General features: G+C 44.6%; 2 protein-coding genes across 3 annotated transcripts; one reads left to right on the top strand and one right to left on the bottom strand.

The window, feature by feature from the left end:
- The first annotated feature begins 25,092 nt into the window (after positions 1 to 25,092).
- Positions 25,093 to 51,710, top strand: CDON (cell adhesion associated, oncogene regulated). 2 transcript variants are annotated; one of them, XM_053452336.1, is made up of 20 exons: positions 25,093 to 25,527; positions 38,447 to 38,585; positions 39,402 to 39,677; positions 39,993 to 40,139; positions 41,092 to 41,235; positions 41,521 to 41,793; positions 42,054 to 42,323; positions 42,491 to 42,844; positions 43,358 to 43,629; positions 43,999 to 44,173; positions 44,926 to 45,042; positions 45,759 to 45,959; positions 46,963 to 47,144; positions 47,690 to 47,795; positions 48,202 to 48,324; positions 48,714 to 48,950; positions 49,580 to 49,827; positions 50,388 to 50,467; positions 50,597 to 50,799; positions 51,253 to 51,710. In XM_053452336.1, exons 2-20 carry the CDS (start codon positions 38,510 to 38,512, stop codon positions 51,312 to 51,314), a joined length of 3,546 nt encoding a protein of 1,181 aa, XP_053308311.1. In that variant the 5' UTR covers positions 25,093 to 25,527; positions 38,447 to 38,509; the 3' UTR covers positions 51,315 to 51,710. The 2 variants fall into 2 exon arrangements, with proteins under 2 accessions (XP_053308311.1, XP_053308310.1); XM_053452335.1 differs by lacking the exon at positions 25,093 to 25,527 and adding an exon at positions 35,175 to 35,475.
- Positions 51,711 to 53,773: 2,063 nt separating this feature from the next.
- On the bottom strand, positions 53,774 to 65,152 carry VSIG10L2 (V-set and immunoglobulin domain containing 10 like 2). The gene is made up of 10 exons (XM_053452141.1): positions 64,709 to 65,152; positions 63,656 to 63,931; positions 61,577 to 61,837; positions 60,320 to 60,571; positions 59,185 to 59,475; positions 58,298 to 58,615; positions 57,048 to 57,170; positions 56,131 to 56,155; positions 55,308 to 55,432; positions 53,774 to 53,974 (listed from the first exon to the last, which is right to left on the bottom strand). The coding sequence occupies exons 1-10, from the start codon at positions 65,064 to 65,066 to the stop codon at positions 53,862 to 53,864; spliced, it is 2,142 nt and encodes a 713-aa protein (XP_053308116.1). The 5' UTR covers positions 65,067 to 65,152; the 3' UTR covers positions 53,774 to 53,861.
- Between the last annotated feature and the right edge of the window lie 6,937 nt (positions 65,153 to 72,089).

Here is a 72,089-nt window from a genome sequence, read left to right as displayed (position 1 = left end):
AGTCTGGGCCCAATTGTGCCCAAATGCCAGGACAGTCCTGCTAAATCTTGGACTGTAGGGAGGTACATCAGCACATGGTGCAATTTTTACTCGCGTACTATAAGGGCTTTTGAAATGGAACAGTCTCCCAGCAGAAGGGGTAGAGGTTATTACAGTCAGGGAATTTAAACACGCATGATATAAGAATACGGCTCCTGAATCATAGATGAGACCAAGGTTTAAGTCATTACAGCAGGAAAAACAGGTGACTAGACGGGCCGAACGGTTTCTGGGTTAATAAATTTTGACTGAAAAGCTCCAAAATAACCTGAAGGCCAGATGGGCATGCAGGAACCTTTGAATTTCCAGCTTTACTATTTAACTACATAGATACAGCCATCCATTTCACTTCCTGGCGATCTTTCCTAATCATCCCATACCTCCTCTTGCACTTTTCTCCCAATCACCCCATCCCTTTTCTTGCCTTTCTCTGCCAGACATCCCAGTACTCCTTCTGCACCTCTGTCTCAACTGTTATGTCCCTGTCCTTCCCTCTTGATCGTCCCATCTCTTCTCCTACCCTAATGTTCCAACCATTGGGAAAACTTGCCCCTGTCCGTCTCTCCAAAACAGTCCCTTCCTTCCCTCGTTTTTTTTACTGTTTACTATTCTGTCTTTCTTCTCAATAATGCAATAGTTTCACACCATTTACTGTGGGAAGGACTGCAAAAATAGTTTTCTGGCTTTTTTCACCAATGAAAGGGTGACTTGCTTCACTTCATTCTGGAACGACTCCAGACACGGCCAAAAACTTGAGCCAGACAAGGATGTGATGGTTTAATAGGATTTGGGAACGTTCCAACCAGCTCCAAATCCACTGCAAGGATGCTTCAGATCTTCCTATTTTCTCATGAATAAAACCTCATGAAAGACAGTTGGTCAGCGGATCTGGATAATATCCATCCATGGAAGCTTCTCGCCTGACCAGTCCCATATTCCCACCGGTTAATATCATCTTCTTGAGGAAACTGACCTGTACCGTACAGCGGGGGCTGTACATGTGCAGTCAACAGTATGCTTGGGGATACATTACACCTTTTACTTTAAGAATTACATTTTCCAGCCATGACGGAGGGCAGTCTGCTTAAATAACGAGATACAGAATCTCCTTTTCCATTGTAAGGGATCCCATGAATCAGAGCCTTCTCCAATAATCTGGCTACGGACATTCAGAAGTCTGACCTATAATGATCGTCTCATCTTCATATAACCTGTCTTGTACGTGTTGCTACTTGGACTAGAAAAGGCATGGGTCTGAACATGGAATAACTGTCCGACGGTGTGTGGGTGTATGTGGGTGTGTATACTGTATGTATTTGTGTATATGTAATGATTTTTTACTATTTTTGGTCAAATTTGCTGATGCTGATAGTACAGAGAGGTCAAAAACATATCATGTCTCTAAAAGCTGATGGGAACTTAAAGAAGCTTTCCTCCAAGGTATAAAACATTAAGGCAGAAACCTATGAACTTTAAGAAGGCATCACAACGATTGCTTCATACTAGTTCTTTGTATTATGGAATTTATGAACCGATGGTCCCCCATAGAGATATTTCAGTGATGGCTTCATGGAAGACCCTTCCAGTCAATCTGGGGAAGATGGAGACATCCCGTTATTGGGATTTCACCAATACAGTGAAGTTAGCAGCCTCTCGGCTGGTAAAAACGTGCAAGGAACATTTCATAAAATGTGCAGTTTGTTACACCGCTCCGGGTATCAAACTGACACAATGTAACACGTTGTAAATCTCAGGCTGGGGAGGAAGGTTCTGGCAGCTCTGGGACAGGGGTGTCTTTCCACCTCCAAACACCTGGCGTTCTCCTAGGAATATCTGTTCAGGGAATCCTGCTAATTAAAACCCGTCTGCTGTTTTTGGCACCACAGGCTTTCATGACATCAATGGTTTCAGGTGTGTGAAACCCTCTCTACGCAGTAATAACTGGTGACTTCGGCACAGAATGTATGGTCCTGCCAGCTGGTACTGCGCCTCATGTCATTAATTCTGAAAGGGTTAAAAGCTGAGAGCATTGAATATTTTAATGGCTCCTCTGTGAGTATAAACAAAATATGTGCCGGGCCCCAGTAATTTATGAGATTGTGAGATGAAGTCACTGGAATTAATGAAAGGTTTAATTCAGTGAAGCTGCCTCCTGCAAGGCCAACGGCTTCACAGAAATCAGAATATGAAATTCTGTGATATATCTAAGAAAGAATAGGCTCCGCGGCTTCTTCTTGCACACAGCGCATTGACGCTGTGTGCATACAGGCTGCACTGAACATGGTGGAGCCTTATGGTTATTCTTGGAACCATACGGTGTGCAGTGAAGCCCTAAGGAGCTGCTCGAACCTCACAGAATTCTGAATGTCAGTCGCCAGGAGATCGCCAGAACCTGTTGGCAGATTGGCCCCATTTGGTCTATCTAGTCGTCCTGTTGTCAAGACTCATACCTTAATCAGTTGTTTGTCTTGTCTTAGATACAAGAGCCATATGCCTATCCCATGCTTGTTTAAATTCCCTCACTGTATTAACCTCCACCATTTCTGCCAGGAAGCTCTTCCACTTATCTACCAACCTCTCAGTGGAATGTAATGGCCGGAAATGGCTGTTAGACGGGTCGCTTGGCAGACTGCATCCCTTTAATCTAATTCCTAAGCTCGATCTGGTAATGAGATCTAGCTTCCTGCAAAGGGTTAAGTGATTTCCATGCACTTGCTGATTCTTATTTATTTTCCTGATTTCTCTGGATACCTTCCAGGCGGTTCCTTCACGGTGACCTCATTAATGGCCTGCTTATCGTTGAAACAGGAGAGCACGTGTGTTACCAAAAGTGCCATTAATTGGCAAAGACTTGAAGTGTAAGTGGCAACACATAAATCCTAGCCTCATATTGAATGACATTCTACAGATGTGCAGGTGGGTCAAATCTAAGGATGTGAAGTGTTTTCCGGGGTCTCCACCTCAAGCTGGCCTACTGCCTATGGGGGAGCCATAGGGCAGCTCTATAATGAGAGATGTGAGAATGGACTGTTCAAGGAAATCATTGTTACCCTGATCCCTCCAGGACCCAGGTAATCTGTCTAAGTCGTGTTAACATCCAAATTGTTTAAACAGATCAAGAGGCTGCGGGAGGACATTTGTTTTGGGAAATTTCCATCGACTCTGTTCCTGCTCTGAATTCCACATGTGAAAACAAAAACATTTACAGGATAATGTTCCGTGTTTATTCCATCTATAAACATACAGCACAAACTACCGTACACGGAGGGGGTCTGAGGGCAAAATCTAAATTTTGGTGCCACAAAGCACCTAGGCTCAGGGCATAGCTGGGACGGGTGAGGAGAAAAACAGATGGGGTAAAGGGCAAATATTTCTGATTTTTATCTCTTTGTATCCACAGCCTATTTTTATACACATTCCAAACTCAAAGCCATCACATACTGCCAGGGCCTGAGGTAGAGGTTCACATCAGCAGATCTCAACTCACGTCTATGGACCCAGGACATCTTTGTGGTTAAGGAGGCAGACGATTTCTATAGGATACACATACATATTCTACATTTTCCACTTTACAAATATTTGCCACGGGTTGGTTTCAGCCCTGTTGGGTGAGAGAGTACCTACCAGGTCTTTAACACTGGACTGGCCTCTCAAGACCACCAGAGAGACCTGAACTGTGATCTTCAGGGTCCTCCGGCACACTTGTAGAAGTGGTGGTCAATTGGAATGGTGGACTTCCAATTCAGACAATTCTTCAGGCAAGAACTGGGTCTTCTGTGAAGATAACCTGACACTACCTTAATAAAGAAACTTTTGGGTTCATGGACCCTTCGAGATCAGATGTCGACAATCCCAATCACTTGGCCTGAGACACTGTTTTGGTATACATCTTCCCAAATGTTTTATTGATACCAAGATGTGGATCCCCAAAAGCCATCATGTATGTTATGGTGACACAAAACAACATACACTAGACTCAAAAGGATGAGAGGACTGTTGAAACATTGTACAAACTCATTACACACAAAATTACTACATGCTAAGTTGGGAAGCGCAACATAAATGGCACTTTCTACATGACTCATGTTGCATATGGGGAAGGACAGCCCAGGGGATTAACAATTAATCAATAAAATAAATGATTTAATGTAGCATTTTCTATCGTTTTGACAAAAGTTTTTGTTTTCATATTTTAATTTATCTACCAGTTCTCTCTGGTTCTGATAAACTGTTTTTGTAGCTCCAGATGGAAAGCTGTTTCTGACTTTAAACCTTTTCATTCACTGCCATCTGAGCTGATAACACCTTAGTTGTATTAGACAGTTCTGTGTTATTTATTTTTTATTCCCGAGGAGTAAATATCAAACACATGCAAGAAAGGTCCCACATCATATTTCATATATCCATTTGGTATCAGGGGTTTATCCAGGTTTTCCTACATGTCACCTGATAAGTAAATGATGAGTATGACCTAATTGATAAGTGACTTTTTCTTGATATTATCCTGCTTTCTTCTAACTGGGGGCATATGTTTCCTTCCACCTCTCATATGCTAAACCTGTCCTGGTTGTTTTCAGGACCTCTGTATTTTTTGGTTGTTGCCATCACATGGCATAATAATGCCTTCCTTTCAAATGATCAGCAGTGTCTGTCTGTCTACTGTGTGCTTGAAGGGAAGCAATTCTGACACAAACTTAGCAAATCCAATTTTTTTGTGAATTGCTCCAAAATTTAAACAACAGCGTCCATTGTACCGAAAGGGACAACGTACCCTAATGCTAGATGGTACCCCGTATAACTCTCTACCGCAAAATGCATAACATTATTTGCTCTGCTTATAGAACACTATAGTCCACATTGCTGTTGCAGATGGGGCAAACCCTGTATATCACACAGTGAATATTCTATACAGCAGACATTGTGTACCTACTGACTGCAGCAGAAGTGTGAAACATTAACCGTGTTACAGAGGGCCAGCCCTGGGAGCTACATCTACTCGGCCTCTCTTAGCGCTCTCATGTGTTTATTTTCCTTCTCACAGAGAGAGGGGCTGGTTTCGCTCCCATAGTAATTAAGGTTAAGGTGAAAATCATAGCCTCTCTCTTTTCAGCATCAAGATCAACCACAAAATCCCCCAGAGCTGTAACTCGTCTCCCCGAATAACACAGGGATTTTACAAGAAAATAACCATCTGAGTCCATCTGGTCTTTGTGTCAAAACCATGACTGGTTTAATGTACAAAGAGCCTCCTCCTTTTTCCTCTCGTGTCCTGCGTCTAACTCCCCATCCAACCACTGCTCTGCCACAGGCTCCCTATCTGCCCCTGCTTCAGGTGAGCTTTTCCTTAACACTGCCCTGAAATGGGCTCCTTTTTGTGTCTTTTGATTCCTGTGCCCAGTGAGAATCAAAGCCAAGAAACAGGTGGATGGCATTGGGATATGGAGGCTCCATGGGAGGGTTTCACTGCCTTCAAAGCCTTGTGCGCTGTTTTCGTTATGGTAATGAACCATATTGCACTCAAGCTGAATAATTGGTGCATCTCTTGCCAAACACTTGACGGGCCCTATTGCCCCTGTCATGACATAGCAGCTGAGAATTTGGGAGGAAGGGTCACATGCCAATATAGTAGCCTTACATCTGGAGGGCCAAAAGGAGGGCAAAGTCCTTGTTAAAAGGCCACTTGATCTGTACTTTAAGTGTCATTTTTCCTTCCTTTTAGAGTCCCTGAACTGGAAAAAACAAAACACAAAATCCCCTTTGAAGAGGAAGGAGACAAAGGCGACCCCCCCCCCCAGCCTCCACTATGAATTTTTGATGAACAGGAGAGGCTGTCCGTGTAGTAGGAGTGGGTGCCATGTCACGATTGTTAGTTTAAGTCATTTAGCACGGTTCGCCTGCTCTCTGAGAATGTGTTGTGTTTCTGCCTTTCTAACAAGCCCCCTCTGATCGGGGCAGTTTGCAGACAATGGCAGCATTGAGAGGGCCGATGTCTAAAGGGATCTTGTGTTTCCCAATATCCTCTGCCGCAGAATGCCAATCTTTACAGAGCAGAAAATGTGCAAACGCCTGCCCCATTAACCTTATGTGCGCCAGGGGGCACAACACATGAATAAAATGCATCACAAATCAGCTCAGGGTGTCTGTGTTCTCAAAGCTGTCCAAACATTTTGCTTCCTTGATATTGTTTATTATTTATTTTTCCAGGATTAAAATTGACTCTCGCGTTCTCGCTCTGTACTCTTGTCCAACATTAAAATCATCCCTCGCTGTCTCTCTATGTACTCGGCCAGCATTAAAATATTGTTTCATTCCCAGGATCTCTATGGACAAGTCTCGGTGATCCCCGGTGACCAGATATCAGTGATTTAAAGGGTTGATGCAAGAAAGTTCTCGCCCGCTTCAAATACATGCGGCCATTTTTTTCAGCCCACGGACCTAATATTATATGATATAAATGGTGGCTGATGTGCCTGGTACCCTTTATCCAACAGCAAAAGAAATCCAATATTGGCATAAACGCTGCCCACATCCTTTTTTATTTTAGGTACTCATGAATGTGCACTCGATGAGGAAGAATGGTTGTGATTGTGGCCCTGCATTTACACATCAGGACAGCCCAAGGGCAATAAACACCTGAGCATCACCAATCAATTCAGTGCACTGCTCATGCACCAGACTGCAATGGGCTAAAGGTTTTTCTTTGAAAATAATTCTGTGCTCACCTTTGGCCTTAGATGTTGGAAGTGTACTTAGTACCCCCTTTCCCCCGCCAAGTAACCCCCTATCTGTCTCCTTGAGCTGGTTACGGTTGATTATTGCTTCTTTAATTCCCAGAGTCAGTGGATTCTGCCCCATAACAAGGTTTCAATTAGTGAAGTCACCCATTTTGTTTACATCCATTTCACATGTAAGGTGCTGTTCAGCAACTCAAAATAGACAGCTTGTTCACAACAGTTTAATTAAAAAAAAATCCTCTTTTCTGTATTTTCCACATTTGGGTGTAGATATCCAGTTAGGGGTAGGAAACATAGTCTGTGGAAGTGGTGCCCCCTCATTCTGAGGAGAAGGGCTGCATCAATTTTAATGAAAGAGTGAGGGAGTCCGTTATTCCTGCCAGGCCTTTCACTTATTGATTCCATATCCCCAGCCTCCATTCTCTCAGCTGAGGCTGAATCATTTTCCCTGAGATGCTGAAAGGCGGAGGGTGCAAATATATATTGAGTGTGGGAGCTTGTTACAGTTCAATGGCATCTGCTGATCCGCGGGGAAGAATATGCTAAGCGCAGTAAAGTGCTGCTTACTCGTACTGTGTAAACACAGCCGACCACAGTTTACATTACTGTCAGCTTAGCACTGAATATTCACAGGATAACCACAACACACAATCGCTTCCCCATCCCTCCTGCGCATGCAGACATTTACTGCTGACTCCTTTAACCTAAATATTTGTATTTTAAACCATTTCTAGCCCAGATTTAGACTTTACATCTAAATGAAAACAACTTATTCCAGAATGTATCAGGAAACAGTGTGAGGAAGCCCACCTAATGCCAGGGTTCTGCCTGGGCTGGCCATTGGCAAAAAGAGCAAATGCCCCAGGGGCCACTGGGCCTATTGTTCAGCAGCAGAGAGTGAGTTTTCATTTTGTTTCTGGTCGTGGTCTGTCCTCTAACAGGGTGATAGAAAGGCAGCTGAAACACTGTTAATAAACGTTTGTGCTCAGGGACTGTTTATTAACCACATGAAATTGCTGAAAAAAACTGTAAAGAAAATGTTACTAAATGGAAAACCATGATAACAGGTGTTTTTACATTGTCATGAAAATATTTTGAATTTTTCAGGAAAAAAACAGTTGCCAATCTCCAGATTTTCACCAAATTCCCTGCCTCTCCCCGAGAAATGCGACATGATGTAAGGACATTTCTATAAGGAAGGGGTAATTGACTCCCTATTTGCTCCAAAGGATTAACAATTCAATAACAAAGGGTATAATTCTCCCCCAAAGGCCAAGTATCTCTCCCCTCCACCAAGTTGCCCTCTCTGCCTCCAAGATTGTTCAGTCAAAGCCAAGGAAATGGTTCCTTAATACAGACCTTAGGCTTAGCATGTACATTGCCAGCACTCACAGAGTAAACGGGAAGTGCCCAGGAAGGATACAGCCTGGTCAGGGCAGCTCTCTTTTCTTCCTTAGGTCCCTTGTAGTCAAATGTAGAAAGTAATTAACGAAATGATGTCCGATAAAGTTTGACTGTGAGTGCCTTACTGAGAAATTGTCCTATGGGTGATTACACAATGATAGATTTCATGAGAGCTGATTAATCCTGGGAATGTGCGCTATGCATGTGTCTTCTTGCTACTTAGCCTGAATGTTGTAGCTTCATCTCTACCATCAAGGGTCAAACTATCTGCCATCAACTCCACCATCTACTCACCCAGGAAGACAAAGATTAGATCCAATGGAAAGGGAATCAGATACCATGAGTCTTTATAAAACCAAAATGTCTGATATCTTCTTATTTTTTACTTGATAAATAAGGTCTCCTGAGTTGACTGTGTATAGGACTTCCGGATAAGCCTAATTCTCTCCCATCTGGTGTGCAGAGCGTCCCCCGTGTCCCGACACATGTGCCGGCCAGATGCTGCAGATACGAGACTCCATCCATATTCCGTGCAGTTTTCTCTTGGCTCATACAGCGCATGGAAAATGTTATTCTCTTTATTCATGGTGTCGTTAATTTACAGGAATTGGAAGGTTTTTATTCTCTTAGTTCACGTTATTCTTTCAGCTTTGGTCATACGTACAGTTTATGAGGGTTCAAGGTGACATTGTGTTGAGCTTCACCAACCCATGTAGAAACAATGTAACATGTTTAATATGGTAACATTTTCTTATGTCACATGTGGCGCTTTTAAAGTACATGGGTCAGCATTGCAACTAAGGCAGTTGCCTGGGGCACCAAACGGCAGGGGGCACCAGGTGCTGTCCACCCCTAAGCATTACAGCACACAACTGGGTCAATTGGAGGGATCAAAGATCTCGCTGCTAACCTGTGCCAGGGAAAATATGAAATGGAGACCGACCAGCCCAACTCTCCATCATGCTGCGTGCAAAATGGTAATGAAAATCATAAGCTAGCACTTGAAACCCGGTAGCTGCATACAAAATGAGGGAAAGTTGACAGGAAAGCTAGTAGACAACAGGAAAATGCGGACCTTTGCCCTCAAATAGAGGAAATGAAGCTGCGGGCGCCTATGACTGACCCTGCGGGTCGGCACATGAGACATCCTCACTGGGACATTAATTTGGTTCTGATAAAGCTTTGCTAAGAAGCCCAAATACTGAGGCGATCCCAGCAGGGCTGGCCCTGCCATGGAGCAGAGTCGGACAATTGCCCCAGGCGGCACTTTTGAAGAGGCAGTACTTTGCCCCAAGCGCCTTTTTTATTTTTTTTGGAAGCGGAGGAGGTGGGGTGGTTTATCGCTTATCAAGTTGTCAGTACACGCTCGGCGCCCCTCTGTCTCCTCTGCGAGCCCTCTAGCTCTGTCTCGGTGCCGGCTTGTAATGCTGAGTGCCGGAATATGACGTCATGTGCTCTATAGTCATTTATAGTGAGAAGCATCACAATATGGCAGTTCTGGGGCAAAACAAAGCTACCCTCTGTGAAGGGCAGTTAAGGGCTAAATACCCTTTGGGCAAAAATTAGATTCTGGGTAGAGATAACAGTTTTGGAAATGTGCCGCTCCCAGCAATGACCGCACACTCTCTCCTTAGACCAAGTGGCTTTTTACCCTCTTGCCATGATCTTAATTATGAGAGAAGATTGCAAGCTCTGTGGCCTGCGGTGTACATTTTATGCAAGGCCTTTTATTTAATGGCTTATCTGACATTTGATTCTGGAACAAACCGATTGTGACGTGAATCCTGAGTTTTCCTGACTTTCTTTCTTTTCCCCAAGTTCCTGAGACAGAATGTATCTATTTTCTTCTTTTTAAGACTCGTTCTTTTTGTTTTGCCAGGAAATTTTCATGCCCCAAATTCCTTTCCTGTTGTAACGCAGCCTCCAGCAAACTGCAAACCGCTGGCCTCATCTGGCCTTCATGTTGCGTCTCATCTGGACCCAATTCTTCCATTTCTTTACCTTATCAGCCCATTCTAATGCATTCGCTTTGATCAAGTTGGTTTAGAAAATTAAAGTGTAACTTAAAAAAACACAGATGGGTGAGATCTAAGCGCGTGGTTTAACCAAATCTCCCTCTCTATTACCGGACACTTTTGGGGGCTTAGTGCATTTCAGTTGCGCAGCTGAGAGCAGCTGTTGGAGGAACAGGTTTTTGCAGCATGGTGGCAGATGGAAGGATTTGCACATTATGCTGAGGTCGGCTCCGCTGATCTCTTTGTGTAACACGAACCCACCAGCAGTTTTAGGTTTCAGCTGAAGTGTTAAAACTCTTTCTAGAATGTATCAAAACCGGGAGAAAAACTGCAATAAATTAATTTACATGGGAAAACCAGACTCAGACAGATCCGGAGACACATTATCTGCGCAAGATCATGGGTCAGGTGATTAAGGGTTTGCCCCTTGTTACCAGTTTCTTAGCAAAATAATGTAGGGGTGGGTGGCTTCTTCTTGCATACCCCAAGGTCATTGGAGCCATAAATCAGTGTTTAGATCCAAAAAACTACAAATGCATTGAACAGCACCCTGGCACTCAGAGGGATAAAGTGTTAAACTTACCCTGTGAATGGCCTAAAAGACATAAACTTGGGCATGCACGGGCTGCTTTGAAAGATAAGGGGCAGAAGAAAGCAGAGGGGGAAGTAGAAGTACCCCAAGTTAACATCCTTTCTGTGGCTCATGATTTTTAACACCAATGTCTGGGACTTGGGGTAAATGGGCAGCTTTTCAGGGTTTACTCAAACTGTGATCTCTACTGTGTCATCACATGCATGACATTTTAAGATCATTGCCACCCCTATTCAAAACCATGTTTGTCTAGCTCATCCATCTCATTCTGCCAGGTTTTCCTGCTGTAAGCCTGAGGCCCATAACCTCTGATATCTGACAGCGGACACAATCTTTGTTTCTGTTCGTGCATACCTTGCACTCTTAAATCATATCGTGTGTATCAGACAGGGGTTCCCACATTCTCTCATCATTTCTGAAGGTTTGTGGTGTTTCTGGGAAACAGGTGCAGCTTCAATTGCGGAAACTTGATAAAAAGATCATGTTACCTATGTCACTTGGTTGGGATCAAAGTCTTCTGAACCATTTGCTCCTGGGTTTCTGTGTACCTATGTGCCCGTGACTTTCTGTGTACCCATTTTCCCCTGGATTTGTGTGTGCCCATTTGCCTCTGGGAATCTGTGTAACCTATTTGCACTCTTTTTGTTTTCACGCACCCCTTGTTCTTTGGGAAGGTCCTTCGCTTTCCTATACACTTATTCTGTCATCTTTATGTCATCTCGTAATAAACGCAAATGAAAAAAATATGGACATTTTGAGATGTGTATCCCAGCCCATAATTGCTGTTTAATAGCCCCAATGTATTAAATACTCGAATCAGCCATTTCTGTATAGATGTGAATAGTGATGTTCTCCAAGATATGGTGACCATCATCTTGCCATAAGGTATCAGTACTGGTTGCATCTGCCGGTATGATCCACCTACCCAGCAGATCCATTATGCGTTACCCTGTGTTTACTGCACTGTTCACCCATAGAAAAGGTGCAGGATCCCTAATGTTCTCTAGATACCGCGCAGGCATCTGGAATAGAGAAGAGGGACTCATATCTCATAAATTAATCTCCAGGAATCTGCAGGATGTCTGTTTTTCTTCAGGAAGATCTGCTTTTTTCTAAAGTTTCTGCTGTGGCCTCTCTATGTAGGCTCATTCTTCATTTATAAGCTCATTCCTCTGCAATGCTACATATTAACCCCCTTTTCACAGGCTGAAAACAATACAACCATTTGCTGCTAAATTATAACATTAAGTATCGTTCTATATAAGGGCCATCAATACGCCCAGATGTTTGAGGGAATACACAGTGAGGGTTTTCTGCCTGTGGGTGCCTCTGGACCTCTACATAACTGGCAGTGGATGTAACACAAACAAGATGGAAATGTTGCATATATATTCTTCATGGGCAGCCTTCTTTTAGGAAATTTCTAGATGTCTGGCAGTTTAGAACCTTCCAAACTTTCTAAAGAAGGGTCAAGGAGACCGAAGAGTTGAACTAGGCTGCTTCCACATTCTAGAGAGTTTGACACTGAGTTTCCATGCTCATGTGTGTAACACAGAATAGCACAGAGTTAGTGTGAGCTCTAATACTGTAAGGGAAGCTTAGTTTGGGTGTCTGTTGCCCTTGTCTTCGATTGTTCTGTGCTGCTCTTTATCTGTGATCTGAGAGTTTTATTGTTGTTTGTGGGACCCCTTCCATCTTCCCATTCCCTGTTTCCTGATACTTTTTTTGTGTTGATGAGGCTACAGCTTAAGCTTCCTGTGGGTACCCCGCTCCAAACTTACACTCATATAGTGGTGAGGCAGAGTGCGCGAGTGCCCTGGTGGGAGCATGGCTACAGGACTCATCCCTAAGAATGTATCACAACATCTGTGCCATTTGTATGAATGTTTCTCAGCTGTCCTATCGTTTGTGAGGCTGGGAATTACTGAGCAGAGAGCAGTAATGTTTAAATCTGATAAAGCCCCTGAGAATATTTCATCACTGGCATGTCTGTCACCAGTGTCCTGAACTCCGACGTCTTCTCAGATCATGAGATGAAGTGATGATGCCCCATACGCAGGATACCCCAGGACTGTCACAGGAGATCAGGTGATGAAGTATTTGTAATTATTTTGGTATTTTGGATGACAAGCCGGTATTCACTTAATGTCTGCAAAACAAGTTGGATGTCGGCCAAAGGCATAAGAGAGTATTTTGTAGGAAAATCCCCTTTAAGCTTAATATTCTGCAAACCAGAGATAGCCTCGGATACAGACTGGGCCCCTAGTCTCCTGCCTTCTATATGACACACGGAGCTCTAGCCGAATGTATGGGTATATGGATTCAAAATAGGAAAAGTAAAAGCAGAATTCAGTTTCAATAAGTTTCAAATCATCACAAAAATGGAACTAACACTGCATACTCACGGCTCTCTTTAAAGTGCGTCAAAAAGGAAAACTTCCACTGGGCCAAGGCTTAGGGGCTCACAGTAGCTGCACCCTCAACAGCTACTGGCCGGTATTTAATATGACACGGAGACCTTGTGGGATGCCATAGGAACAGTTCAGTGTCGGCGGTTGCACAGACCTCCACATCCACTCAGGTATGACTGGCCTCTTGGCCAGTGGAAACTTGCCCCAGGAAGCTTGTCACATGCGGGAGGAAACGCTATTACCCCTTCCACTAGCCTTAATGCATCTGACTTTGCCACATTCTTCAATAATAATCAGAGATTACATGTCTGCACAGTCACCTCCCTCTGACTATGCACCCCCCTACCCACTGACCTCTTCTCCCCTCACAGTAACTCATTTCTCTGCTGTCACTGAAGAGGATGTACATGCTCTTCTTCTTTTCTCTTGTCCAACCACATGCCCCCTTGACCCCATCCATTTCCATCTCACCCAGTCTCTTCCATCTACCCTTGTCCCTACTCTAACTCATATCTTCAACCTCTCTCTCACTACTGGATCTGTCCCATCGTCCTTCAAGCATGCTACCATTACTCCTATCTTGAAAAAGTCCTCCCTCAACCTACTGGTCTCTCCAATTACCGTCCCATCTCTCTGCTTCCTTTCACCTCCAAGCTTCTTGAAATAATAGTTTATGGACAACTAAGTTTCTAGACTCCAACTTCCTGCTTGATCCTCTTCATTCTGGTTTTCGCCCTCGACACTCTACTGAGACCACCCTTACTAAAATTACTAATGACTTACTCACTGCTAAATCCAAGGGCCACTACTCCATGCTAATCCTACTGGACCTTTCACATTGCTTTAGTAACGTCTCTCCCCTCTGTCAGTCTCTTCACTGGCTGCCTTCAGGATTCATTTCAAAATCCTCGCTCTTGCTTTCAAAGCCCTTCACAGTGGTTCCGCTCCCTACATCTCCTCTCTCATCTCTAAATACCCTCCTAACCGGCCTCTCCTCACTCATCTCTAAACACACTTCTAACCGGTCTCTCCTCACTCATCTCCAAATACCCTCCACACCGGTCTCTCCTCTCTCCTCTCTAAATACACTCCTAACCAGTCTCTCCGCTCGTCCAATGATCTCCTTCTATCCTCTCCTCTGATTTCTAGCTCTCATGCCCGCTTACAAGATTTCTCCAGAGCTGCCCCTATCCTCTGGAATGCCCTCCCCCGGTCTATCCATCTCTCCCCCTGCCTTTATTCCTTCAAAAAATCCCTCAAGACCCACTTCTTTAAGGATGCCTACAACATAGCACACTAACGCCCTCCCATATTCCTTTAGCTCATCTTTCCTACTACAACTACACTTTTACCTATTGTGTAATACACTCTAACTCCCTCTAGACTGTAAGCTCGTTTGAGCAGGGCCCTCCTCACCTGTTGTCTCTGTTAGTCAATTTGTTACGTTACATACTACTTGTTATGTCCTGTCTACCCATTGGACAGCGCTACGGAATTTGATGGCGCTATATAAAACAATAAATAATAATAATATTAGTGAAATATGTTGCAAAAATTTTCTGTACAGAAGGCAGAATCTAGACTTCAGTTTTACTGACAGTGTTTTCTGCACCTTGTGGTTACTTGGTGAAACCAACGTCCACTATGTGCAATGACTCTCGCTGCATTGCATTCAGATTCTGGGTTTATGCTAAAGGATCCATTTGACTCTTTTCCATTCCTATTAGATGCGCATGCTCTCGACTTGTTTTTTTTAATGTCCAACTTTGCATTTTGGGAGTCAGTTTACAGCAGGTTAGAGGGGGTCTGGCCTGTCATCCTTATAAATGAGAAGACGTTGGAGTGTTATCTGTCCGTACCACTAGGTATCCAGGCGCTGGAAGATGTTTCTGTAGACGTGGCAGGAGTAAGAGAACATTCCTAGTAAACATTATCTGCACAGGAATGTCTCCCACCCCATGTACCGGCCTGTGGATTCAGGGTGAAGTCGGCCTCTGATAATACATTTTCTCTGCCAGGTACTTTGCCAAGGTGCTTGAAATTCTTTAGCTTCTTCACATACTCCCAATCTCTGAGTTTGAGGATGAGGACAGTATAGGAGCAGTCACTGGGGCTATGCTACATCTATGCTGGTCACGCTAGTCGCTGTACTGGAACTAGTGGTAATTTACTTGCAACTCTCTTACTTAGGAGAGGGCTGGCACGTTCTGGCCCGGGACAAGGTAAAGCCAAGTGGCACCATCGGCCCTTGACCACTGCCCCCAGTAACTGTAATCATACACACTTCCATACATATTACATAACACTGAGGGTAAAACATACACACTCATGCTAACATACTTACACATACTTTCATGCTAACACACACTCCATCTCATACACACTGACACATCCACTCTATCACACTTACACAAACAGGTTCATGTTAACACACACACTCACACATATGGACTTATATATATAAAATATACCGTATTTGCTCGATTATAAGACGAGGTTTTTTTCAGAGCAAATGCTCTGAAAAATACCCCTCGTCTTCTAATCGGGGTCGTCTTCTAATCAGACCTCAAATAGAGGTTTGATTAGGAGACTAAGATCCAGATCCCCCGCACCGCTGCAGGGGACCTGGATCCTCCTGTCTCCCTCCATCATACACACACTTACCGGTGCTTCCTGCTGTGTTGCCGGGGCAGCGGGTTGACGTCTACGCGATCCGCGTAGACAACGTCCGCTGCAGCCGGAAGGAGGTGTGGCTAGCAGCGGGGGTTGTCTGCGTCCGTCGCATAGACCTTCCCCGACTGTCAGAGATCAGAGTTCCCCGCACCCGTGCGGGGAACTCTGATCTCTGACAGCCGGGGAAAGTATACGCGACGGACGCATACAAACCCCCGCTGCTAGCCACACCTCCTTCCGGCTGCAGCAGAAGGCGACGTCAACCCGCTGCCCCGGCTGGAAGCACCGGTAAGAGAGGGGGGGGAGAGCGGGGGAGGGGGGGGAGAGAGGGGGGGAGAGAGTGTGTGTGTGTTAGTTAGTTAGTTAAATGGGGGTATAGGGTGTGTGTGTGTGTGTTAAATGGGGGCATAGGGCATTTCTGGAGTGGCGTTAAGGGGACATTTAATAGAGCACTCTGCCTCCTGAAATGCCTTATACCTCCCTATATGCCACTCTGCCCCATAATATGCCTTTTAACCCCCTAAATGGCAGAGTGGCATATAGTGGTATAAGGCATTTCTGGAGGCAGAGTGCTCTATACAATGCCTTTTAACTCCCTTAATGCCACTCTGCCTCCTGAAATGCCTTATACCTCCCTATATGCCACTCTGCCCCATAATATGCATTTTAACCCCCTAAATGCCAGAATGGGATATAGGGGTATAAGGCATTTCTGGAGGCAGAGTGGCACATAGGGGGTCAAAAGGCATACCATGGGGCACAGTGGCATATAGAGGGTTAAAAGGCATATCATGGGCCACAGTGCCATATTGGAGTGGCAAGCTTGGGGGCAGATGTGCGTAACTGGGGGACAGGTTGGAAAATACAAGAAATAAAAACAAAAAAAATCTTTTTCTCAATCATAGCTTTTATTTAAAAAAATAGTTTACATGAATTAACATTTACTGGTAAAACTTTTTTCCTTTGGGGTCGTCTTATATTCAGGCTTTTTCTTTTTTTCCTAAGTTAATATTCAGATTTTGGGGGGTCGTCTTATAATCAGGGTCGTCTTATAATCGAGCAAATACGGTATTTATACATATATAGTATCAATCTAATATACATACACTACTGCCCCTAGCCTCACACTGTGTCAGCGGACTCACTTTTACATGTTCCTGATCTGTTTGGTCTGGCACGGGGAGCAACTGCCCCCTGGGCCAGCCCCTCTCCTGATAATTCTTTAGGGTCATCCAGACATAGACTGACCCAGACGGCAAATGCTGAGGGGTGTTGGGGGACAGGTTTACAACCTCCAAAATACAACGAAACAGAACTAAATACAGACCCATTAAGGGGTATTATTATAATTATTACTTATTGTTTTATATAGGGCCATCATATTCTGCAGTGCTGTACAATGGGTAAACAGGACATAACAAGTAAGATATAAATTTAAATTATAGAAACAAATATTACCGCGTGAGTTCAAGGTCCTGTTCTAGCTTTACAAGATGCATTAAAACCCAGTAGGGACACAAGACATGGCACTGGTCTAGTGGAGATTAATGGGCTTGCCGCCTGTTTTGACTGTTAACCACGGGCCTCCGCTTACAGCTTCTGTTATTCTTTCTACTTCAGAAATGGAAGGAGGTGGATTCAGTTGCTTCTTTAAGACACAGTTATAGTGACATTTTGTTTATTTTCCTAGCCCTCTTGTAGAGCACATAACACGGGGCATAATGGGCTCAGATATTGCATTAGGAATGATGTCTCAGCCCATCTGGGCTGCAGCTGCACAGCTGACACTGAGGCAAAGCTTAATAGGACACGGTGGGATTAAGAGTCACTTCGTAAAATTCAAATTGATTTGGCTTTATCTTTTGCCAACACAAATCCCCCTCGGGCATGCATTTTTCTGGATCCCCTGTTTTCTTTTACTGAATTACATCGATGGCATTGCGTGTTCTTTGCATGTTTGTTTTGCAAACTATTTTGATATTTTGTCCCAAACCTTGCACTTACACAATCAAGTTAAAAAGTCTGTATTTATTGCTCTCCCGAATGTCTTTAGAAAACATTCAACAATATTTTCGGTGAAACATTAATTTTCTTTCTTTCTAGATGAGCTGAGACCTTTCTGTACCCTGCGTCTCTTCATTCCCTCTAGATTGTGAGCTGAGCCCTTTAATACCAAGTGTCTCCTTGGTTTTACGGTTTTACGCCTCTGCCAGCCGGGTCAGTAGTTTACAGTCGTTGTTTACAATTTAGGGTTACGATTTGTAGCCTTTATATTTGGTTTACAATTGTTAGTTTTAAGGCTTGCACGTGTCATAAGTAAGTCGGGTGGTGCGGCACGTGCATCGCTATATTATATACTATGTTATATGGTGTTTACAAATAAAGTTCATTTTACTATGAATAAAGTTATTTATATCTGTGTCACGGTGTGGAAGGCGTAAAGCGGACTGCACCGTGGCCTTATTTTTCCATAGTTGACTATAATAAAGCATTATATTATTTACTTTGTGTTTGTGTATTTATTGTGGGAAGGGGGGTAAAAGAGGGCGTCGCATTGGCGCTACCTCAGTCATGTAGATTGTAATATTGTGAGCCAAGGCCTCTCTGAACAAACTCTCTGTACCTTATCTACATTTGTTCTCCTGACCTTTCTGCCTCTCATCTAACTCATCTCACAATTCTTTCTGGAATTGCATCATGGATAGTGTCTTAGTACCTGAAACGTAACATCTGAAGACTGAGCTAATGGTTAATCCGCCATCCCCTCAGTTTACAATTCCTAACATCTCTGTCACTGCTGACAACTCCACCATCCAACCGACAGACCATGTTTGCTGCCTTGGTGTCACGATTTACTCTGCTCTCTCCTTTATCCCCCAAATCATCTCCCGAATCTGCCCCTTCACAAGGAACAACCAAAATACTATTCCACTCATTTATGATATCCCGTCTAACTGGTCTCAACTTCTCCCGCTTTCCGCTACTTCAATCTGTCCTGCAGCTAGATTAATCTTTCTCTGTCGCCGCTCCACATCTGCTGCTCCTCTGTGCCAATTGCCCCAACGGCTCCCCGTATCCTCCAGAATCAAGTTTAAACCCTATATCTCTATCCTACTATACAAATACAACCCTAACTGCCCTCTTCGTTCCTCTCACCTACGTGTCTCTCGTACAGTTACCTCTTACCCCCTTCCGTCAGACTTTCTGAGAACTGTACAACCTTTCCTCCCAACACTGCCCATGACTGCAGTGTGTATCTAAATCATCTATCAACTCTAGATTGTAAACAATAAAGAAATATTAATAATAATAATAATAATAATAATAATAGAAACAATAATCATATCTTTTTCATCAGGGAGAGAAACAAATTCCTGATCACATTCCAGGCAGTAGAAACCCACAGAATGTGGTGTAAAGGAGAACATGTGGATTCATTCATCTCCGAAGGGGGGAAAGTTCATGCAGGATGGGCACATGTTTACTTAAGATGTGTTAAAGACGTCTTGTGTAAATTAACATGATAAACAGCTGGGTAATCAAACACCATCCCAGAAAATGGCTTCTGAAGAGAAAGCTTTGGCTAATGGTCAATGTGAAAAGATGGGGGGTGTAGCTAGCGGGGGTAAAGCTATCAGTGTGGGGAGTAAATCCTCCTATAATCCCCATTACCCCCAGTCGGGGTGGAATCTTCTGCCTTCCATTAGTGATATATATTTTAATGCATTTGTCCTGTGCATGTACGGCCAGATCTCTGAGTGTGGGGGAGGGGAGTTGGAAGCTGAATTCCTCATGGATTGGGTTTCCTTTGTGTTTTTATTTCCCTTTTGGTGACAGTAAAACAGGAGGCTCAAACTTAAATCTTCAAGAGGGTCTTTGGACATATCTTGTGCTCTTTATGGTGATTGAAGAATGAAGTATGGACCTTATTGGAGTATTGCCTTATTCAAAATCTATGCATTCCAGATTAACCTCCACCGCTTCTGATGGAAGGCTATTCCATGCATCCACCACTTCAGTAAAGGGATAACCCCTGTTAATCCTCCTCCTAATTACTAACATTGTCAAGAAGAGTTTTGGTGGCAATTTCGGAAATTAAGTATCATAATACCCCACGCAAACTTTGCCATAATCAGTTGAGAATGTCCCTGACATTTGGCCAGTTTGATGTTATTGCGGGAAAGTTGCAGTAGGGAATTTTCCCATGGAATCAACTTATTGTGTCATGGTGCTGAAGATTCAGCAATTTGTCTCATAGAACTTCTTACATTTTTCTTGGATCAGCGTTTTCTTCCTATTTGGTGAGATGACAGGTGATAATGACAATTATGACACATTCGAGCAATTAAGTTGCCAACTGTCCTCGTAATTTAAAAACTTGACTTGTTCCTTTGATACATGGTGCTCAATGAGATCTGCCAACTGGGAACAGCCTGCAATAAACTGGGACGGGAGGTGACAGAACTGTAAAATATCATTATTCTGCAATCTGCAAACTCTTGGTTATCCATTAAAAATAAAGGGTTATAACTGAGATGATCTAACCTCAGCCGTCCAGCCACCACACTGCCTGGGTCTGGGAATATCAATCGATTTACCGAGGGACCTGGAAACATTATTTCTCCCCAGTACCAGGTTAGTTTAGATTACTAGCAAACATGAAGAATCCCCAGAGCTCTGAACAGCCTCAGTTTTGTATTTAAAGATCCTCTATAAAACTTTACACATAAAGCAATTTGGTTTCATGCCGAACAACCAAACATGAACCATTTCTGAGGGTTTCCCCCCCAATCTTCTTATATTTTCAGAAAAAAAAACTGAAATGAAATATTTTCTCAACTTTTGCTCCCCTTACTTTATGGTTGATATCCTTGCTTGAATGCAGGTGACCTATTGAGTGTATCTTTATAATAACAAAGTCAAGGTTTCCATGATGAATAAAAGCCATTTCACCATTCCGATATAAAAGCCACTTGGTTAACATACTTAGCGAATCACTACATAGAATCTTCACAATGGGCTATTAAAGGGTTAATATTTCCAGAGTCTCTGTGGCAGCTCATTGAGAAAGTTTCTCGGTATGGGGTATATATGTTCGTGTTCCTATAATACCAGAAGATTCACAGAGATCAGGAAATCAACTCCAGGCAATGGGGCAATGAAGGGACCTGTGTAATGCTCATCTCATTCCTCAAGCCCCAGAATCCATAATGCACATCTTAGATTTTAACCATTTTTTGTGGTTTTAACACCTTGATTTTAGCATACATTATGAAGCTTGGGCGCAAGAACTTGGCAAGCCCTGTATAATGAATAGTTAATTTAATGAAATCTCCTGCCCAATAAATATAACACAGAGTCAGCTCTGCCCCTCCTGCCAGTGTTGGCCCTTAATAATGAATAGTGCAACAACAGGGCTAAAACCACAGCTCTACCTTTAGTAAATATCCCTAAATTGTGTCTATGTGGGTCTAATGGTTCCCATAATGAATGCATTAGAAGCCTGGGCAGGGTCCAACAGAAAACCTCTCCTAAGGTTAACATAATTTCTCATCCTCGCCTCTCCCGAGGGACGTCTCTTGTTACTGAAGGAGTGAAACTAACCTCAAAGGCCATGAGGTTTCCTAGAAGGAGTGGAGATTTTTCCATATCAATGGGGCTGTCATTCTAAACTAACAGGTCAAAGGTCACATCTACAATTAATAAGTAAGCAACATAGAAAATTCTGTAAGGTGCTACTGAAGGTAAAGGTATTCCGGGCCTTTGGAGGCAGAAATAGCATGTAAAAAGAATTTCAAAGCCTTTGGCATACCTCCCAACATTTCAAAATGTGAATGAGGGACACTCTTTTCTTTTTTTTTTAAATCTTGCAGAACTCACCGATACAAGCAATTGCACTTTACAATGTCGCGCTTTCATCGCCGCTTAAAACTTTCTTTGTTTTTGTCAGCACAGACATGCATATTAAATAACCAACACATTTAATTGAATTCCCATGAGGCTTAGCCAGACATACTACTTCCATGATGCTACTTGAGCGTCATGGGAAGTGCAGCAACAGTAAAGCTGCAATTCCCATGATTCTCAGCCACCCAGGTATCTACCATAATGCTGGCTGAGCAGCATTGGAAGATTAGTCCACAGGAGCAGAGATCTTTTTAAATTAAAAACGTTTTAATGTTAGCTTCCCTCCCAGGACACTTACACACACCTGCCCATAAACACACATATACACATACACTGCCTTTACACACACATATACACATACGCTGCCCTTACACACACACACATATACACGCACACTGCCCTTACACACACACACATATACACGCACACTGCCCTTAAACACACATTTACATGTACATTGCCCTTACACACACACATATATACATGTACATTGCCCTTACACACACACATATATACATGTACATTGCCCTTACACACACATATATACACATACACTGCCCTTACACACCAGCTGTTTGCTGGGTATGAGGGTATCACAGGGTTCTACACCCATAAAAGCCCTAATAATGTGTATAAAAAAAAGAAAATGGCTTTATAAAGTAAACGGTAAAAAAAATGTCTCATTCAATTAAATAGCAATAGGGTACAAGACCCCCAACCACGTATCTAACTACACTGCCTAGAACACGTTTACTTTATAGGTTTATACAGGCCAGGTTACCGCTGTACACAGTAGGGAAGTTACCCAGCATTTGAGTTACCTTCTTGTGGTGATGGAAATACCCTTTTCACTGTCATGGTAGCTGATGGCATGTGGCTTCCATCATACACATTGCCCCTATGCGACACAAAATTTGAACATGTTTTTTCTCCATCAGCTTGCCCTATGTCCATCATGCACCCATCTCCCTGCCTATGATCCTTCTATAAGCACACTTTATGAGGGTTAGTGGCTAATGTGTGCTGTATTTATTTGGTGCCCCCCACCCATAACATACTCACTAACATGCAAGCTCATTCTAACACTGTACACTTACATACATTATGCATAACACAGGGGCAGCTCAGCCTTAAGTAAATATCCCTAAAGGCACCTTTCCCTCTCCCAAGTGGCACTAAACCCAGGCTTACCCCTGACACTCACAATAGCACCAAATGCTGATATCACATTAACACCAAATGCTGATATCCCTCAAGATTGTAAGCTTGCGAGCCGGGCTCTCTCCACCTAATGTATCAGTTTGTCTTAGTCTGTGAATTCTCGTCTTGTCATACCCCCTGAATATATGTATTGTATTAATCGCTGCGTAAACTGTCGACGCTATATAAATAAAAGATAATAATAATAATAATAATAATAATCTACCCACACACATGCAAACACAAAATACACACACTCATGCTAACACCATACGCTTACATATACTTACACACTCTAAGACCATACAGTAATGGACACAGTGATTGACAGCCAGGGCTAGTAATTGATAGGTGCAGAGGTGGCATGTCACCCCTGTTAGTTTGGGGGTGGTGGATATATGTAAGCCCTCCCCACCTAAAGCATTAAACTGGCTTTGGGATGGCATTCTCTCCCTCCCTTTTTTGTTGTCTGGTTGCGGTTGGTTGTTGGGCTGGCATGGAGTGAGGTTAACCACCTTTACACGTGGTTCAACTCCTTGCGCCTTGGTGTATCCGGTGGTGACAAGGGCTGCTGTGCATGGGACGCTGGTGGTTGCAACAGTGTTACGGTTTTACGCCTGTGCCAGCCGGGTCAGTGTAGTTAATGGTTAAATAAGTGGTTGGTTTTAACAAGCGTTTAAGGTGTTAGTAGCCTTTTTGGGATTTATAGTTAACTTTTAACAGTTATTTCAAGGCTTGCATGTGTTCCAACTGTTATGTGGTTACTTGGGTACGTCGCGTGCATTGTCACATTATGTCATGTTTCATCATGTGTTTCAAATGCTGTATGTTTATATGGTAATAAAGTTATTTAATATTCGTGTCACGGTGTGGAAGGCGAAAATGGACTACACCATGCCCAAAAATGTATCCACAGCAGACTTTATTAAAGAGCAATGTTAAAGATTACCACCGTGTTTGTCGTTGTTTGGCCGAAGGAAAGGCGCCACATTGACGCTACCTCAGTCCGGAGATTTATTCTTTAAACCCTAAATTATTGCGATAAAAAAAGGTCACTAGAAAGCCGAGTCTGTAGGTTTCATAAACCAAACACTGATATATAGATTTACTATAAACGTATATATATCGCGTCATCTAGTCCATTAGCTTAAACATTTCTCCATGTTAATGTTTGATTAAAATGTTTTAAAAATATTTTACAAGATTAAACCAAGACAAATGTTTTTCGAAATATTGTTTCGCATAATTTGAAACAAGATCTTGCGAGTTACTTTCTTCGCTAATATTAATTCAAACGCCAACTCTTGGCATTTTTTGATGGACGTCAAAGTAAAATCTGGTTAACCGCCAACCCTCGGTGTAGAAACAGGTGCCTATAGCGCAGGTGGCTTCACTCTCTGGCAGTAAATGCTCATTTACTTTTTCCATTAAAAAGGTTATAAAATGTGACTTATGTGAAATAAGGAATTCACGTTCTTGCTCTTGAAAAGTGAACTGTATAATTGACAAAGCATTTAGAATTTGGCGTTGCATAAATCTGGAAAAATGATTGTATTTGATTTGACAGCTTTCTCCAGATATTTTGTGACATGTAACCAGGAGCCCAACACAGGGCCTGCAGGTCAAAGGGGCCCCTGGGTCTTAGGGGACCCACAAGGCTTCTTGGTGCTCAAGTAGCCCTAATCTGGCAATTTCTACCTGGCTCGTAATTTTTGCAAAATTGCATTTATTTGCTCCATAAGATAAGATAAGTGCAGATCAACAATCTCTAATGACACAAGTTCCAAAATGCAGCCATTTCGATACAAAACAGGGACATAAAACGGAAGGGCAGGTTTTTGTGTTATGCCTCCGTATAACCCTGTGTACTTTATGGTGACGTATAACAGTTTGTACTTGCTCTCTGTAAAATGGTTCAGCTCTGGCGGTATCGATCCTGGTGCATGTTCTTGATCCCGAGGCAATGGCCTCAGACCGAGCGGCCACACAATGTTTGATTATATCCGGGCATTACCTTGTGTATCCTTCGCTTTAGATAACCCCATCATGTCTTCCTTCAGAAATCCCTTATTTTGGTTGAACATTAAGTAGAGAAAGGTAGTGACGGCTTCCACCCAAAACATATGTTTTTACCACCATTCCTGTTATCTTGCATATTTCCTGCATGTTTGCAACCATGGCAACGAACTTGGCTTGGACGCGATGTTTACCAGGGCCGTTAGGACATAAAGCAGACATGTGTTGTCAATTTAAAAAAAAAAAAAAAAGTAAAAAAGAGTGAAATTTCTTTTTGCGATCTTTCTTTTTACAGAACAAATGAAGTCGAAAGCCATCCCTCCTTCCCTCTTCCTCCGTCTCTTCTTTTCAAAGCGTCCCTGTTTTTTCCCCTTCGGAGAGCATTTTCTTGGCTGTCGAGCAGAGGTACTGGGCAGAGAGCCACGGCGGAGGGGGAGAGCCACTGCGGAGGGGTTTAGCTGGGAAGGAGAAGGCGTCTGGTGCACGGGGAGCATTCGGCGTCTGGGACCGGGAGACGCAGGCAGAGCTGGGACCAGGTAGGAGAAACTTCTCGGCGTCGCTTAGGGTATGGTCAGTGAAGGGTTAACAGAGAATAGACAGACTCGGCTGTCCACAGGTCAGTATTTACCCCTCTAATGTTAAATCATTAGAAGCAAAGTTTGTGGAGTTAATGAAAAGGATGTAGGCAAAATATGTATTGTCACCACGTCTATTGCGCATGGGCGTCCATTTCCACATTCATTCAAATCTATTGCCAAAGAAAAGTTGCTTATACAGTCAATTAAATGTACTAAAGAACAAATTTCAGGGAATAAAGGTCTGCAGGATGTGCCGGAAGCTAGATTTTGATATTTTACTGTATTTCCTATGCTTGACACAATTTCATAATTATCTTTACTTGCATCCTGATCACATCATGATCAATAACTTCAATTCTCAGGAGTACGCACGTCAATGCAGATTACTGACATGGGGGATTGGTCAGCCTAATCCATGTATAATAAAATACATTGGAACATTTCCTGTGTCCACCCTTTCCCTGCTTAAATGAAACCATGTTCAGGACACACTAGGAGAGATTGCCCAAACACGCAGGTCTAGACTACCGCTTACACACTACGAGGTATGACAAACCAGTACAGACGGTAGCAAGGCCACTGCTTACAGGGGATCTCCATGGACACTGTTAAGAAACTGTATGATAAATGCACACTATGCAAGGTATAAAGTGGTAAAGTTCACGGGGGGGGGGGCTGTGCATTAATCAGGTTAATAGTTTGTGAATAATTTTGTGAAGGCATGTTATTTTTACGCGCTTCAAACAAATCACCCAACAAGGATTTTAGCACTCTTACGAAGTGACCAGTGAACATTGTGTTTGACATTTTATTTTTAATTCATTTTGTAGCCAAGATTAAGATGCCGGTGCTTGCGGCTTTGGTTGAAAGTACTGGGTAAAATTATGGCAGAAGTTAACAGGGTCCCTGAGAAGGACTCATTTGGTTAGGCAGCCCCTGGGGGTTTAGTTAATAACCTGCTTGTGACAGGCTTAGGTGGGTGACACGCTGCTTATTCTTTAGATAAACTAGTGGCCCCTGGTTTGACAGAAGATGCTTTTGTGAGGTTTTTATAGTTCTAATTCGGCTTTGGGGATGGAACAGTAAACGGGTGCTGAGAAATAGGCAAGAGACGCCCAACTGAAACGATGCACCAAACAATAAGATCATTTAGCACCTACTGAGGGACACGCCATTAACCACAATGCGGAAACTTAAGCGAAGCTGGGTGCCACATTATTTCATGTTTGGAGAAACCATGAATGTTTCCGAGATTCGATTGTTCGGTCGGAGCAGACTTAATTAGAGGACGGCTTTTTGCTTTGTTATTTAGTGTTAAAATACTGATGTGTTCAGAATTTCCTGTTACAATATAATTATATTTTCTGCTGGGATTTAATGTTTATTAACCTTCTAGATTGTAAACTTGTTTGTCATGTGATGTCCTGTGAACATGTTGTACAGCACTACAGAATGTGATGACACTATATAAACCCTCAACAAATAACTCCATGGAGTCTTCCTGTACTCCGGACAAGCATGGAACCGGCTTTGGACATATTTCAGAAAAATCTAAATATCGGAATTGTTTGGTCGTTGAAAGTGACATCAGACGGAATGCTGCCCGCCCACATATTAGGTGTTTCTCTCATAGACATAAGTGGTCGGTTTTTGGGAGTTGTCCGTCCAGATTTCATGTAGACCTGACACTGTACGGTACCAGATTGGCCACGTTTTCTGGAGCACATGTAATTTTCACATATAACAAGGCTTTTTATTCATAGAATTTACTGGCAACATGATTTCCAAAAAGTTATATTCTGAAAAGGAAAGTTTGCTTATTATGGTTGAAAGGATGAAGTTTCTATGTAAATCATTGGCGTGCATGAAAAGCTGCCTGTCAGCCGTTCTCTTTTGGGGTCCTCATAGTTCACTGGGGGCCATATGCAGCCTCTGGATTGTAAGCTCGCAAGAGCAAGGCCCTCTTCTCCTTTGAACCTGTTTGTTATTTTATGTGTTAGTGTATGTGTTTCTAAATTGTTCTACTGACTGTAACAGTGCTGCGGAATCTGCCGGCGCTTTATAAATAAATGTAATGTCTGGATGTGCTTACCTGGTAATTATGGGAAACATTCCGGGATCACCTATGAAAATTGGTTTCTGCCAATCTTAAACAAAAATTGCTTTTAGCGCCTTTTAGTGCTTCTAAGAATGAACGTGATAATGCCGGAGACTTGCACTTGCACTTAAAGCAAAAACAAAGGTTGGCTTTGGGGGCACACTGAAAAGGGAACGCACTTCTAAGGAGTATTTGAGAAATGCTGGCATGTCTTGTACAGAGGAGTACAGAGAGAATGCCTGCTGATTGATGTGTTCCCCGTGTCTATATGTCCTTTAAGGCCCAGCGTCTGGAGCCAAGCCCTTTATTCCCAGCTACCTAGTAACTAATAATGGTTTTCATACCCATGCCCCAGGCTCCCTTTCCTGGCTGTTCTCGTGGCCTTCAGCAGTATCCCACAAAGCATTTGCCTACTGATATATGTAGCCATTGACACAGAGTGTCCTATGAGTCTTCCCAGCTGTCCATGTGCTGTATCCCTGGGATATTGCACCAAAATCTGTATTGCTGACATTCTATGGAAAATGCTTGATATTTATGCAAATCATTTAATTAAATAATATTAATATGAATTAATATTTTTTTCTTGACCACTCAAATGTTTTTTCCTTTTACTTCAGTGTAATAACAGCAGTTCTGGCATCTGCTGGTTGGATATAGTAAAGGGTTAAGCGGCCGATGGCTCAGATAGTACCCAGTGCCAGGACTTACCCCGGTGTGTTTATTGTAACCGTGTGAGGCTCCGGCCTATAAAAGGCAATGCGGCCCTGGCTCTGCAGATGGGAATGTAAACGTTTCAAGGTTACGTGTATCATATACATTCTGCAACTGAGGACACGCCATTAAATAATGTCTCAAAGGGCTTGTTCTAATGCTAGAACAGCAAATAGTGTGACATCATAGTGCGTCCCAAGATCTGCCCCCTCATTATACAGAGGGGTCTGACCTGAGAGGGACAAATATCGTGACATCACAGTGTGTCCTGAGATCTGCCCCCTCATTATACAGTGGGCTAAAAGAGTTAGTTTACTGCTGCAACCAGAGTAGCTTGTCACAATGAGCCGGATGCAAAATCCGTTCATTATTTTAAGTCCTGTGTTACCCAAGCTCCAGTCCGCTCGGATTCTGTCTCTGGGCAGAGATCATTGGCGTCTATATGTCCACCAGAGAGGAATATTTGTTCTCTGCTGGTGGTCTTGGCGGCCGGCCTTGTATCGAAAATTCCCCTGATAAATTCCGTACTCAACAGGAACATTCGTTACGTGGGAAGTAGAGAATGGGGAGACGGCTTATTCTGAACGAATTCCATTATTACATTAGATGTTTATTTCTGTGCTCTTTATCTGGATTCCTTATTGGCGCAGACATAAAATACATTGTGCCCACTATCCATTCCCTGTTTCGTTGATGCACCAATTTCCCACCTTTGTTGTCTTGCAGCCACGTTTCGGTGATGGCAACTAGAATGTATGTTATGGCGCTCTGCTGGTGTAAATGGTGCTGTACTGTCCTGTGGTGTGTTCTAATCTAGGAACTGGTTGTCTGTGGATGTCTAGTGTTGAGGTTCCAGGTCCTGGGGGAGGCTTATCAGAAACTAGAGTGCGGGAATGTGGTAGCCATGCTGTAATCCATGGTGGAATTATTTTCTTTACCTTGAGTGAGATCTTGGCTCGGTTATCAGGCAGATGAAGAGTTATTTGGGGTTTTACTGTTACGTTAAGGTTACGGTTAACTCTATCCATGCCACTCAGTAGGCAGTAAATATATAAACTTTGTATATGATGCCAACGAGCAGTAAATCCATAAACTTTGTGTATGATGCCAATGAGCAGTAAATATATAAACTTTATATATGATGCCAACGAGCAGCAAATATATAAACTTTGTGTATGATGCCAATGAGCAGTAAATATATAAACTTTGTGTATAGTGCCAATGAGCAGTAAATATGTAAGCTTTGTATATGAAGCCAACGAGCGGTAAATGCGAGATGCCAACGAGCAGTAAATCCATAAACTTTGTGTATGATGCCAATGAGCAGTAAATATATAAACTTTGTATATGATGCCAAGGAGCAGTAAATATATAAACTTTGTATAACATGCCAATGAGCAGTAAATGCCATATGCCAACGAGCAGTAAATCCATAAACTTTTTATATGATGCCAATGAGCAGTAAAAATATAAACTTTGTATATGATGCCAACAAGCAGTAAATCCATAAACTTTGTATATGATGCCAATGAGCAGTAAATTAACAAACTTTGTATATGATGCCAACGAGCAGTAAATATATAAACGTTGTATATGATGCCAAGGAGCAGTAAATATATAAACTTTGTATATGATGCCAAGGAGCAGTAAATGCATAAACTTTGTATATGATGCCAACGACCAGTAAATATATACATTTTGTATATGATGCCAACGACCAGTAAATATAAACATTTTGTATATGATGCCAATGAGCAGTAAATATATAAACTTTATATATGATACCAACGAGCAGTAAATATTTAAACTTTGTATAAGATGCCAATGAGCAGTAAATATATAAACTTTGTATAACATGCCAACGAGCAGTAAATGCAAGATGCCAATGAGCAGTAAATCCATAAACTTTATATATGATACCAACGAGCAGTAAATATATAAACTTTATATAAGATGCCAATGAGCAGTAAATATATAAACTTTGTATAACATGCCAACGAGCAGTAAATGCGGGATGCCAACGAGCAGTAAATGCATAAACTTTGTATACGATGACAACGAGCAGTAAATATATAAACTTTGTATATGATGCCAAATGAGCCATATTTGCCCCCAAGCAGCTTACCAGTGCCATCCTTGTGCCCCAAACAGCTTGCCTGTCAGAATTTACCACATCCTTGATGACTTGAAGAGCAGCTCCTCACTATGAGGTAAACAGGAAGTTGCTTCCGGGAGCGATCTGCCTGATGCACTCATACAAGAATCAGTGTGAGCGCCGAGAGCCGGATGCTGAAACTGTCCCAGGCGGCTCTGTGAGTGCCGAGAGGCGGATGCCGAAGCTGCAGTTCTGCGACGCCATGCAGAGGGGACGCCTCTGAGGTGGTCTAGAAGATGAAGCAGAGATGGCAGACTATGTGGCGCTCTGTAATATGTAATACCCTGTTAAGTGAGTATGAATTATAGTGATCAGTTACACCCTGAGAAAGGAGTAAAAGCCCTGAAAATCTGCCTATTCATCCTGAGAATTCTGCTTATATGTTCTGCCCCTCAGTACCTGCACCAGGGGCATATCCACCTTTAAATCAGCGAATGATAACCATAAGACTTGGGCGCCGCCCAACTCTTCGCGTTCGTCTTCGTGGGGGAAAAAATCTTCGTATTCCGCAAATATTCGCCCTTTCCTGTGTTCGGTTTTATATTCATGTACATTCTTCGTTTCGTTTTTTTTTCTTCGTTTTTTGTAGAAGGGGTTAATACGGGGTTAACATGGTACGGACTATACAGTAGCTTTGGCCCAGGATTTTAAATGTCCATACGAGCAACTCTATTGGTCGCCTGCAGGGGCCTCCTCTGCGATCAACCAATGAAGTACACCTGTACTTCATTGGTTGATGGCAGACGAGCCCCTTGCTGGCGACCAATTGAGTCGCTGGTACGGACTTTTAAAATCCCTGGTGCCGCAACTTGGCCGGGAGAGACCACTGGTCTCCCTGCTCCAACAGGCAAAGGTCCGTACAAGCGATTTTAGATTGGGAAGGGATCAGGGAGATTAGTAGACGAAGACGAACACGAAGATTCTGTGAGTTGTGTGTCTTCGTCTACGTTTTGCCGCCTCCATGTTCGTATGTTCAGTATTCGGGCTGAACAACGAAAATGCACCCTTCGTGTTCGTTTTAATGTTCGCCTGAATGTGAATGCACAAGTCTAATAACCATTGACTTTCAAAGGGGTTTTAAAGTCAATTCCCATCAGTAAAGTTGCTTCCACGCTTCTGTGTTCCCCAAGAACCAATGTTCCCTGAAAGCTGCCTTCCAAAGAAGAAAGAGCAATTCTGGCTATTTTGCTCCAAAATCTGGATTAGAGGAGCAGGTCTTTGATCTTTGCCTACTGAGTTCCCAAAGAAAATGTGTCAATTCCCCCACTCTGAGAATCTAATAATGAAAGCAGCGGGACGCGAGGCCAGCTCCTGTCTTTCCCGGAGATGGATTCTCAGAGATTTTAATGAAGAATAAACAGAGCAGAAAAAAAGGTGAAGAAAAACATTTTCCCCTCTCAGTGAATCTCAGAAGAATACCACAGCCTGCCGATCTCTCCACTAACCGGTCAGCCACGTTACTAACATTTCTTGGCGCACAAATAGAACAGCAGACCTACGTGGTGTGACTGGACAACACGTCGACTGTCTATTTCCACTGGGTTATCAGAGCCATTCGTTCCCCAGAGGGTGAGACATTTAATACGGAGACCAAGGAGATAAATGGAAACTGGGAGACATACAATATGACGGTATATAGTAAGGAATCGATAGAGCGTCTCTTACAATACCCTCGCTGAGCTCCCAAATTACCCTGGGGTCAATACCATCAACCCCTGTTAACCCCAGCTTTGTCCAGTCACCCCTTGACCTTTTCGTCTAGAGAGTACTTATTTGTGTTCTGTGTTCTTATGAGACGGGAACGAGTTCTGTGAACCATTAGCCACGGACGCACTTTGGGGATTAGTTAATGGTTTGGTTTTTTAGGGAAGGGTTGTGGGAGGAATCCGGTTTCTGGCCCAGAAGTTACTTCCATATTCCGGAGAGAACGGTGATGGCCGACAGGCGTCTGTTACAGAAAAATATGAAATCATTGATGATATCAGCAGAGAATAATAAGACATGAAGATGTTTCTCTCCCCCGCGGCCCAGCCCTTAGGGCCCGTCCGTTAACTCTGATAAAGTTTCACATGGGGAATTTCCTTTATAGTTTCTCTTCAACGCATTGCTTTTGTTTAAGGTTTTCAACTCGGCCGTCGCCCTTAGATATTTGTGATAATAGCATTACGGAGGGACCTGCGCGGCTGGAAACAATCTCTAGCGCTTGAGGCTCATGCGCCGTCCGCTAAAACAATGGGGGGAGAGAACAGGAAGCGACGACATAACTGGAAAACCATAAATGTGGAAAATGGACGTTAAATAATAATTTTATATTTTAATAGATGCACTCAAAAAACCTTACAGCAATATATAAAAAAACAATGTTTTCTATTAACCCCTAACCTTTAGTACTGGATTCACTATTATTAGTAAAATATTGGTCATGACTTAAATACTGTAATAAATGCATGGGATTCTTCAGCCAGCCCTGAATATTGTATAGTTAAATCAGAGAGACGTCCCCTGTGCAATGTATATTTAAATCAGTCAGCTGATTCCGGCGATCCTTAAACTCTCCAGATTGTATGGGACGGCAGTCAGCTGGTTGTTATGGCGATTGTTCCACTTTTGCACCAAGTTTTTCTATATTGAGTGACAATAAGTAGATGAATTATTCTGCAAACTCTGCTGCCAACGCCTGCTTTAGGGAATAAAGCCCACTTTGTATCATAGAAGGTCCACTAATTACCGGCTCTGTGTTGTGGTCATTGTTGGGTTTTTGTGGCACAGGCAGAGAGATGCGCAGATCTGGACTTGTGCTGAGGATATGAAATGGAAGCAGTGGTCACCACAGCTGGTCCCAGCCGGTCACAAATGGTCACAGGTAGTCACAGCCGATCTCCCTAATTCCCCCCTCAAGAGACGCAAAGAACTTAATCCAGGAACACAATGGGAATGACAGGGACTTTGATGAGATAATGAGGGCCGTGTTGAAAATCGTTTATAAAGACTTGTCAACAGCTTAACAATGTCTGTCTCTGACTGTGGCCGCCTCGGAGTGGTGGGAATGATAGACACTGAGTCCTTTCAGGTGCCGGATGAGAAACAGACGGCTCCTTTAGCTGCTGATTACACCCGGGAAGCTGGATGGATTCAGTGAGATGCGGCCTCTGATGAGTCGAAACGTCCTGCCGAGAAGATGGTCCTATCCCGAGAGGCTCTCCCGCCGCAGCGCTTCGAGCTTAGGATGCGGCAGAACAGAACGTGGCTACTTATTGACGTTATTTCTAAAATCCTGTTTATATCGTCTCACCCCCTCCGCGCCCCCGTACTGGGTCTCCTATAACTGTGACATACACAACGTGACGAGTTTATTCATTAATGGAATCCTTCCACGGGCAAAACCTGAAACAGCAGGGTCTGTGTATACGTTTGGATGCAGAGTACGAGCGCACACGCATTCAGACACACATTATACATATGCACACAAACGCATTCAGACACACATTATACATATGCACACAAACGCATTCAGACACGCATTATACATACACACATAAACGCATTCAGACACGCATTATACAAACGCAAAGGCATTCAGACACAGTATACACACACACATGCATGCATTCACATTACACACACAAGCATTCAGACACACAGTAGGGTTGGTCTCATTGGCAAGTTCTGACCCTGCGTCTTTGGGCAAACGGTCCCACGGCCCGTATCTTGGGCTGAAGGGTCTCATTGCCAGGTTCTGACCCCCTGCCTTGGGACGAAGGGTCTCATTGCCAGGTTCTGTCCCTGCGTCTTGGGGCAAAGGATCTCATTGCCAGGTTCTGAGACGTCCGCTCAGTCGCACGGATGAAGGGTTTTTTAGTTTGCAGGGGAAAGCTCCTCAGGTCACCCAAACCCTGAAGCGCTGCCTAATCCTGTCGTTTAGCTGAAGCTGCCGAGAAGCCAAGAGCTTTTCATTCGCCCCGGGGCTGAGTTGTTTTCCTGTTGCTGACTTCAAAGCCGCCCTGAGGATGAGCTTCAGAAGCTGCAACTTCCGCCTTGTGAACAGCCCCAGGGCAAGTGCTGGAATTCGGGCAAGAATTTCTACGCGAACGGATCTAGCAGGATGAAGGGAAGAAGGCCTTGGGCTGGAGGAGAGACGGACGCTTACCCCCAGGGGATGATTCCGGCTCAGACTTCCGCATCTTCCTCCATCTGATCATTCACTGAGAGGAACGTGTGGCCCCAGCCCAGAATCAGAGAGTAAATGAAGCCCCTCCGTGTCATCATTAGTGTTTCTTGAGGTGGGTGCTGGGGCAATATTAACCCAATACCACACTCAAGATGGTATGCGCAGCGTTTCCGGTCTTTAATAATTTATATGCAAAGCCGTGGCAGTGAAGGGGTTACGTATCGGGGAAATATTTCACGGAGCCTGGAATGCTGAGACCCTGAAAAAGGTCAGAGTGCTGCGACCCCTCACCTGGTAGGAATGTGTAGCAGGAGGGATGTGAGTGATGGGGGGTACCGGGGCGGGGATAGGGGGTGCCAGGGCAGGGATAGGGGGTACCAGGTTTCACATTTGCTCGTTCACCGTTCTGGTAATTAAGGGGTCTGTTCGCTAGAGGGGAGGGTCTGTTACGCTCCACCCTCTTCCGCTCTCTCCTCCCTTCTCTCCACTTCACCCTCCGTCCTCTCTGGTTCTGCTCCCTTCCCCTCCCGAAACTCACCGTGGGAGAGCGGGTGAAGTTTCCTGGGCTCGGATCCTGGTTCCGGCCTCACGTGGTCCCGATGTCTCCGAGCTGGGCGCCGGTCAGGAGGCTGAAGGTCTGATGATCGGCTTGTGCCGAGTGAAGCCGGAGTAATTGGGGCCCCCCGGTGCCCGCTTGGATTTATCACCGGAGGAATGTCCCGTGGGGTTTGGGAGCCCCGGACTTATGGACAGAAGGAGCCCCTGGCAGAGGTGAGTTACGGGGAGAAAATAATGTCCAACCTGTCACATATAGTGATATAGTGATACAGTGTACCCACCCGAGGGGGGGGGGATCAGTCACATATAGTGATACAGTGTACCCACCCGGGGGGGGGGATCAGTCACATATAGTGAAACAGTGTACCCACCCGAGGGGGGGATCAGTCACATAAAGTGATACATTGTACCCACCCGGGGGGATCGGTCACATATAGTGATACAGTGTACCCACCCGGTGAGGGGGATTTGGTCACATATAGCGACACAGTGTACCCACTCGGGAGGATTCGGTCACATAAAGTGATACAGCGGATCCACCCGGGGAATCAGTCACATATAGTGATACAGCGTACCCACCTGGGGACATCGGTCACACGCAGCGTACCCGCTCGGCGGGATCGGTCACATACGGCAATACAGTGTACCCACCCGGGGGGGGGGATCGGTCACATATAGTGATACAGTGTACCCACCCGGGGGGAGCGGTCACGTATAGTGATACAGTGTACCCACCCAGTGGGGGGGGGGTCGGTCACATATAGTGATACAGTGTACCCACCCGGGGGGAGCGGTCACGTATAGTGATACAGTGTACCCACCCAGTGGGGGGGGGATCGGTCACATATAGTGATACAGTGTACCCACCCGGGGGGAGCGGTCACGTATAGTGATACGGGGGGATCGGTCACAGATCGGTCACAGACACTGTTACTACTACTATGATTAATAATAACTATTATTATTGTTATTATTATGGTTGCTACGATTGTTACTAACATTATTGTTTTCCCACTTCCCACGTGCCATTTAAGGTCATAAACACACCCCATTTATGGCCGTACCTTGTGCTCCATCGGAATGTATAATATATATTTATATAATATATATAATACCCACCAAAATACATAGGGTAACCCCCCAAATACCCCACCCGTAAAGCTCGAGCAGCTGCAAGCTCATTTAATGGATTTTCTTGAAAGTTCTGTTGCTTTTAAGACTTCCACCAATAACAATTTCCGTTTAATTTATGTTCTTTGTCGTTTTATTTCCACCAATAATTGATCAGATTATTACCTGAGAATAGAAGCCGCTAAATGATGCAATGCTGTCGCGCTAGATGTGTGAATAGCAAGAGAATGTGCGTGGCGTGTGAGGCCTGCTTGAATTGTTTGCTGTGTTTGCATGTTTTGGATGCTGGTTTCCACTGGAGTTTACTGGTTTTTGTGTGCGATTCTCCTATATCATGATCCCGACGAGCTCATTCTGTTCCAATAAACTCCCATTATCTGCAGACACGGAGCTGCCATTGTTTTCAGTCATGTGATATTTTGGGAGACTTTCCCGGCTCAATCACCACGCTGAGCTGACGCTTTATGGCAATGTTAACGAAGTCCTACCTCCCCAGACTTTCATTAGTCAGAGTGTGAGCAGAAATCCATATTCTTATGGACAGTCGAACCCAGCGAGGCACCTGGTAATGGATGGGCTCCGCACCGCGCGGTCTGCAGGGGGTCGGGAATGGATTTATTATAAAGAACACGATGTGGTTTTCTCCTCTGTCTGTAAACAAACAACACCCCCCCCCCCAACCACCGCAGCCTCTCCAACATCATCTGGCGTTCATTTTGCTGCATGTTTGGACGGAGTTTTAAACGGGTTCTTTTTGTGGATAGCTTCAAACACAAATGTTATGCTTGGCTCCGTATGGACCGCAGCTTTTCCTACATTGAGCGAAAGATGTTGAAAAGCAGATCCCTGCCATGCCTCGTCTTCTTTCTCATGAATATTTAGGGGACGTGTCCGAGTTCAGGTGGAGAGTGCGCTTTCCGTGTGCTATTTTTAAATTTATTTTACCTTCTCTGGATATAAAGTGCATGAATGAGTTTACCCGCAAATAATTTTCCCTAAAGCAGTTCCGGCCCGTCCTGAGATGTATAGAACTTTCCATCTGTACGTTGAGTTAGTGGGGCGTATAGCCCAGATCCCATCACAAGGTAACTTAAATTCACCAAGAAACTTGATGGTCACGGTGAGATAACACTGGACCGAGAGGGCACTCCCTGGCACTCTTAAAGGCAGCGGCCAATAATAACACGCTACAGCTTTACGTCACGTGGCTGGACTACTGCTTATGGCCAGTAGGACACAGCGAGATGTGCCTGATACAATAATATAACGCCAACTATTTCTGTAGCGCCTTTCTCCCAGTGGGACTCGAAGCGTTTTCTTTTAGCGTGCGCTCTCGGAATTAATTGAATCGGCAGCTCAATAATAGTTGTTGTTGTTACCTGATGAATGGTGCTCATTTACTGACCTCGGAAGGATGAAGGGCTGAGTCGACCCTGTAGGGATTTGAACCTGAGACCCTGAGGTTTTGAATTGGCGCTGCAGTCGGGGGGCGCCGTGTCGTCTCTGCCCAGCTGATGAAGTGCTGCCATCTAGTGGAGGAAGCAGAGAAATGTAACTCAACCGACACAATCTGGGCGAGGAGATGAATAATCACGTATTTCTGCTGCTTCCCTCTTTTTGCCATCTCCTGATAACCACCTCTCGCACTCTCTAGTGTTTCTAGATAATTGTATTGATTCCCCTGCGTCTGTATTAAGCAACAAGGCATTATATGTTGGAGTTTGAGCATTTAATAAGATTTAATTAAGATTGAGAAATAGGTTAGACCCAATGCATTTTTTTTTTCTGTCTGTAAACGGCTGTGCCATAAAATGTTCCGTCCCAGAGAGATGAGCCGAATGGTTCCCTTGTTTTAAATCATAAATGTATTAACCGGGGCGCGAAGCAACTTTCTACCTGTCAGTTTAAATCTTACTGGGATTTTTAAAATATCTGATGACGGTTTCTGCGATTTCTGCGTTTATCTCGCTGAAAGAAGCGTTCTGTGCGATTTATCAATCTCTAATAAATAAATGTGTGTGTGTATTTATATAATGTGTGTGTTTCTTTTCAGAGTGCTTCGGCTGCCGGCACGGCCCCTCCATACTCCCCCTGTGTTTCCGTGTAATCCAGCACCATGCATCCCGACCCTGGGCGCCGGCATCTGGTCCTTGGCCTGTGGCTCGTGACTCTGTCCATCTGCAGCGGCTCAGGTAAGCGAATGGCCCGGTGTCCCTCAATAGTCACAAACAACAAACAAGTCCATTCAGCCCTTTTGTGCCATGTAACTGCCGCGGTGGGTTCCGGAGTAGCAGAAAGCTTGGCGTCAATGATGTCCATCCATATTCAGGAACGTGACGCAGGCGCCTGCAGCCCAAATCTTGTTGTCCCCCAATATGTCTTGGTAGAGAAACGGCACTTTGGAATTGGCCCCAATCAGTGGTACTGTACCACAGGCTCATAGGGTGGGCAAAATTCCATTCATCTGCCCCATAATATTTAGAGCCAAAACAGTATTCATACAAGGAGAGGGGCATCAGGTGAGGAATGGGGTAAAAAAAAAGGCACTGGCCAAACTAAACAGACTTGGATAATTGGAAAAAGTCTTCTGGTTTTTGAGCCGTTGATAACCTTTATAGGAAGTGGGGTCTCTGTCTATTAGCCTTTTGGTTTAGGTCAAACAGCGACCGTTACAATTATTATTATTGTTTTATATAGCGCTGTCATATTCCGTAGCGCTGTACAATGGGTAGACAGGACATGACAGAGACAACAGGTGATGATCAGGCACCAGATGTAATATAATCCTATATGTGAACCTACACAGACTACAAAATGTCCCCCCGAATAAAAAGGGAGTCAGGGTTAATGGGTGAAAAGCCAGCGAGGTACCATGTGCTGTACCCAAAATGTCCAAAGGGTCCCTTTCTACCGAAGGAGCCAGACCTGGGGCCTGCTGCACAGCTCTTTGCACTTTGAAGTCTTCTCTTATATATTTTATGCTTCTTTTTTTTTCTTTTCTTTTTTAGATGGATTACCTCATTTTACCTCTGAGCCCCTCTCCGTAATCCAGAAAGTAGGGGGCACTGTGACCCTGTCCTGCTCTGCTGACCCACCATGGTCCCAAATTGCTTGGATGTTTAATGGAAAAGTGCTGGAGACGCGGCATGCGCAGGTTGCGGAGATTCACTCCGGGTTTCTGAACATCTCTTCTCTTGGTCTTTCCCAAGCCGGGCTGTATCAGTGTGTCGCTCGTGTCCCCGGCGCAGCCATTGTGAGCCGTCCAGCAAAAGTTTCCGTGGCCTGTAAGTAAAGCAAGGGGTTATCTCGCACCTTTCGGAAGGCTGTGGCTGCTTCTAACATAAGAGAAATGGATAGAGAAGCCAGAAAGAAGATGGCGGTTCTGAGGAGAGGCTGGAGAACAAAGTTATGCTTCCCAACGAAAAAAAGAAAGCGAGCCGCACACAGTCCTCTCGCCGCTGTTAATATATTAACTCTTTGAAATTTGCCTATTTCCATGTTTGTTTCTCCCCCGGATCTCCCTTCTTCTTGATTTCTTATCCGTTATTGGCGTAGAAGTTGCCTTCTTATACATTTTTGCATTTGCTTCTTTCTTGTAGATCTGGGAGAGTTTGATGCGGTGGTGCCGTCCGGTGTGAGCGCAGAGGAAGGCGGCAGCGCGTTTGTTGGGTGTAAGGTCCCACGCAGCGCTCCTGGGGCTCGGATCAGATACAAGGTCCGGGGTCAATGGTTGGAAGAATCCACAGGTGCGACAGGGTGTGATTGGTTGTCTCAACCTGCTGCAGAACATCTACATGCAGGGTTTTACCCCGTTATTCCAGTCACCGCGCCGGTAGATTTTCCCAGTGGCATCTGGCCAGCTTAATTGTGTCTTCTGCCTCTTTAAATGTTTCTATTTTTTCCGAAATCAGGAAGTTTTAGGCGAACGTGTGTCCAGATTGCTGACATTTCTAGCAGCGATCTGTGGTGCCTGTTACTCCTTTATCTACCTTCAGGGTTTATTGACGTTAAAAGAGTGCCTGTCGGGGGTAGAAATGGCCGTCCAGTTATCTTTATTCTGGACTTCTGGGTCTAACCTGCACTTGGTGAATAGACCTTATCAACCATTTTGTTTCAGAACACACACTCCCTGTGCTCCTGATCAGCGCAGGTAAAATGCTGCCCCACGCTGGCGGTGGAGGTTTAACCTCTGTGCGTTTATACATCCAACACCCTTCGGGAGGCAGCACTTTAACCCCCTTCTTAATAACATGAGAGATGTATATGTTCTGGACGCAACGACCGAGATGCGGTTGTGTTGTACACGTAATGCCACGTGTGTTGTATGTTCTGGAGAGCAGGTTTTTGGGGGGTTGGAGGGGTTGTGCCCAAAGTCTGCGGTTTAATATAATATAACAATATGAATATTAAAGAATTCCGATGCAGTGACTGGAAGTCCCAGGACTGACCGAACCTTCGACCAAATAGCCCCAGGCAGAACCCTCTTATAACCCCAACATGTGCCGATCTTGGCTATTTTATCATTTCTGGTGCCAGCGCAGGCATATTACTTGTGTGTTCATCCCCACTCAATGTGAGGCCATCCAGTCAGATCCTAGGCCTTTGGGGGTGGCTGCCGATGGCCTCCCAGGTAGCTGTCTAACCTTTCCGAGGCGGATGCGTTTCCACTGCTTACTGTGAGATGTATCTTTTCCCCAGGGAAGTACTTAATCCTTCCATCGGGCAGCCTGCACATCCTCAACGCTTCCTTGGAGGACAGAGGCGCATACAGGTGCGCGGCCTACAATCCGGTCAGCCATGAACTGAGAGTCAGTCCTGTGGCAGAGAAGCTGTCGATAAATCGTGAGTGATCCCGGTGGTGCGTTCCTCCTCGTATATCTGGGGCTTCCATCTCAAATGGAAAGATTGAACAGCGTTTATCTTATAACTTGGCCTCTGCGCTCCCAGAATTTACTAGAGCTTCCATGGTTTGGGTCAAAAGCACATGCCTTTAGCAAAGTCCCGTAGCTGCTTTGTGTGCATGCGCTGCCCTTGTTGTTGTACGCGTGATCGAGGGCCTTCACGGTGCAGGTGATTAGGAAGCAGGCTGAATGGATGTCACATAGTTCTCTGTTTTCCTTTTTCTAGGTTCCTCTGTACACGTTTCCAAAATCCTGAACGTGGGCGCCTCGCAGACCCTTTCCGTTCTGATCCATGAGCCTTTAACCCTTGAATGTGTGGTTGGAGGAGCAAAACTTCCTGAAGTTGCCTGGTTGAAGGATGGTCAAAATGCCATTACAGACGGTAAAAGAAAACTGTTCCATACGCACCTTGTAATGGAGAGCGTGGAGCGATCGGATGCTGGCGTTTATTCCTGCTCACTAATGGACCACAGTGTTAATTACACCGTCATTGTTTTAGGTAAGATCCAAAGCGTCTGCAAAGCCGGTAACGCTCCGCCAGCAGCCTGGCCGGGTTATTTTTTTGAGCTGTTCCTCCCCGTATCGCAGGCTGGTTTCCTGACTTAACGGTGTTACGACCGCATCGCTAGTAAAGACCTCCTCAGCTGAGGTTTGGTTCCAGGAGGAATCCTCTCATCTTGTACGGGTTACAGCACCGTTCCCTTCCATAACCCCATAAGTTACCAGCTTGGAGACTTATGGATCGATCCTCTGTTACAGAACCTCCGTCTGTCACCCGAAGTCCAGTCGATCAGGCAGCACCTGTAGGCGGGTCCGTGAGATTTACCTGTGAATCCCGTGGCGAACCAGCACCGAATATCACCTGGTTGCACAATGGTGCCGTCGTTTATCCTTCACCTCGTTTCCATGTCTCGGGGAACAAATTGCGAATCAGCAACATTAATACCGCGGATTCTGGGATTTATCAGTGTGTGGCGGACAATGGGGTTGGAGTGGCGCTGTCTGCGGCGAGGCTGGCGATCCAGTCAGGTGAGTGAACATACATAGTACACGAGGAGCGGGCAGAATGATAATGTACCGGCTAATGGAAGCATGGCCTCTCTGCCTCAAGGCTGTGATATATTAAAGAGGTTTTCTTTACAATGGCTTCATGGTTGCTTCAGTTTAATCATCCTTTTTCTTTATGACCTTTACAGTTTCTGAGCACATCCCAGTTATTGTCTCCCCTCCTTCAAACGTCAGCTCGGTGAATGGAGATCTGGTTACTTTGACCTGTAATGCCACCGGAGTGCAGACTCCATCCATCCGTTGGTACAACCGCCATGGAGCCATCAACAGCCATCCTTCCCAAGTCCTACACCCCAAATCACGCAGAGCGCAGCAACGGGCAGAGGCTGCTTCCGCACCCGACCCCGTTCATCTGATCGTGTCACAGGCCGGTTCCAGCTCTTTGTACATCCAGGGCATCACGGAGCAGCACGCTGGCAAATACACGTGCGAAGCGTCCAACGACTTTGGGTCTTCACGAGCTGAAGCTTTTGTGACTGTCGGTAGGTTCTAGCGCAATGAAACGAGTCATTTTGGCCCCAAAAATAAGGAAAACTAACTTTTAGAAATCGAGAATGCTGGCAGATATAGTTGCCCCTCTTCTTTTTTTTTTTTTTTTTTGCAGTAAAGACTCAAATCTTAATCAGTCGTTGGTCTCGCCTTAGATTCAGGAGCCGTATGTCTACCCCATGCATGTTTAATCCCCTCACTGTATAACCCTCTACCACTTCTGCTAGGTGGCTGTTTCACTTACCCACCACCCTCTCGGTAACGTAACCGCTTCCTTATATTCCTAGGCCTCTGACCCTCTAGTTTCGAATTATGATCTCTTCTGTGTCTTTGTTTTTACAGCAAAGCAATTTTCGAAGAGATTTTTTATATTTGAACCCTTGGGGTACACGAGTCAAATGTTTGTTTTTTGCTCCTCTTTCTATTTCTTGGATTTTATTTCTTTCCACGTGAGACCCTGTTACCTCCAGAATTAGAGCGAAATTGCGTTTACATTCCCTCTTCAGCTCCTTATGAAACATCGATCGACATGGCAGACGCTGACGCTGCTCGTATTGAGGAAGATGGTAAACGCAGCCGCGCAGGTTCATCCCTTCCAAGTGAGCAGCAAACGGCTCCATCCGCAACTGAGAAGCCTATAACCGGAGCCTCCGTACCAGAAGCACCCATCATCCTCAGCCCACCGCTTGCCACCAAGCCAGACGTGTATTTCTTGTTATGGAGATCGGGGAAAGATGGCGGCTCACCTATTAATGCGTACTTCGTTCGGTATCGCAAGGTGAGATTTCTTGATTCTGGGAAGTACCTTTAAACAGAGCGCTTCCACGTCTGACGTCGATGCCTCCTAAATGCCGGACCTCTGTATGCATCACCTGCGTGCCTGGAACCAGACCTGCGGCCTCGTGTTTTTAGAAATAAGAGTCTGTTTAACGTGGTCTGACTGCGGGATTCTTGGGCCATCTTTCATTAATACGTCCTTACTGCGCTATGTTGTTTGTTTAAAGAAATCATTTTGCTTGGCCACCTGCTATCCAAAAAAGCCCCCCCCCCAGCCAGCCGCTTCGCCTCCCGCTGTCAGCAAACCACCCCCGCCAGGCTCTTGGCCCCCTGCTGTCCAGCCGGTGACTTTTTTTCGTGCTCTTTGCAGCTGGACGATGATGGAAATATGGTCGGAAACTGGAACTCCATTCGTGTCCCGGCCAGCGAGAGTGAGTTTCCCCTCACAGAGTTGGAGCCCTCCAGCCTCTACGAAGTCCTGATGGTGGCAAGAAATGCAGCAGGGGAGGGCCAGCCAGCCATGCTCACGTTTCGCACGAGCAAAGGTGAGGACTGTGGGTGCAAAAATATGATGTCACCCTGCACAGTTATTACATTTGGGAGCTTTTCTTTAGTTGGTGTGGTTAGAGGCGTGGTCAGGGGTGGAGCTATTTGTGAAAGTGAATGAGACATTTAGAAGATGAATGTACATTATTTACCCCATTTAATTTATAAAGCCGTTTCCTGCTGTTTCTATACACATTATCGGGGCTTTTAGGGCTGTAGAACCCTGCGATACCCTCATACCCAGCAAACATTCTGAGCTCCTAGAAGAGAGGGGCGACGGGTAGGAGAGAGAGAGAGTTGAAGGTCCGTGAGACACAGACTCGCACTCACTTTTTGGAGTATTAAGGAAGGACTTTCATTTCCAATGGGTAGCTGACGATATGTTTCAGCGTGTCCGTAAATCAGATTGTGATCTTCTTGGTGTCTCGCTGCAGAATTATATATTCGTGTTAAATTTATCATGAATTTTATTGAAATCTCTGCCGTGGATTGGCTCATGCTTCCCCCGTGTCAGTGTGCACACGTGGTGGGCCTGTTTCCCGTGTCGGTGTGCACGCGTGGTGGGCCTGCTTCCCCCGTGTCGGTGTGCACACGTGGTGGGCCTGTTTCCCGTGTCGGTGTGCACGCGTGGTGGGCCTGCTTCCCGTGTCGTTGTGCACGCGTGGTGGGCCTGGTTCCCGTGTCCGCTCGCGCGGTAAGGTATACGGTTGGGTCTAAATTAGTTTTTTTTTTTTTTTTTTCCACTTTACAGAAAGAGCTTCATCCTCCAAGAACACGCAGTCTCCATCCGCGCCTGGAGGCCCAAAGCAGCCTGTTCTCCATGAAAGGTCCAATACCAACTTTGGTTTGGTGGCCCATGACAGCGGCGGTAAGACCCCCCAATGCGCTCCTGCTCTTATCTATACATGCGCAGGGACTGGAATAAATGCACGCTCCGTGTGGGGAATTCGGAGTCTCGGGTATTTCCTCTAATATTTGAGGGAATGAAGTTGGGACGATGAAGTCTCTCTCTCTCTCTCTCTCTCTCTCTCTCTCTCTCTCTCTCTCTCTCTCTCTCTCTCTCTCTCTCTCTCTCTCTCTCTCTCTCTCTCTCTCTCTCTCTCTCTCTCTCTCTCTCTCTCTCTCTCTCTCTCTCTCTCTCTCTCTCTCTCTCTCTCTCTCTCTCTCTCTCTCTCTCTCTCTCTCTCTCTCTCTCTCTCTCTCTCTCATATTTGTGGTTCTCGCCTCTCTCTCTCTCTGCTGCCTGTAACTGAACATCTAACGAGTTCCGCTACTAACCTTCTTCTCTGTGTTTATTTTTGCTTTCCAAGTGATCTGCGTAAGTAATTTCCTAATATCGGGGAACCCGGGGCGGTCAGATTTGGGATTTGTATCCTCGCCACGGCTGGCCGATTGCTCAAGCTTTGGGTTTTTTGCTGGCGCTGTCTCTGCTTGTGTGGAGATGTTGTAGACTTGCAAGACTCTTGTCGTGTGAAGTTACGAGACTCTTAATACGGGGTCTTTTATACAGCGGCGTGGCGGGGTCTTTATACAGCGGCGTGGCGGGCGACATCGCATTCTGATTGTCTTTATCTCTTCACACAGCGCCAGAAGCCCCTGATCGTCCTACAATTTCCACGGCATCTGAGACCTCTGTATATGTCACGTGGATTCCTAGAGCCAACGGCGGCTCGCCCATCACCTCGTTTAAAGTGGAGTACAAGCGCGCCAAAATGAACTGGGTCACTGCAGCCGACAACATCCCCCCATCAAAGCTGTCTGTGGAGATCTCTAACCTGGAACCAGGTGCGTCTCCAAGCTGCTAAAGAACGTTAGGCGGTCACTTGGTGGGAATGCAGCAGAGATAAGGAATGGGTAACAACTACCTCATTCTCTTAACATCGATTCGTGTCTACAAAATGGGCACATTGATGAATTCCAACAAGAAGCAGCCATTTTCCTGGGGTAGGAAATCCTGACAGGCGACATCTACTGCCCCTCCCTGGGGTAGGAAATCCAGATAGGCGACATCTGCTGCCCATCCCTGGGGTAGGAAATCCAGATAGGCGACATCTGCTGCCCCTCCCTGGGGTATTTTAGTTACCCGTGCAGTAAACCGCAGCTGTGCCTGATCTTCAAACCATTTACTTGCGGATCTTTAACTAGCGTCGTTTGCCTTAATGCCCCGGTTACTGACATGATACCTCCTGGTCTTCCCTGCTACTTTTTCGGTGAAGCGGTTCTGCACTCCTATTTCTTAGTTTCTTGACGATGTTCCTGAAGGCTGGAGGCGTGCAATTCAGAAGTTTCTGCCCTTTTTTTTTTTTTATTTAAGGGACAATGTGTCATGTATGGCATATTTCATCTAGTCGCCCGTTCTCCTGCTGTAAAGACTCCAAGCCTTCATCAGTCTTTAACCTTGTCTTATATTCAGGAGCCGTATGTCTATCCCATGCATGTTTAAATCTCCTCACTATATTACCCTCTACCACTTCTGCTGGGAGGCTGTTCCACTTATCCACCACCCTCGCCTTAGTGTTTCATTTTCTGTTACTGTGGTAGAAGAAAGGCGTTTCAGATTAAAGAGCTGCCTCCATCCTATTGCTGCGCAAACCCCGCTATTTCTAGGTTGCTGGTAAACCCCTTTATGCACAAGAACTGAAATAGCCATGTTTTGTGCCAGATTGTGTGCAGGAACGGCAGTGTTTAGCACTATTTTCTAGAGCTGCACGTTAGACCCGTGTTTTCTACGTTAGCTCAGTTTTGTCCGCTGCCAGGCGTCTGAGCCGATCCCCTGTATTCTCTGCAGGGGCCGTTTACAAATTCCGAGTCATCGCCATAAACCATTACGGAGAAAGTCAGCGCAGTGCGGTGTCGCGGCCGTACCAAGTGGCCGAGTACAGCAGCCGTGTCTCCAACCCGCTGATCATGGGTCCGCACATCGATCACACGGAGGCCATGACCGACACACAGATCTTGCTGAAATGGACAGTAAGTGGGTCACAGGATCTAGATGAGCATGCCTAAATATATATAGGTTGTATACATTATTTATAGATATATATATTATACCGTTTACAGGGACGTGTCTAACGAGTAGCTCGGATGTGTGTATAAATACTATTTAAAAGCTCCTATCTGAGGCATAAAATGGCCATATATATTGCCATGTTACCAATAAGGTACCCCAATTATATATATATATGTCATACATGTGTGACTCTGCTTCTGCATGCTAATCCGTATTTTTTACCTAAACCCTCCTTTTATTATCTGTAAGTTGCCACTTTACCCATGGTTTGTAACCTTGTCCCAATTCACTTTTGACTCAATGCTGCAGCCTAATGACATCATCACTCCAGAGCACAGCGTGTCATATTAACGTTCAAAGAATGACAAATTCTGTGCTTCTCGGTCAGTTAATGTATTATTGGTATCCGGGGGCCGGCGATCTGTATAAATATATCATTCTCTCTGCTGCTATTAACATTGTTTTATTCCTTTATAACAGTTTGTTTTATTCTTTCACCCCCAAGTATACCCCTGCGAGTAACAACAACACCCCTATCCAGGGCTTCTATATTTACTATCGCCCCACTGACAGCGACAACGACCACGATTACAAGCGGGACGAGGTTCCAGGTGTGCTGAGATTCTAACTCATTCTTTGATTTTCTTAAAGGGTTATACTCGCCCCTACTGTCCATTTCAGGAAAGAGGATAATAATGCATGCGCGGGTTTTGTGATGATCGTCTTTCATCTACAAACACGACATGTTTTTCCCACCTCTTTTATATTTGAATCCATCCTCTGCTTTTCTTGCAGAAATGAGTGAATGTTGACAGTGAGGAAATATATTCATTGGCTGCACAATGGTGCTTAATGGTTCTGTCCCGAGTATTAAGGGTCATCTATACGATCTTTCCAGAACTTTCCTGCTCCTGTCCAGAACTTGTGCATATCAATAAATCTGTTAAAAGATCCGTGTCGGGATCCCTCGCGGACGTGGATATCAAAGTTTATTCTCTGGCATTGTTTCTTGCGCAGGTACAAAACAGCGCCATTTAATCCGGGATCTGCTCCCCGAGACGTCTTACGATATTAAGATGCAATGTTACAACGAGCGAGGGGCCAGCGACTTCAGCAACGTGATGATCTGTGAAACCAGAGGTGAGAAGCACGAGTTTTCGAATCAACGTGCAGCTCTGTGTATAATAACAGTAGTGAAGGTTATTATTATTATTTGTTTTATATAGCGCCGTCATATTCTGTAGTGCTGTACAATGGGTAGACAGGACATCACAAGTAGTATGTGACATAACAAATTGACTAACAGAGACAACAGGTGAGGAGGGCCCGGCGCACAGGAGCTTACAATCTACAGGGAGGTTCTTTGTATCCTCCACACAGACCCCGCTAGCGTTCTGCCAGACACTATTATCAGAAGAATAGTTGGAAATAAATTTTTTAAAGTTTTTGCCACTTAGCACTAAACGATGATAATATTTTTGGAAGGCTAACTTGGTCACCTATTATTATATTATTTTATATTTTTTTAGCCAAGCGGAACCCGGGGGCCTCTGAGTACCCCGTGTTGGACCTCAGCACACCATCTACCTTGGACCGTGGTGGTGGTGGCAGCGGTGGCAGCGGTTCCAGTTCGGCAAGCTCCCTGGCACGGAGTGGAGACATGCTTTTTGTGATTGTTGGTTGTGTCCTTGGAGGGATGGTGCTTATCCTCATGGCGTTTATTGCGATATGTCTGCTAAAGCACCGGCAGCAAAGTCTAATGCAGAGTAAGTGTGGCATCTGCAGGGGCTTTATTCACAACCCCAGCATTTTATTGGGTGGCTTATTTGGAGTTACTATGCATGCAACACCCGACATAAGACCAATACATTGATGTCACGCAGTATAAGACCAATACATTGATGTCACGCAGTATAAGACCAATACATTGATGTCACGCAGTATAAGACCAATACATTGATGTCACGCAGTATGTAATGTATGTACGTATGTAATGTATGTATGTGATATATGTCAGGAGGCTGTAGTTTCAACTATTCAATAGGTGAGGGGGCTTTGGAGAAATGCTCTATAAACGGCAAACCAAGCTCTGAGTGGAGCTGGACCTTCATAATGGAAAAGTCAAGGCGCTGAAGCCACATCTGTCCTCCGACACATTAAAGTGTTAAGACAAACTGCTCGGAACCGGCAAACAGACTTCTCCTTGCAAGCAGTCTATGTGGAAAACGAGACAAACTATATGTTTGAATAGAAACAATGACCAAATGTTTGTCTTTAACAGGAATTTTGAGTTGCCCACGTAGCTGCTTTACATGTTTGAGGTTATCGTGCATGTTCAGGCTTTATGTTGGGAAGTAACAAGTGACAATTGGTGTTTGTTGCTGATTTGTTTCAGAGTTTGAGCCTCCCGGTTACATATACCAGGGAACAGCCCTCAACGGCCAAATTATTGAGTACACAGCGGGAAGCCATACTAATAACCGGTCCCACGGAGGCTTCATGGGGAACGGAAGTCTTGGATGCCCTCATATGCATCATAAGGTCCATGCTGGACTCAATGGAATGATGAATGGGGACTTGTATCCTGGGTGTCCCAGTTCAATGAAAGAGACCTTTGTTGATTTGCCTCGCCATCCCAACATCGTGAGTAACTGTTTAGTAGGCATAAGGAGGAATATATATATATATATTGCTGGAAATGTCAAATAAATCGCATAAGCTTTTGAGTTCTTTAAAAATTAAATTAAGTGCAGATTACTGATAAGGGACACATGTGCACCTCCATTACCGGTTAGCGCTCCATGTACCAGGGTCCACAGGGGCATTCTTTGGAGAAGGATGAAAACCTGGAGACGCCGGAGGAGGCTTAGTGTGTAATGCCCCCCCAACTCCCTCTAGATTGTAAGCTCCTGGGAGCAAAGCCCTCCTCACCTGTTGTTTCTTTGTGTTATCTTGTTATGTTATATATAACTTTTGATGTCCTGACTACCCATTGGACAGCGTTACGGAATGTGATGGCGCTATATAAAACTATAAATAATAATAACGATTCCAGTGTTTGGTGATTACACATTTCATCTGTTTGCTTTTCTCTAAATAACCCCCCCGTTTGTGTGCATCAACCGTCATATATCTTTAGGGTTTCTTTTTTCCTTTTTTCTTCATAAAATGGTCTTAAGTTTTCTGGATTCTGTATGTTGCAGGGAGGAGGTCTGTACGCAGCCATTCCGCAAGCCGACCCGTCAGAGTGCATTAACTGCAGAAATTGCTGCAATAATAACAGGTTAGTCATTAGTGGCGCAGAAACGCATCGACGTACTACAGAAAATCTGCTTTAGCGGATCAGCGCCTGAGAAAAGGCCCCTAGAGAGAAAGCGCTCATGTCGTGGGTCTCCTTCATTACCGTAAACAGGTGCTTTTCCAACGAGGGGGTGACCACGGTGCCAGCTGTAGCCACGTTTCAATCTGTCAGCCACATCGGGGATCACAAGCACCCCATCTCCATGAAACTAGATGGCTCTGGAGGGCTGGAAGGACAAAGTAATGAAGAAAGCTCTCCCCACTCTCCATGTTTAAAGTGTGAAGAGGAGGACTCAAAAAGACTCTCCCAGAATGGTAAGGCTGCCGACTGGAGGCAAATCCGTTACAAACAACTCAATAGGTGTCGTCATACTAATTCAATAGAAGAAATACGATTTTATCTAATGATTCAAGGGCTTTACGGGTATTTTTTTCCTTTGAATTGTAATATTGCAGGCGTTGCAGCAACTTGCGACGGGTTTATCTCCTGCACTGGATCTGTTTATTGCAGATGGACGATAGATCTGGGCACCATCTGACCCAAGTTGTCCTTCTTTTTATTGGGGTCGCTGCAGCCGGACACCGCGATACGACCTTATCTGACTGAACGGGGGCAGAACGCTTTTAATCTTTATTCTATTTTAAAGTAAAGCATGGGAAGCAATTCTCTAAAAAAGACACAGAAGTGGTTTTATTGGTTATAAGACAGGACATTAACCGATCTGCATACCCAAGGCGTAAATGACTTATGTCCCGTGTATATTGCAGGTGCAGATGGAGATCTGTCCCCGGCTTCCTCTCCAGCGACCTGTCGCCTCCAAGCAGCGTGACGAGAAATCAAAGAGGACTCGACAGAGATCACGTTAGACATCTCCCCAACTTCCAGCAAGAGAGCCCGAAATATAACCAGGCAAAGTCTTTTCTCTCTGAGGTCCTTAACCGCTCCTTGTGTCAGAGACTTGAAACTCTCCATATTTCGTAGCTTCATTGCTTTGCTGCAGAACGGATTTCTCCAGGGCTTGCATCAATAACCGCGAGTCTGTCCGATGGTTGCTCGTCAGAGCCGGGCGTAATCTTTAGCACAATAATCAAATGGTTGTCTACTGGATGGATGACGCGTAACGTACGATTCGTTCGTTAGGACCCCGTGAATGGGCTTTTGGGCATTTAAAAAGCCATTAAAATGGTTACAATGTTTAAGATTAAAGCAGAAGTTGGCACATTAATGTCACTATTTATTTTTTTAGTAGCCTTAATTGTATAAAATATATATTTGTAAGATAGATTTGTCTTTTTTTTATTATTTATACCTAAAATACGTAGAAGGAAAGAAAAAGATCTTGAATTTTAGCTATGGCAAATTCTTTTTTCTGCGCCCTAAGCGGTCCAGTCCCAGTAAGGTGTTGGGAAAATTTTGCTGCGAGAAACCCACGTGGAGGTAAATCACCAGACGTTGCCCTGAATCCCTAGTTTATATCCATTGCGTTCGCTCAGGCACTAAATATCCTTTCTGTGGATTTTAAGTAACAGATTGCAAATGGATGTGCCCGCGTTACGTCATCGGACATTCAGGGTTGTAGGAGATGGAAGGATGTGCCCGCGTTACGTCATCGGACATTCAGGGTTGTAAGAGATGGTAGGATGTGCCCGCGTTACATCATCGGACATTCAGGGTTGTAGGAGACGGAAGGATGTGCCCGCATTACGTCATCGGACATTCAGGGTTGTAGGAGATGGAAGGATGTGCCCGCATTACGTCATCGGACATTCAGGGTTGTAGGAGACGGAAGGATGTGCCCGCATTACGTCATCGGACATTCAGGGTTGTAGGAGACGGAAGGATGTGCCCGCATTATGTCATCGGACATTCAGGGTTGTAGGAGACGGAAGGATGTGCGCCCGCATTACGTCATCGGACATTCAGGGTTGTAGGAGACGGAAGGATGTGCCCGCATTATGTCATCGGACATTCAGGGTTGTAGGAGACGGAAGGATGTGCCCGTGTTGCGTCATCGGACATTCAGGGTTGTAGGAGATAGAATGAGCGTGCATTACGTCATCGGATGTGGGGTTAGATTGAGTGAAACACATTACAGAGGCCATGCTGTATGATAACTGTTCTGTAATTAGGTTGCTTGGCGCTGTTTTAAGTGTCCTGTTTTTGTATGATAATTTATAGAAGATGTTCGATTGCCCGACAGTCTCCAAATGATTGATGATTGATTCAGGCTGCAGCCGGTACAAGAATTCGATCTTTGGAGCTGCTGATTAACGTGCGAAATGCCACTTACTATGTGAGACGACTTATAGTTTCATTTCCAAGGATGGCAAAGTGAAGCGTTTCATGTCAGGTGACACGGAACACACGGATAACACGGATCGCGAGTCTATTCAGGGAGGAAGACGTTGTTTCCAGAGCCAAGGAAGGGCTGAAATTAGACACAGAAAGCTGCTGCTTCTGGGCTCCGACTGCGTATTTTTGAGAGAGATTTTGTATTTCCACGTTTGACTTCTAACTAAAACCCGGTTTACGCAGAAGGGCTTCGTCTGCCCCTTGAACCCGCCGCGTGTCAGCGTTAGAGCTCCGCCGCTGCCACGGATGGCGCATGCTCATGTAACGCATTTCCGTTTTACTTGGTGTAGCTCCTGATGCAATTTTGATTTCTCATCATATAAAAAAAGTACATTTCACTATTAAAAATGGTTGTAATTTTCTATTTCAACTGTACATATTATTAAACTGTGTAGTTTTTTGCCAAGAGATCATATTTTGGTTGTTTTGTAAAATAATGTTATTAAAAAGTTAATATTAATGTGCTTTTTTTGCTCTTTTATAATCGTTTTATACACTTATTTACACGTGAAATGGTAAAACGTTGAGGTCTTTTCTGTAATTTAAGAACTTTATTTCAATTGGTTTTGGGATTCTGGATTGCCTGTAAAATAATTTAATTAGGCGAATATAAAATAATGAGTAATAATCAGAATGTGCTGATAGAGGAGACGGCACTTTAACGTTCCTGGCGCTTTTTGCATCTTTAATATGTGGAGAAAAAAAAATTACCTCTTTTGGCAGGAATTTAGCCTCCTTGAATTTTTATTTTCGAATCACCCAAACCTAAGTTGTTTTTTTTTTTTGTTTTTTTTTTTATTAAAACACTGAAAGGCATCCGAACTCTGGGAACGTTACAGAGACACGGAAAAAATACTAAACTCCACAGCAGAGAAGCTTAATGGGTTCCGCAGTGGCGTGTTCATCCCATTCACCGGATACATGCACGATAACACGCTAATCACACTCTACATATAGCGAAATGATTTATTTAACGCTTAATGTACATGGTTTGCATACGTGTTAAAGTCCCTTCCTGAGCATGTTACGGTGTCGCTGTCACTGTGATAGTCACGTTAACCGGGTCGTCCCCTGGAGGCTCAGCTTTTTGGGATACGGCGTTATCGGTATTATCAGGAGCAGGAAGCTCATTTACCTCTGGAAGAAAAATATAATTAAAACGAAAAGTATCCCAAAACCCCCCCCCCCCAAAAAAAAAACATCAAGGGATACTGAGTAAAAACGAAGACACACTCCCCGCCATATTAACCGTTACATTTATCAAAAATAGGAGTTTGCGAGAGAGATGAACATTTCTTTCTTTTCTTGCGTAATAAGAAGCCAACACCAGGGAGCTTCTTCTGTTAAATCAGTGACCGGCCCCTGTATAATGTATAATAAAATCAGTGAGCCACCCCCTGTATAATGTATAGATAAATCAGTGACCGGCCCCCTGTATAATGTATAGATAAATCAGTGAGCCACTCCCTGTCTAATGTATAGCTAAATCAGTGACCGGCCCCCTGTATAATGTATAGTTAAATCAGTGAGCCACCCCCTGTATAATGTATAGATAAATCAGTGACTGGCCCCCTGTATAATGTATAGTACAATCAGTGATCGGCCCCCTGTATAATGGATAGATAAATCAGCGAGCCGGGGCCCCTGTATAATGTATAGATAAATCAGCGAGCCGGCCCCTGTATAATGTATAGATAAATCAGTGACCGGCCCCCTGTATAATGTATAGATAAATCAGTGACCGGCCCCCTGTATAATGTATAGTTAAATAAGCGAGCCACCCCCTGTATAATGTATAGATAAATCAGTGACTGGACCCCTGTATGATGTATAGTAAAATCAGTGACCGTCCACCTGTATAATGTATAGTAAAATCAGTGACTGGACCCCTGTATAATGTATAGATAAATCAGCGAGCCGACCCCCTGTATAATGTATAGATAAATCAGTGACCGGCCCCCTGTATAATGTATAGATAAATCAGTGACCGGCCCCCTGTATAATGTATAGTTAAATAAGCGAGCCACCCCCTGTATAATGTATAGATAAATCAGTGACTGGACCCCTGTATGATGTATAGTAAAATCAGTGACCGTCCACCTGTATAATGTATAGTAAAATCAGTGACTGGACCCCTGTATAATGTATAGATAAATCAGCGAGCCGGCCCCCTGTATAATGTATAGATAAATCAGCAAGCCGGCCCCTGTATAATTTATAGTTAAATCAGCGAGCCGGCCCCTGTATAATGTATATATAAATCAGTGAGCCGGCCCCTGTATAATGAATAGTTAAATCAGCGAGCCGGCCCCTGTATAATGTATAGATAAATCAGTGACCGGCCCCCTGTATAATGTATAGATAAATCAGTGAGCCGCCCCCTGTATAATGTATAGATCAATCAGCGAGCCAGGGGCCACTGTATAATGTATAGATAAATCAGTTAGTATAACGAGAAAGTGATGATTACCATTAGAAATATTTGCGGTCACGTCTTCTGCTGTTGGGTTTGTGACGCTCTCAGCACCGGCCCCATCACCGGCAGTCTCTGCATCTTCTGGATTTCGGATATTCTCCCGAGCCTCGGCTCTCCCCCTGTATCGGGCATTTTGGGGACATTAACCGGGTGACAGTAAACAGAGAACGGTCTGCTCTATTTCTACAAAACAAACATCTGACATTCTGATTCTCGTTGGACTCCAGACCTCTCCAGCCGGGGAACCGATTTGTTCCACCAACTATATTTGCCGGTTCCAGAGCTGGTGGCAAACAAAAGTGCTCATCACTCTCAGCCAAAACAGCCATAAAAGAAAGTGCAGGTTCAGAAGGAAGAGCTGAGAGAATCACTAAGGTCCTGCCAAACGTTTCCCTTTCATTTGGGCTTTTTACCAAAGGGAACTTTATAGCAACAGAAATATATTAACGGTTAACTACCGTATTTCGGCACAAAAGAGACAAGAAGCGCCTCACAAGACACTATGCTGAAACGAGTAAGAATGCTAATAAAAAGGACCTTTTATTTATTCATGTAAAATGATCACAATCATGTAAAACAATCTTCAATTTGTTAAAAAATCATTCTGCAGCTTTTCTTATTACCGTATATTACTTTCCAGACACAAACTGAATGAAGTAGAACAAGGAAACTGGAGGTATTTACAATATTACCCTTCCACGAAGCTAACAAGGCAGCGCTGTGTGAAATGAAGTCACTTATGACATCACACAATCCTGGTTAGTAGGCGAATAAGAGACACTAGTAAGCAATCGACATAAAGAAAGATGTTACTTACGGTCTGAAGAACATATCGTGGAGCCCTGGGCAAGAAAGAAGATGTCAATATATGTGCCAATGAATGTAAATAGAACGAAACAATTCCAAGTGAGTTTATTATCCTGCAAACTGGCCAAATCTAGCACCATGACAATGTAATAAAATGTTTTTTATAGATTTTTGTTTAACAAAAAAAAATGCCTTTTGTTTTCTTCTAGATTGTGAAATGTTTTATTCACTCAAGACTCCAAATCTGCATTATATTCTTGCAGACCCGTGCACTGCACAAACCGGGCCAAGAACAGGAGACGTCTGAGACCCCGGGAGCATAAACTCCCATCCTCTGGGGCAGGTAGGGTACAGAAACCCCACTTCCTGGGGCAGGTGAAGTACAAAAATATAAATATCATAGGACAGGCGCTGTGATAGGCCTTGTGCCGGTGTCATGAAGTCCCCTACTCTGCCACGCCACCACCCTGTGTTCCACGCTGTCCGATGGATCCCCCCGCGGCATGGTCCTCCGACGAGCCCCGCTCCTCTTCTGATCTGGTTTCCCGCACTACACCGGCCGTCTGCAACCTTTGTTCTTGGAGGATCATCACTAAGTCTCATGGCTACCTGAACACAAAAGGCTCAACCCCAGGGGGAATCAGCTGGAGGGAGAAGAAATCTGAGACAGACTGTCCTTCTCTTGGAGGGACACAGACCGTCCTGTCCTGCACCAGGGTCTCCTCTGGAAACTGAGAGCGACAATCCGGGGGCAAGTACGGTCCAGAAACCCCAATATACTGAGCAAGGTACAGTAGTGAAACCCCCGTCTATTGGGCAAGTATGCCACTAAAACCCCCATCTCCTAAAGCAGGTACAGTAAAGAAATCCACATCTTCTGGGGCAAGAAATGAGTGATGTATGACGGTGCCTCAGGGTTACACTTACTTGGGTTGTTTTCTCGATTCCTTACAATGTATTGAAAGACCAAAAGGCTGGCAACTGTCGCCACAATCATACCCGTGACAGCAGCCCCTATGACAGCCGGGTAGGCATTAAACGGAGGATCAGCTGCAAGAAACAAACGGTTAACGAGATCATTGGGAAAATATTAATTTTAGCCCTGGAAAAGTTAAAAATGCCAGAATCCTGACAACTTGACTGAAATGTGAAATGAGAGAAAAGAAATCCCTGCTACCCACACAAAATGTGGGTATCCAGGCCAAAATCTACATCAACAATGTTGCCTTTCCAGCTTTTTGTGTCTTTTAGACAGGAGCACATTTTTGTTTCTGTAAAAATAAAAACCAAAATCAATGAGTTTCTGTGATCAGCTATAGTTGGGCCTGACGCGCTCGACTCACGATGCCAATGTTTTTTGTGACTTTTTTTTTTCATAATGGCTGATCACAATTCATTGTTACTTGTATTAATAGGATTTTTAGCAACTGCCATCTAAAAAACATATAAAAGCTGTTAATCCCATTTTTGGGTCCCTGTTGCCTACATCCCGACTTGTAACACATTGACTCTATTTCTTAAATTCATTTCTAGACAATCAAATTGCTTGCAAACGAAGGTTACAGAGAAACATCCATACAATCTTTTTCATATATGTCCAATTACTAAAGATGTTTGAATAAGAAACGCAAAATCCCAAATCCACAAAGACAAACATGCAAGAAAGACAAAAGGATTCGGGGAACTCTCTGGTCAGACCGATAACGAGATCCGGGGAGTGTTTCGTAAATGTTTTTAAGAAATATTCAAAATGTAGCGAAGAAGCCAATGCCCAGCGATGGAAACCCGGATTTTATTAGCAGACAGAAGGCTTCGTATTATGCTTATCTCCCCGAACCGCTCCTAAATAGCAGCAAAGAAACAAATACAGCAACTGAACAGTTCAGATATTTTAAATTCAGTTATAACACTCGCCAAATTCAACCCAAAATATCACAATGTAAAGCGCCCAAAAGTCCATAAATGCTTTCTTTGCTGCTTCCAAGGAGATAAGTATTATCCTCCATGTATTCTTAGTATGCGAGAAGTGGACGTTTTTGCGCATGCACCGTACCTCAACCTGTATACTTTAGCTGATTGTGAACAGGACGCTCCTGCCCTGCGCGTGTTTTGGTGTATTTGCACGCATTAAGCTATAAACTTGGCACCCATCGCACGCCATATTGGTCTTGGTTTACCTGGTGTTTTCACTTCTGAAGGAAATCCTGTAGTTCTGTGGTTAACTGCAAGAATCCTAAAGGCATAAACAATGGCAGGGTCTAATCCACCAAGCTTGTGGCCTCGGATGTCAGGCTCTATGTCACTAGCCACGGTGTCCCATAATGTAGTTTGGACAGACCTCCTCGGACCAGGAAAAGAGCGGATACTCGCTTGCCTCTGTACCATAAAACCCGTAAGGTCCCCGGTCCCCTGGGTCATCCACTCCACATCCACTTCTGTCCTCTGACGGCTGTAGAGGAGTTTACTGATCGTCACGTTCGGAGGAGTCGGATATTCTGTTGACAAAGTAACTTTAGCTGTAATGGCTGCTAATGGTCTTGTTTGCACTTTTCTGAAACATTTTGTTAATTGAAGCATTAACCCCTTAAGGACAATGGGCTGTCCATTAACACCAATGCATTGTACAGGCTTTGTCTTAAGCATGGTTGCATTTTTCTATATAAAAGATTATATTCCCTAATTCCAAGGGTTTATTGTTTTAAGGGTCTTTTGTGGATTACGTATCCTCCATGATTCTGGAAACATAATCGTTACATTTAAGGCTCATGCTGACTGCTATACTTTCTTTTCATGCTAACTTTTCAAACGAAAGGATTTATGTGCCAGAGCCTCTGAATAAACCCTCCGGTACAGACCAAGAACCTGTGTGCAGGCAGGGATCTGTTAGCTGGCTCTGTGTGGACCCCGGTACGTCAGCAGCCCACCACGTCGGACAATGTGAACTGACAATAAATAAAGTGCTCATCTTCAGTTGCTCTTACTGGATAGCCACATACATTTAACGTTCAATGTACTTAACACGTCGCATCGCGCTTCTTACACAACGAGCACCATCTCTACGTACTTTTCACGTGAAGTCGGATGAAAAGGGAAGAGTTTCCTACGGCATTGAACGCGAGGCAGCGATACAGTCCACTGTCCATATTCCACTCTGCCTCTCGCATAATCAGAACCGACCCACCATTTTCCTTCGTAATTCCATATTTTTGTGAGTCTGGGACAATTTCTTTGTTCTTGTTATTGTACCAAATGATCTCAGAAGTGAGGTTTCCTCCTTTCAGGTAGCAGGTCATTTGGGCTTCGCTTCCTTCAAGTACCCAAACCTCTTTTTCTGAAGCATTCAGGATTGGTGCCTCTGGCAAAAACAAAGTTTGACTTTTGACTTTTTTGACTGATTGCAGTTTTAATGAATCCTCTACACGGTAAAATAATCCAGTGACAGCAAGTGAGGGGCTGTGATTACCTCTGGGGCATTTAAAATGCTACTTGGAGAAAAGCAACAAGTCACATGAGAACACTTTGGCGGTCTGTAATTGGGACATTGGGCGAGTGGAATAGAGCACCCTACCCAGGGTGGCCGAAGTGGGGGCGACGGGGGACTAGTACCTGTGCAAGCCCGAGGGCCTGGCTTACCTGATCTGTCACGGGCACCCTCATTTACACGGCCCCTTGCTGGTGTGGGTTAGCAACGGACATGGGGTGGGATGGGGCAGGGGCCCTGCATTTAAGTTTGTAGCGGGCCCCGGCGGGGTTACTGAAGGAAAGCCTGCGTTTAGCGCCGCTCCAAGCATTCTCACGGTCTGTGTAGCAGAGGAGCTCAACATGGACAGAGTGAGAGGGATGGCTGGAGCGCAGTACAATGTAAGGAATTGGGGGACTCTCCTGTGCCTCCTGACTCCAGTCCAAAAACAGAAGCCCCCTTACAGTCTTCACCCCACGTTAAGGTATTAAATATCGAGGAAAATAGAGCCACCCGTAATCAGCAAAATATTGCGATAGGGCCGGGGTTCCCTTCCAGCAAAAATGGCAGAGGTTAGTACGTCAGAGAAATTGAAACATGCTTGTGCAGGCATAAGGCTATCCTTAATATAAAACCAGACCAAGGATCAAGTAGGACAGTTTCTGTCCCAAAGTTCTCCCCCATTTGTAACCAGCGATTGACATCTTACATCTGTATTACCTATTTCTATTTCTCTTACCAAGGAGTACACGGCACTGCTTTGCCTCTGGGTACATGGGGTGCAGCGCCGTGCAGGTAAACAGATGGCCATTATATGACGGATCCGATTTCAAGACATATATGTTGGAAGACTCCTTGGTGTCGCCGATCTCCCTGTTATTCCATTCAAGGCTGGCACGAGGGAGACCCCCAGGCCACTCACAAGTCAACATGACAAACTCATTTTGCTTTGTGGCGACTGCAGAACAGTTTGGAGAACCAGCAGGGATTGCTAAGTACAGAAACAAGAACGCCTTGTAAGCATTTCACAAGCAGTATGTTATCACGCAACTGCTACGCGTTATCACGCAAATGCTACACGTTATCACGCAAATGCTACGCGTTATCACGCAAATGCAGCGCGTTATCACGCAAATGCTGCGCGTTATCACGCAAATGCTACGCGTTATCACGCAAATGCTGCAGGTTATCACGCAAATGCTGCGCGTTATCCCGCAAATGCTGCGTGTTATCACGCAAATGCTGCGCGTTATCACGCAAATGTAGCGCGGTATCACGCAAATGCAGCGCGTTATCACGCAACTGCTACGCGTTATCACGCAAATGTAACGCGGTATCACGCAAATGCAACGCGTTATCACGCAACTGCTACGCGGTATCACGCAAATGCAACGCGTTATCACGCAACTGCTACGCGGTATCACGCAAATGCAACGCGTTATCACGCAACTGCTACACGTTATCACGCAAATGCAACGCGTTATCACGCAAATGCAACGTGTTATTGGAGGATGACCACTGCACTGATGCCAAAAGTATCATTTAGATTAGATTTTACAAATATCCTTAAGAACATGCATTACAGTAATGGTTTACCCCTTTTAACTGCATTTTCTTTTATGTAAAGTTTAAGGGATTTTATCTCCTGATTGAAATCTGTAAACAAGGGCCAAGTCTTCCATAGCTGTCAACCATCTAGATCAGGGGTGTTCAACCTGCGGCCCTCCAGCTGCTGCAGGACTATATCTCCCATACTCTTCAGCCAGCACCTTCGCTGAAAGAGCATTATAGGAGATGTAGTCCTGCAGCAGCTGGAAGGCCGCAGGTTGGACACCCCTGATCTAGAGTTTAGTGATGGCTCGGGAGCTGATTTGTTACCCACCACTACTTTACTACTTCATAGTAACAGGAAGATAATCCTAGAACCACAGGTTTTCTGACTCTGGTGCTGTGATTTCCCCCCGAGATGTTTTACATGAATAACCCCGATACTCACAGATGGTGGTGCTGCAGGAAATGTCTTTTCTGAGGGCCGGATGGGAGATTGCGCAGGTATACGTGCTCCCGTTTTGAACCTCTCCCCCTTTGTAGACCTTTGTTGCATTTGATTTTGTCGTAATTTCATTAACCTCTTCTCCCATTTTTGTCCAGCGAACCTGCGCCAGAGGATGTCCTCCTTCCCACGAACACCAAAGAGCCACCTCCATGTAATGATTACGTGACAGAGCGGTGCACACGGGGGATCCCTCGGGTAAATCTGGGCATAACATACCGTGAGGATCCACCAAAAAGACCAGTGACACAAGTTAATGGTTTAACAAAATGGCTTGTTTACAAAATAATTATAGCAAATATGGTGCAAACAGATCATTAGGAAACTTCCCAGAATAAAACAGAACTGGGAGACATATTTATGTCTGTAAATACCATTAATTCCACAACCAAGATCCAACAACGCAAGAATTTTCTAAAGTAGTTGTTAAATTAAACAAATCTGATAAACATTAACTGAGACACCGGGAAAGGCGTTAAGGGAGACACCGGGAAAGGCGTTAACCGAGACACCGGGAAAGGCGTTAAGCGAGACACCGGGAAAGGCATTAAGCGAGACACCGGGAAAGGCGTTAACCGAGACACCGGGAAAGGCGTTAACCGAGACACCGGGAAAGGCGTTAACCGAGACACTGGGAAAGGCGTTAACCGAGACACTGGGAAAGGCGTAACCGAGACACCGGGAAAGGCGTTAACCGAGAAACCGGGAAAGGCGTTAACCGAGAAACCGGGAAAGGCGTTAACCGAGACACCGGGAAAGGCATGTTCAAACCCTAGCAGGTTCATATCCTATCAGGGTCAACTCAGCCTTCAGCCTTTATCCTTTTGAGGCAGATAAATGAGAACCATTAATTGGTTAATAATACATTTTTCAGCTGCTGATTCGGTAAAACCTGCACCATGCACTAAAAAAGCATTCTGAGTCCCACTGGGAGAAAGACGCTTTATAAATACTAGTTGTTATCATCCGAGACAATGGGAAAGGCATCAGCCAAGACTCTAGAACATCAGTCTTCTCATAAGTAAACCTTCCTTCCACGTACCGTAAGAAATGGGACGCTTTTTGCAAAGCGCTCTGTCTGCCCCATTACCTGCCCCTATTCACACGTCTGATGCGAGATGCAGAGGCTGCACTTATTTAAGGAAAAGTCTAAATTCCTCTAACAACAGAATTTCATCTTTCATACAATTGTGTAAAAAAACAACAAAAAAACAAAACCTACATTTTCTGTGTCTGACCAGAGAGTTTGCAGAAAATACAAACATGTTTAGCAAAGCACTACGTTTTCAGTTTCTCTTTGTGGATTGGGATATGTAGTCGTGTTCTTGAAGAGAATGACTAAATACATTCATGAGTTTAAGGTGCGAAGAGCATTGTAGAACGCGCTGGGGCTTTGTAACGGATTTAAGGAAGAGCTATGACGCTTTGGACTCTGGGGAGATGATCACTTCCATCGTTATTCGTTGGTTGGTTTGTTTTGTGAGCTCAGTCAGTTTACATATAATGTGCATGATTTCTATACGCTGCTACGCAATGTCTACAACACCACAACGTTTGCAGCTTCATTCTTTAGGGTTGGGCTTAATGTTTTCCGCCCAGCTGAGCGCAGGTCATTTGGCATTTTATAGAAACGAATGGTTTGCACCATGTTAGCTGTGGAAAAACAGGAAAAAGTGGCGTTAAAGTGATGCCATTTGCTGGCTTTCTGAGAGTTTGATTGCAAGTTTTCAAGACCAAGTTGTCCTTTCTCAGGCAATCAAACGCTCAGTTAGCCAATAAATGTATCATTTTAACTCCACTTCTTGTCCCGTAGAAACTAAGACAGCGCGTCATTGCGTCAGATGCCACATTTTCTTTCAGGACTGACCCGAGGCTAATCTAAAATAAGTAATTGACTTTGCTCAGCTTAATACGGATGGGAGGCACACAATTCTATCTCTATCCCCCTGCAAATACAAAACACACAGAGCAAAGGAAAGCATAGCGGAGGAGAGGGAAAGTATGAACTCGTGGCTCACTCACAATAGACGCTCAGAGAGATTGTAAGCTGAGTGCGTGTGTTGAGGTGAAAGTTTTTGGCCAGGCAGGTGTACAATCCAGTCTGACTGCGGGATATCCGTGGAATGACGTACATCTGTCCAGAATAGATCTGGGAATTGTTGTAAAACCAGATGTAATGGCACGGCGGATTGGAAGAAGCCGTACAATTCAGGGTGACCTCCTCCTGTTCGTTGGCTGCGAACCCGTTCTCACTGATGGCATACGGCTTGATTTCAATAACTGGTTCATCGGGACCATCTGAAAACCATAGAAACACAGAATACGACCATATGAAATAAGACAGAATGCAACCAATTCTAACCAATTATGGATTTACTCTGCTATAGAAGTGGATTCCCTAGACCCAAAATTGTAACGCCAGAGACAAAAGGGAATCAAGTCCCCGGGGCTTTTCCTGGCTTTGTGTCATTTTACACAGGTGTCCCTGAGCTGTGAAAAATCTGAGAACGCAAGACGTTTCCAGGACTCGGCTGTTATGCTCCAGAATCATTGCCAAGTATGTACAGGCAGATGTTTATTCTGATCTAGATACCCAGACCTGGGGAGGCAGACCGGGGGGGTGGCTAGCCCTAGAAATCGGAAGATCAGACACCCTGGCGTGCAGCTGAAAGAGAGATCCCTCAACCGGCCCTCTAACACTATGGAGGACTGAAGGTGATGGGGTGCTGCCCTGGTACAGGCCTATGATAATGGGGTAAAAAATACCCCACTGTCTGCACTTGCAGCAAGTAACACCAGATGAGGGCTGACAAGAGGGAAGGTGGGCACTAACCACCTGATCGCTCTGATTTAAAGACTATGGCTCACTGGCTGAAGAATCTTTACCAGCACAATGGCTTTTAGGCAGCATTTGCACAGCGAATGGGCTCTTTTTTTGAGGTTCCTATGCATTGTGCATTGTCTACTAAATGTGTTTTTCGGCTGCTTGATAACTGGGCCACCTGGCTGGTCTTGCCAACCCTGAGAAAGACATGAATGGGGGATCAATGTTTCGGAAATAAACATGCCACTTACAGATGACATCAAGGTACTGCCTTCCACTCGTCTCTTCGTTCACAGAGTTTCTTACGGTGCATGTGTACCAACCGGTATGTGTCCTATTAACCGATGTCAGGGTTAGCACACTGCCCAGACCCTCGGGAACTGGAAAAGTGCCCTCTTGGATGATGTGACGGTGCCAGGTATATGAAATGGGGCCTGTGCCATCTTTCACAGAGCAGGCGAGCAGAACCGGAGACCCTTCCACTGGGACGGAGTCGTTAATTTGCAAGGTGGGCTTTAAGACAGGAACTGAAAAGAAAGTGAATGAAATGACACAGGATGAAATGTGTGGCAGAATAAATATGTCCTCACGTGGGGATTCATCACCCATCCGTGTGCAAACACCGCAAACTAAAGAAATAGGAAAGGATTCTTCTAATGTTTGCCACGGTGCAGCCCCATATGCAAATGAACTGGTTTAAAGAGATGGATTATTTGTGCTGTGTGCTGCTGTGTTGGACGTGGTTAGATTGTTGGCATAACGGTTTCGTACGAGCTCACGGATTGATCGTTGGAATCGGTGCATCTGTAACCACGGCCTCGCACACATCGTGCCATTAGTATAGGCGACTGGGGATTAAACCCGATAGGTCTGTCATTACAACAGGCAGATCTGTCGTTAAACATGTGAATTTGATCATCGCAGGTAGGTCTGTTTGTAGACCATGCAAACATTTTTTTTAATGGTAGACCATGCCAGAAATTGCTAAATTGGCTAAATCATTGACCTGAAGAGGCATCTTGAAGACAGAAATTGTTAATTTTTCTCCATGGTATCTTTCTTTCATTGGGATTTTTGACACTTATTATAGGGATGAACTTTGTATAAAGGATAACAAATCCATAGGATTAGGAGACCCCCTACAGATCAGATACAGAACTCACTAGACTGCAAAGGATTCATTGACACTGACCAATTAATCAATCTATAGGTGACAAAACCCACCAAAAGATCAGAAAGTGTTAGTAACCTAGAATGTTAAGATCAATGTACACACGGGTGAACGTCCCATTCTTGTAGGTTCCTTGACATATAAATCGGCCTTGAGCTTCCAACTGGAGATTCGCTATGACCAGGGAACTGTTTTTCAAGCTGACATCCCCCAGAAAGGCTGCCTCCTTGTGTACCCCGCGATTACGGGCAATTAATATAGGCCAATCTGTCCCAATCTTTATGAAATTCCAGATGAAACTATCGTCTGACTCCGCACACTGGAGCTCCATGGAACGGGCCACAACAGCGTCTATTTTCAGTTCCCAAACCACTTCATTCTGAGGATCTAACATCTGACCTGGATGGAAGCAAAACAAGGAGAAACGTCTGTTTTATACCCCTGATACTGACAAACCGTGGCCCCCACAATAGCCCAGTTAAACCTAAGATGGAGTGCCTATCCGATCTGTCCCATAGCCTAACCCTAAATCCAAACACGACCTACCAACTGATGCCAACAGAAAAGGACATTCTCCAGCACAGCTTCCCCCCAATCCTAACAAAGCTTAATCAAATACAATGTGTCCCTCCATAATCACATACCCATGGTACTGCGCTGCGCAATATGCTGGCGCTATATATAAAACTGTTCATAAACCAACAGGGTTTGTGTCCCCCAATCCTAGAGGAAAACATTAGAACGGACAATATATGAAATTGACATTAAAGCACATTAAGACATTATGAGCTTACAATCTTAAAAGCTATTCAGTCACACTGTTCAGTGTAACACTTTCAGGTTTTTTTTAAATGAAAATATGTTAAATTGCAATAAATACATGTCATGATACTTAACGTGTTTGGTGACTTTTCAAATTAACCTCCCATAACCACTGAAATACGATGTAAATAAATAAAAATATTACATTAACCTCCTTACGGGTTTTGTTCCAGTTGCACCACTGAATTAAATAAAAAATCTTTAGTATAATACACATTCATGTACAACATGCTCATTTTTTATGAAATCTTTTCATAGAGGCCATGATATTTCATAGGTTTTTTGTATTATTTTATACATTGCAGTTACAATTGTGAATAAATGCATCATGTGAAACACCGTTCTTAATTCCGCGGAACTCCCAGAAATATTTCTTTAATGCTGTTAAATTTTGCCTCATTCATATTTAGTCAGGGAATATTTAACTGTCATGTGACACAAAAACAGGAAAAAGCGTAAGAGTCTGTTTCTTTGTGATTAAACCATCTGAAGGATGAGTGGAATCTGTTTGGTATCCCATTGTACAGCGCTACGGAATTTGATGGCGCTATATAAAACAATAAATAATAATAATAATAGTTTACATGCCCACCAGCCAACACATGTTTTATCTACATAGAACAACACACTAGATTGTAAGCTCCTGGGAGCAGGGCCCTCCTTACCTGTTGTCTCTGTAAGTCAATTTGTTATATTACATACTACTTGTTATGTCCTGTCTACCCATTGTACAGCGCTACGGAATTTGATAGCGCTATATAAAACAATAATTAATATAAAAATTTGAGAAGGCAACTTGTGTCACGGGTTCAAAGGACATCTGAACATTACATGAAACTATTATGTAGAAGGAAGTTTCAATCCCTTGCTTTCTAGACTCTTCATCTATGAAGTATTTGTTATCGTTAAAGCCACAGATAATCATCTGGAGTTGCATCATAATCATATATAGTGAAACATACGTGTAAACATGTTAATACTCACCCGGATCAGCATTATGGTGCTGGAAACCTAAACCTACATTAATCCCAGAGCAATAGACACCCTCTGAGGTCACAGTTTCTCGTTCTTCAGGGTCACCCTTGGTTTATCCCAGGACGCCTGTGGATTATTGGGAATGGTTTCCCTGTAATTTCCCCTGAAGTCCATATCTAAAACCCTTCACAGATCGAGCTACGCTAATTCACTGAAACAAATCACTTACCCCAGGACAGGATTGGTAAAATAGAAAAAAATATCAAAATGTTTTTTATACGGGATGTCCTTGTCAGCCTATACTCCATTTCTCCATATCGCAGAAGAAATTGGCATCCAATGTTGGCTTAAATGTAGTTCTTTGTCGTTTTAGTAAAAATCATATGACAACAGAACTTGCATCAAAGTTCTCTGCAATCACATCTGCCGGAATGTGCTCCTGCCCGGCTGAGTGTGCTCTTCATCCACCGGCTCTAGTGTTACACGTTAAATTATTCACTCCTATCTTGCTTCCGGTTACATACGGTCATCTTATCGTAATCTATAATGCAGGAGTCAGGTGAGTCCTTCTATTCATCCTGAAACCATCTTTCCCAAACCTTTTTTGCCGTGGCCAAGCACGTAACCTTTGTGTTGTTCAAGCCTTTCCAACACTCTAGAACATACACGCTAAGCATGATTTTACATCATTCTGTGGATTTTCTCCATACCAGATTAAAATTATTCACAATTATCAGGGATCCCAAGGAAATCAGCAGTGCAGGTAATCTAGCGCCCAAGCCTGGTCTATTAATCATCCAATAATTCCTTTCCTCTGGAGTCTGGACTATTGGGCTGGATGAGGCACTCCATTAGTCTTAAAGTTGTTAGGCTAAAGGATCCTTGTTTAGCTCTCACACCTACATTGCCTCATTTCACCAGCCAATTAACAGACTATTCAAACCTTTCACGTGACCCTAGCTGCTCAGATCTTTGTGCCTGATTTGCTAGCTAGCAGTCTGTGTGTCCAAATCCCCATCCCATTCCTTGACCTGACCTTGTCTGATTCTGCCGGCTGCTGATTTCAGGTGCAGTCGGTGGGACGGTAACATAGTAGCATAGTACAGATGCCTTTGTATATGAAGTGCACAATGTGGAGTAAAGCATTTGCTTTTAGCCAGGCATAATGGGTCAACAACACCCCAAATCATTCCCTTTTAACTCCCCTGCCCATAGGAACCTCCTCTGTCCATCAGAAACAGGTAGCGTTCAGCCTGCCTGCTTCATGGTGTCCATCTAGTTCATCAGGTGATATCCAGTGAATGGTCCAAAACTAGCAAAATCAGTGTCAACAAAAACTCTACTAACTTCATGAGGAAACACTCGACCTCCGAGAATCAGAAATCCACCTTCACGGCTCCAAATGAGAGACTTTGGGAAAACATGGAGATTTAGGAAATTACTACTGTGTAAATGTTACTTTTTATCCAGGATTAAGGTTCTTTTATAATTATTTGTTTCATTGTTATTATTTTCTATTTAGATGCTCACTTGGGATTGTTGATAACATTATGACCACCTGCCTAATATTGTGTAGATCCCCCCCTTTGACCTGTTGCAGCACAGACTAGACCTCTGAAGCTGCGCTGCGGTATCCGGCACCGAGACGTCAGCAGCAGATTCTTTAAGTCCTGTAACTTGCGAGGTGCGGCCTCCATGGATGCGTCCCGGTGCCGCGTGTTCTCCAGCAACGCACCCGGCCATCCATGTGACGTTAAAGAAAACGTGATTCATCAGCCCGGCCACCTTCTTCCATCGCTCCGGGGTCCAGTTCTTATGATCACATGCCCGTTGTAGGAGCTTTCAGCAGCTGACATGGGTCAGCGTGGGCACCCTGAATGGTCTGCGGCCCCATACACTACAAACTGTGATGCTCTGAGTGTTCTGACACCTTTCTATCAGTCACTTTTTCAGCAATTTCAGCTACAGCAGCGTGTCGGTTGCATTTGACAACATGGGCAGCCTTGCCCCCATGCGCATCGATGATCGCCTGTAGCCGGTTTGCAGCTTTTCCTTCCGTGGACCCCTTTTATAGATACCGACCACTGCAGACTGGGAACCCCCCACAGGAGCCGCAGTTTTGGATATGCTCTGACCCGGTCGTCTCGCCGTCACAATTTGGCCCTCGTCAAAGTCGCTCAGATCCTCGCGCTGCCCATTTTTCCTGCTTCTAACACATCAATTGTGAGGATGAAATGTTCACTCGCTGCCTAATATATCCCCCCCACTGACAGGCGCCATGATATTATCTATGTTATTCCCTTCACCTGTTAGTGATCAAAATGTTATGACTGATCAGTGTGTGTGTGTGTGAGTGTATATATATATATATATATATATATATATATATATATACACACAGATACATACACACACGCACACACGTATATACATATAATACCGGAGCACATGTGACATTGTCTTAATATCCTCCTTCAAAGTATTTCAAAGTAACAAGTGCAAAGTCCTGTGGGTAGTAAGAAATGAGAAGCAGTATTATGCTCAGCCGTCAGTCTGATATTACATCCTGAGGACCATCCTAGCTCCTGGGCATTAAATTTGTATTACACACTACCGTAAGCAGGATGCAGAGACAGGAAAAGAGCTAAAGCCTCGGATCAGGTTTGTCGGGCTATTATCCTCTGTGTGTCATGTGTGCTTCAGCTCTAAACAGAATGAATTCGCATTTTAAGAGGCATTTTCTGGAAACCATAATCTCTGGGAGCTGTAAGATTGAGATTCCAACTAAACATATAAAAAATCTGCTACACATATTGCCGTTTTAAAAAAAAATGCCTGGTAAGTTTTGTGCAAATTAAAAATTCAGGATAAATTGGGGATAAGCAATTGGAACTTTCCAAAAAACAGTTCTGGACATACAAACCCTGGAAAGATATAGTAATTCTAGAGAGAGTATGGAGAAGGAGCGACTAAAATGGGCAATGGTTAGCAAGAAAGACTAAAGGATCTCAGTATGTCCGGATTGGAGGAGAGAGGGGATGGGAGAGAAAAGGAGATAGAAGAGAGGATGGGAGACAGGAGGAGATGGGAGAGTAAGGCGGGAGAGGAGAGAGAGAGAGAGAGAGAGGGGATGGGATTCAGCGCACACATCTAACGTGTTTATAAATTTAAATAAAACACATAGGCCCCGGTGGATTAATATTAAAGCCCTTGTGTAGCAATGAGAATTTCCTCTATAATTTTATATTTACCGATTTATATTGTGCTCAGTCAGTTCTGCTTTTTGTCCACAGGGTGGCAGCATATCCCACATACAGCCTGCAGTGCCGACTTTCCGTTAGCAGGTGGCGCAATTTTTTCGATCTATACCTTGAATACTGCGTCTGCGTGTGATTTTCTGCTAATCTGTACCTCCAATGCTGTGTTTCCATGGGTTATTTATTTACTTGATACCTGCAAATACACGGTGGAGGAAAAGAGAGCTGCGTCACTGTGATAGAGGGGACAGAAGGACTCAGGGGGATTGCACAGGTAGCCTGAACACTTAAAAGCCAGTCCTGGTGACACCTGAAGCTGCCATTCTCCGGTGACCTGACCAGCAGTGACTGACTGTGTGTGACTGCGTGTGTGTATGACGATGTGATTTTGCAGAATCAATCGCAGTCCTTGCAGTGTCAACATAGGAGGAAAAGGGTCTGGTAGGACTCCCAGTGCAGGAACTGGTTCAGGAAAAAAATCCTGCATGGGGCAGAAAGTTCATGGTTATGTTAAGGTGTATGCGGATGCAGATGGCTGTCTGCTGCAGCTTTAGGCTTCATCCTTGATGGCAGCAGAGACTGGCAAGATGACAATGGAGCCTGGGAGACAACAGCAGAGTCTGGGGACACTGACAGAAGGCGGCGGAGTGTGAGAAGACTGGCAGAAAGCGGTGAAGACAGACAAACGACAGTGGAGTTTGGGGAGACAGATGCCATCAGAGTCTGGGAGACAGCAGCGGACACTGGCAAATGGGAGTGGAGTCTGGGGGAGACTGGCAGATGGCAGCGGAGTGTGGGGAGACTGGCAGACGGCGGCGGAGTGTGGGGAGGATGGCAGCAGAGTGTGGGGAGACTGGCAGATGGCAGCGGAGTGTAGGGAGAGAGGGGCAGGCGGCAGCGGAGTGTGGGGAGACTGGCAGGCGGCATCGGAGTGTGGGGAGACTGGCAGGCGGCAGCAGAGTGTGGGGAGACTGGCAAGCAGCAGCAGAGTGTGGGGAGACTGGCAGGCGGCAGCAGAGTGTGGGGAGACTGGCAGGCGGCCGCAGAGTGTGGGGAGACTGGCAGACGGCCGCAGAGTGTGGGGAGACTGGCAGACGGCCGCAGAGTGTGGGGAGACTGGCAGACAGCGGCAGAGTGTGGGGAGACTGGCAGGCGGCAGCAGAGTGTGGGGAGACGGGCAGGCGGCAGCAGAGTGTGGGGAGACTGGCAGGCGGCAGCAGAGTGTGGGGGGGCTCTCAGAATGCAGCGGAGACGGGCAGATGGCACCTGCTCGGTTTATCCAGGGATTTTCTTCTCACGCGATCAGGAGCGATAACAGTTCTGTCTCCAGTGGTCTAGCATGGTGTCTGGATCAGGAAGTCCCCACGATAACAAAGGCTGAGCACACAGAAATAATACACAATGCAA

Source organism: Spea bombifrons, chromosome 12 (genome assembly GCF_027358695.1).
Source record: "Spea bombifrons isolate aSpeBom1 chromosome 12, aSpeBom1.2.pri, whole genome shotgun sequence".
Lineage (NCBI taxonomy): Eukaryota > Metazoa > Chordata > Amphibia > Anura > Pelobatidae > Spea > Spea bombifrons.
The sequence above is the reverse complement of the archived record's forward strand: the minus strand, read 5'-3'. Positions and strand labels throughout refer to the sequence as shown.

Bases quoted from the DNA above. Each gene is read 5' to 3' on its own strand.
- CDON (XM_053452336.1), top strand. From the start codon at position 38,510: ATGCATCCCGACCCTGGGCGCCGGCATCTGGTCCTTGGCCTGTGGCTC. The intron at 45,043-45,758 runs GTAAGACCCCCC...CTCTTCACACAG, and splicing joins GGTGGCCCATGACAGCGGCG to CGCCAGAAGCCCCTGATCGT. The intron at 48,325-48,713 runs GTGAGAAGCACG...ATATTTTTTTAG, and splicing joins GATGATCTGTGAAACCAGAG to CCAAGCGGAACCCGGGGGCC.
- VSIG10L2 (XM_053452141.1), bottom strand. From the start codon at position 65,066: ATGGGTGATGAATCCCCACGTGAGGACATATTTATTCTGCCACACATT. The intron at 59,476-60,319 runs GTAAGAGAAATA...TGTTTTTGCCAG, and splicing joins GCAGTGCCGTGTACTCCTTG to AGGCACCAATCCTGAATGCT. The intron at 57,171-58,297 runs GTAAACCAAGAC...TGTTTCTTGCAG, and splicing joins TTCAGAAGTGAAAACACCAG to CTGATCCTCCGTTTAATGCC.